The 70,024-nt window shown below is 51.2% G+C and overlaps 2 protein-coding genes and 1 long non-coding RNA gene across 5 annotated transcripts; 2 read left to right on the top strand and 1 right to left on the bottom strand.

Annotated features, from left to right (window-relative positions):
- Positions 1 to 29,294: 29,294 nt before the first annotated feature.
- Positions 29,295 to 34,074, top strand: LOC116568231 (antizyme inhibitor 2-like). The gene is given in 6 exon segments (XM_032303749.1): positions 29,295 to 29,385; positions 29,388 to 29,434; positions 30,009 to 30,160; positions 32,191 to 32,287; positions 33,124 to 33,341; positions 34,053 to 34,074. Coding segments are annotated over 6 exon segments (627 nt in total).
- A 9,218-nt stretch (positions 34,075 to 43,292) lies between these two features.
- Positions 43,293 to 54,929, bottom strand: LOC116600901. 2 transcript variants are annotated; one of them, XR_004289845.1, is made up of 3 exons: positions 54,653 to 54,929; positions 47,644 to 51,695; positions 43,293 to 43,734 (listed from the first exon to the last, which is right to left on the bottom strand). It is a non-coding gene; the product is annotated as an uncharacterized LOC116600901 (long non-coding RNA). The 2 variants fall into 2 exon arrangements; XR_004289846.1 differs by having other exon boundaries at positions 48,191 to 51,695.
- Positions 54,930 to 55,013: 84 nt separating this feature from the next.
- Positions 55,014 to 64,874, top strand: TINAGL1 (tubulointerstitial nephritis antigen like 1). Of its 2 annotated transcripts, XM_032361352.1 has the most exons (12): positions 55,014 to 55,098; positions 55,590 to 55,910; positions 56,861 to 56,924; positions 60,744 to 60,836; positions 61,035 to 61,149; positions 62,242 to 62,365; positions 62,453 to 62,603; positions 62,732 to 62,921; positions 63,032 to 63,077; positions 63,337 to 63,460; positions 64,173 to 64,218; positions 64,312 to 64,874. In XM_032361352.1, the coding sequence occupies exons 2-12, from the start codon at positions 55,598 to 55,600 to the stop codon at positions 64,450 to 64,452; spliced, it is 1,407 nt and encodes a 468-aa protein (XP_032217243.1). In that variant the 5' UTR covers positions 55,014 to 55,098; positions 55,590 to 55,597; the 3' UTR covers positions 64,453 to 64,874. The 2 variants fall into 2 exon arrangements, with proteins under 2 accessions (XP_032217243.1, XP_032217244.1); XM_032361353.1 differs by lacking the exon at positions 55,014 to 55,098 and having other exon boundaries at positions 55,574 to 55,910.
- The last annotated feature ends 5,150 nt before the right edge of the window (positions 64,875 to 70,024 follow it).

Below are 70,024 nucleotides of genomic sequence, written 5' to 3'. Positions count from 1 at the left end.
TCTCCAGGTCAACTGATATTGTGTGACCCAAATCCCCCATCCTAAATCACGTGGTTGGTCTTTCTGATCTGGCCAGCTCTCACCCTAAATTACACTGTTACTCTCTGGCTGGTCCCAAACGCCCAGGGAGGCAAAGATTCCAGGCCAGGAGCTGAGAGCAAAGGTCAGACCTCTGTTTTGGCAAGGTTAAAGTCTCTTTTTTCCAACTTCATTGAGATACAATTGAAACATACTTTGTAGAAGTCTGAGTTGTACAATGTGTTCATTTGATACACTTATAAATTATAAAATGATTACCAAGTAGTACCAGCTACATATCCATCCCATAATATAGTTACCATTTCTTTTTGTGGTGAGAACTCTGAAGATCTACTCTCTCAGCAGCATTCAATATATGATACAGTATCACTAGCTGTAATCCCCATGCTCTAGGTTAGATTCTCAAACTTGTTAATTTTGTATTAGAAGTTGTACTCTTTGACCAGTATCCCCCCATTTCTCCCACTCCCCATCCCTGCTACTATTAAGTTCTTTATTATTTACAAGATCAGCCTGGAAAATGACATGACTTTGGGAACTTCGAAGATCCCAGAGGAGCTACCTTGACTTTGCCTGCACTCACAGCTTGAAAAGTCTGGGGCTGTGGGTTGAGGTCTTACAAGGAAACTTACCAGGAAACTTACCCGGAAACAGAACTAACACTTATGAGGATTTCCTATGGGCCAGCACTGGCTCAGCCTTCTCCATGCAACATCTAGCATCTTCTCCTACAACATCTAACCCTCTTACCTTCACCATGAGGAGGAAGAGTATTCATGGCCTCATTTTGTGTACGAGAAAAGCATGGCAGGGAGTGGTTGATAACTCACCCAAGGTACACAACTAATAAGTGGAGAACCTAAGATTTGGACACAGGTTTGGGTGACACCCCAGTCCAACCTCTATGCTGTCCTGCCCCCTATATTCTAACACTATATACTTGGAGTCAAGTGTATTGGGTTCAATTCTGGGTGCAGACACTTACAGGCTGTGTGATCTTGGCCAGGTCAAGGATTCTGAGTCTCAATTTCCTTATTGACAATATAGCTAATGGACCTCCCTTCAGTGTCCTCTCCCTCCTGCTGGTCTTCTGACTCTGTGAGATATTTACCCACCTGATTTTCCCCACAAGACCAGGGATCGCTGGAGGGGAGAAATTGCAACCTACCTATTCATTCACCTCAGGCCCCCTCCTGCCGCACTGTTGGTTTGCTGTTACTGAAATACATCAGAGCATTCCCCCAAAAGGCCGGCTACAATGTCAAGTTCTGCAAGTCCTGCTAAGCAGGCGGGGAGGGGCAGGGGCAGCCATCCTCAGGGCTGGGTGCCCAGTGTGGAAGGAACTGGCAGGTAAAACCCTCCCTGGGAACCTGTTCACACTTCATATGGAAAACATGGACCTTATGCCCTGGGAGACCTGGCAGGATTTAGGCTGATGTCACGATTTGCAGTGTGACCTTGGGCAAAGGACATAATTCCTTTGGCTTTGTTTTTTCTATTGGGAAAATATGCCGGGCAGACTAGACCATTGGATAGTTACAGACTCTTCTCCTACCTTGGCCAAATGGTCCTCGGGAGCTCTGGTCCAGGTTCTCCCAGAGGGAACGCCTATGATGGTCTTTATGGTTCAAAATGCTTCCTTCTCTCTGGTCTCGATGGCCTGTTACTCCCCTAACAGCCCCCCATACATAGACTCATGCACGCTTATATGCATACACATGTGCATCTGTGACCCACAAGCACAAACACATAGACGTACAAACAGGTGCATAGCACATGTACAAGCACTGTGTCTCTCAGACAAATGTGTTCATGCATGCAGAAGGCACACACACATGTTTGCACGCAGGGGACTGCCACACAGTACCCATTCACCCTGTCCCTGTGACCCTGTCCTGCAGTAGGAGCTAGAAAGCCGAAAACTCATTTCCTGGAGCCCCTTTCCTTTAGAGCTCTGGTTCTGGGTGACTTAGGTTCAGCCAGTTGGAGACACATGACCTTTGGAAGGTGGAAAGGAGTTTCTACAGATAAGCACTGTCTGTGGGTATTTGTTTTTTCCTATGGCCTTTTCCGGTACATGGGTCCAGGCGGGTGAGAGGTGGGACTGGACAGTGTGCTGGTGCGTATGCTGGTCTTGCTGATCAATTAATTGATCGTGGCAGGAGCAGCTTGGCTCTGCGGTGGCGACAGCAGGGGCTCCCTAATCCTGGTGGTTTTAGCCAGGGGTGGTGAGGGTCCAGAGACGGGAGCGAGACGGGAGCTCCCTTGGCAGCCCACTTCCCCAGCGTGGTTATGGGTGTGGCTCCTGAAAGCTCAATGTTTAATTTGTTTCTTTCAGGTCTGCTGACTATATAGAACATGTAACACTCTGTAATAAATGTCTTTCTATTTCAACTAGCTAGAGGACTTTCCGTTCTCTGCACCTAAATAAATCTTCCGGTCTTGGCTCCAATGTCCTGACTCCCGAGTCTTCCATTATGTGCTTCCCATTCTCCAATTACACCTGACTTTTGACACTGACCAATGTTGTATGGTGCCTGCGGGATGGCTCCTTTGTACAGACACATCCCAAATGCCCCGATCCTATCACAATCTTAGGAATGTACAGATCTCATCTTCCCTCTATATTCTCGTCAAACAGAATATGTAGAAAAATGTGTTGTTCAGCAAACAAGATCGGGGGCTCCGGGAAGTTACCAACCTGGGGTGTCTCCTTCGTAATGAAGGATGTCTGGATGTCAGGCCTTGATCCCCTTGGAAATCTGGCTGTGCGGGGAAGGGAAAGGCTACAGATGGTTGCTAGGGGAGTTGCTATGCTCTAAAGGCTTGGTGCTTGCAGATTCCAGCAGTGGCTGCCTTGTCCAGTCTGCCGCTCCAGGGCTCCCTGTAGGTAAGTGTCCCTGATAAAACTATGGCTCAATCCCTGCCTCTGGGTAGGGTCCTTTCTTGTCTTACTGGGGCCTCACCTGTCCACGGCTTTGAGTCTTCGAGGGTGTAGCTACCCAAATGTCCCTCCTCTCAGAGCATGGACTATGTTCACGTCCTCCCAGCAAATACTTAACCGGCACGTGGAGGCTCTGTTCTTGGTGCTGGAGAGGACAGCCATTCACAAGACAGCACAAAGCGGTGGCTTCGTAAATATTAAGGAAACTCACACTAACACAACAACAACAAAAACCCAGAAACACACACACTAAATAGGTCAACAAATTAGCAAATAATGTAATTGCAGATCATGAAAAGCATGATGAAAATGGAACCGAGCAAAGGGATAGAGACTTGGAACAATTTCTATCTGAGCAAGGGTGGTTAGGGAAAGCCTCTTCGAAGGGTGGTGACATTTGAGCTGAGACCAAGAAGAAGCCAGCCGTGGGAGGGTCTGGGGAAGAGAATTCCAGGCAAGTGCAGAGGCCCCGAGGCAGAAGGGGCTTGGGGCGTTTGAGGAACCGTGGACAGATCAGGGTGGCTAGAGCAGAGTAAGGGGGAGGGGGCAGACGCAGGCTGGATCACACCATGTAGGGCCCCGGGGCCATGCTACGAGTCAGATTATTCTAAGGTACAACAAGAGGCCGTCAGAGGACCTTCAGGAGGGACAAGATGTGACTGATTTATGTTTTAAGGGACCATTATGATGTTGTGGGTGGGGGGAAGTGAGAGTGAGGACAGAGTGGCCATCTGCGAGGTGACTAGTGCACCAGGAAGGAGTCTAGCATGGTAGCAGTGGAGAGGGTGTGATGTGAGCAGAGCTGGGGAATGTCTGGGTGGCCAAACCAATAGAAGTTGCTGGTGGGTTAGACATGAGTGTGTGAATGTAAGGGAAGAATCACGGATGATTCCTGGCTTTTGGCCTGAGCACCTGGGCAGATATCACTTTCACAATGCAGAAGACGTGTTTGGTTCAAAGAGATGCTCGAATTTTCTGTTGGGGCGCCTGTTAGAACATGCGAAGGGAACTACAGAGTAAGAGGTCTGCTGCCGGACAAGGTGGGTTGGGTTTTTGGTCCCCTAATAGGTAACTGGGCAAGTTACTTTCATCTCCTTTCAACGAATGCCTTAGTTTTACCAACTGTAAAATGAAAATAATAATAGGCCCTCATTTTAGAGGATGAATGAGGATAAAATGTGCTCATTTGTGTACAGTGGGTAGAACAGGGCCTGGCCCAAGTATGTACTATATGTGCCATTTGATGATGATGGTGATGGTGATGGACCAAGGCTGAAGGTGCTGACTCAGACACATGGACAGTTTCCAGATTGGATGACTTCTTCCTGGGAGAGGCTATTGAAAGACACGTGGACATGCACATCGTTGAACTCACCACTGTGTCCCCAGTGCCTCCCTTGGTCTGTATACAGTAGGTGCTCTACGAATGTGGGGCAGGGAGGGGGGGCGGTGTAGATTAATTTCCCTCAGCAGAAGACTCCCCTCTAGTGACCAGATTGACCACGTCGACCATGTTGGTCTCCCAGACAGAGCATCCACCTCCCACAGATACAGCTTGTAGGCTCTGGAGGGGCCGTGGCCCACTCACTGCTAGGTTCGCAGAGCTCTGCACGGGGCACATAGTAGGTCCTCAATAAATATGAACAGGAGTGGAGAGAATGAAAGAGCATCTCCGTGTGCGCCTAACTCAGGCATGGTCACCAAGCAGGCCTGACCTTGGAACGAGTGAATGATCTTGACGGTCAGTGCCAGGCGGCCATACAGCCCCCTTCTGGGCTCTCACTGTATGTGGGGGCGGGAGCTTCAGGATGCAATATCTCCAGCCTCATTTATTGGCAAGGTCCCAGGGTCCTGAGGAAACGTGCTCACATGACATCAGAAGGTGGGAGAGGGGTAGAAGCCATTCTTCCTCCTTCGGTGGCAGAGAGAGATGCGTGGGCCTCTGCAGATGCGGGGTTTTGCGGTGATTGGGTGACACCGTCCCATCGCCAGGCCACCCGCCTCACGACCTGCAGGGCTGTGACAACAGCAACGGGACCCATGCTGTCCTGTGGTTTCTTGACGCCAGGGGGCAGCAACGTGCTCGACTCTTCACACCCGGCTGTAGGATGACCGGGATCCTAGAAGCAGGTGCATCTCCTGTTTTACTTCTGATCCCCTCTTTGCAGACCCCAAATTCTCTGTGTTAAATTCCTCCCTATTTGAAATTCCTGGAGAGGCCTCCGTTTTCTTGATGGAATGCTGGTTGGAAGAGCAGCCTTCAGAGAGTGACAGGGCTGTGTTGCAGAAACAGTGGGACTCAGGAGCTCCGCCAGCTTGAATTTTCATGCAGGATGGTCTGGTTTTCTTTTCTTTTCTTTTCTTTTTTTTTTTTTTAAGACTATTTATTTATTTGTCAGAGAGAGAGCACAAGCAGGGGGTGCGTCAGGTAAAGGGAGAGGGAGAAGCAGATGTGGGGCTCGATCCAGGGACCCTGGGATCATGACCTGAGCCGAAGCCAGTCAGTCACTCAACCAACTGTCACTCAACCAACTCAAGCCACACAGGCGCCCCAGGCTTGTCCACTTTTTCAGCTGTGTAAGCTTGGGCAAGTCACCCCACGTTCTTTGCCTCTATTTTTCATGTAAAAATGGGATAGAAATAAGTTATAAATAATAATAATAATAACTACCTAATGAGCGTAAAATATGGAGTAAACACTTTTCTAAATACTTCAAATACATTAACTCATTGACTATTACATAACAATTCCATGGTCAGATTTTAGATGTTGAAAACAAATTCTTTTTTTTTTAAAGATTTTATTTATTTATTTGAGAGAGAATGAGTGAGAAAGAGCATGAGAGAGAAGGTCAGAGGGAGAAACAGACTCCCCAAGGAGCTGGAAGTCCGATGCGGGACTTGATCCTGGAAGTCCGGGATCATGACCTGAGCCCAAGGCAGTCGCTCAACCAACTGAGCCACGCAGGTGCCCTAAAAATAAATTCTTAAAACTGAGGTAATGTTAGGGCACCTGGGTGGCTCAGTTGGTTAAGTGTCTGCCTTCAGCTCAGGTCATGATCCCAGGGTCCTGGAATCGAGCCCCGCATCAGGCTCCCTGCTCAGGGGAGAGCCTGCTTCTCCCTCTCCCTCTGCCTGCCGCTCTGCCTACTTATGCTCTCTATATCTCTGTCAAATAAATAAATAAAATCTTTTTAAAAAACTGAGATAAAGTTCACATGATGTGACATTCACAATTTTAAGATGTAGAATTCAGTGGCATGTAATAGCTTCACAGTCTTGCACAGCCATCACCTGTCTCTTTTCCTGAACGTTCTCCTTACCCCCAAAGGAAGCCTCTTACCCATAATGCCATCCCTCCCTATTCCCCCCTCCCCTTCCCTCAGTCCTCAGCAAGCACCAGTCTGCTCTCTACATCTATGGATTTACCTGTTCCGGACACTTCATGTAACCGAAATCATACAACCTGTGACCTTTTGTATCTGGCTACTTTCGCTTAGCCTCATGGTTTTGGGGTTCATCTGTATCATAGCAGGTGTCAGGACTTCATCTCTCTTACAGATAGTATTCCATTGTATGGATACACCACATTTTGTTTAAGCAGTTAACCAGTTGATAAATATTTGGGTTGTTTGCCCTTTAGAATTATTATGAATAATGCTGCCATGACCTTTCACATACGAGGATTTGTTTGAACACCTGCGTTCATTTCTGTCGGGTACACACATACTGAGGAACGGGCACGAAACTTTTGTTTATGAACGTGCTGTTGTCCCACGCCGATCGGTAGGGGGCTGTCATGGCCCTGGCTGCCCAGAGAGGCGTGGCAGGGTCCCCATGCCCACTGCTCCCTGCCTCTCCTCTAGGCGATAAGCCAGAGTGTGCACTGTGTAGATCTCTTCTCTGACAACTTCTGAACCAGTGCCTGGAGCCAGACCAGCCTGAGCCATGACAGTCTGAGCAGGACGCTTCCACCCAGCTAAAGCAGGACGATTGATCCAATCTCCGGTAGGACATGAACCCTGAGGTGTCCCAGGTAAAGAAAGTGACTTCGAACTTATTTTTTGAGCAAATGGAGACTCCATTTCCTCACCTATAAAACAGCGATGATAAGATCTTCATTTGTTCATCCACTTGTGCACCTGTTGTATGCCAGACCTTAATCTAGACACCAAGAACACGATGGTCAGAGAAGACAGGGTACCTGCCATCATTGGGCTGACAGCCTGCTGGAGGAGACAAACATACACCCAGTAGACATGCAACCACACGTGGAGATGTAAATGTGTCAAGGGCTGTGATGGAAAGGGAGCCAGTGCTGTGAGCTTCCAACGCGGGAAGGTCCAGACTTCTTGGAAGGGAATGCAAGACTTCTCCGAGGAAGTGATCCCTGAGCTGAGGTCTGAAGCAGGAGTGCAGAGATATCTCGCGATCTTAACTGACATTTCCCTGATGACCCGTGATGTCGGGCACTGCTTTATATGTCTATTGGACAATTAAACACTCGTGTGTGCTTGTGTGTGTCTAGGTGTGTATGTGAAGTGCTTGTTTAACTCTATTTCCCCCCAGCTTTATTGAGGTATAATTGACAAATAAAAACACAATAAACTTAAAGCATACATTTGATAAAGTGGTGGTTGATGGGCACATGATAATGCTTACATTTGCTAAGGGGACGGCTGGATACACATAGACAAGGAAAATGATTCCCAAGTCAAGTTAATGGACACAGTCATCGCCTCACGTAGTTTCATTGTTTTTTTCTTTGGTGGAAACATGCAAGATCTACTCACTAAGCAAATTTCAAGGATACAATATTACTAAAAACAGTCACTTACTCATCCTATAGCTGGAAGTTGGCACTCTAGGCAGTCTCTCCCCCGTTTCCCCACCCCCAACCCCCAGCAGCCATCAGTCCACTCTGTTTTTAGGAGTTTGACTTTCTTTCTGAGATTCCATGGATAAGTAACACCCTACTAGATGCTGATGGTCTCTCTCTAACTTGTTTGACTTAGCATGACACTCTCCAGCTTCATCCATGTTGCCACAAACGGCAGGTTTTCTTTTTTAAAAGATTTATTTACTGTTTTAGAGAGAGAGAGAGAGAGAGAGAGAGCAGGAGAAGCCAATGGTTCTTAACCTCTTCTGTGATATGAGCCCCTGACAACTCGTGACACCTAAGGACCCCGTCTCGGAATGTTTTTAAATGTATGAAAATAAAATGTGTAAGCTTGCAAGGTAACCACTTATATTAAAATACAGTCATCAAAATCATCAATAACCTTATGCTAGAATAATAGGTATTTTTAATTAACATATAACTTAGTAAGACATTTTTAATATAGGTAAGTCAAAGTTTTGATTTCATTTTAAAAGGATGCATCAAAGTCAGGGCAGATGTTGCCCAGTTTTGCAACTGTTGGACCCACCTCCCTTTGCTTAGTTATCAACAAATTATGTAGGTAGGCGGTCGTGGAAAAACTATTCTACCTTGGTCACCATTGTGAGCCCATGGGATGTTGCTGTTTGGTGAGTTGCCTGACATTGACTAGCACTGCTGCTGGAGATCATACGAGAGGATCTTGATCCCATGTGTTCAGCAGCAAGTTAATTTAGAAGTCATGACGAACGTAGGTGATATTTTGAGATCAATGGTAATGCACTATGAATAACCGATTACCATCAGTGACCAAGACACGGGCGCTGCTCCTGTGGCTGCAGTTTGCTACCTACACGCCTCATTGAGAAAATGATAGATTTTTAGAGGGAGGTTGGTGCAAAGAAATATGCAGTTTCTTTCCTAGGTTCGCAGACTTCTTGAATTCTGTCCGTGGCCCTCAAGTCAAGGAGGTAAGTTGTGTATTTCCACCTCCCGTGGAGGGAAGATCAATGTTATCCAAATTTGAGTGGCTGGAAAATCTCCATGCTAAGGAAGGTTGGGGCAGGTGCTGGGGAGGCCACGAAGGAGTGTCCACTCCATACCTTTTCCATGGATCTTTCATGAACCTGGCAGGATCAGTCATAAATACTTCCCTGGCTTTAGCCCTGAAAGTCTCATGCCCCAGAGTCCCCCCAGACCTGGGCAAACCAGTTCAGCTAGTCATTCTGTTTCGCCAGCCTTCTCTGTAATCTCTGGGCTTGTGTGAATTCAACGATTTGGCCTCATCCACCTGAACTTCCACTTAACCCTGCAGGCCACATAAGATGGCAGTGGGTTAGCGTCCCGAAAACCGTCATCATACTCAGGTTCTGTCTCTTTGGGTTTTATTCTCTGCTCTCTTGGGGACTTGCAAGATCATCTTCCCTTACCCTGTGGGACTTGCAGGCAGGCTGTGGGAGAATAAGAAGGTCCTTTCTTCCTTGTAGAGTATAAAACCAGAGATGCTTCCTTGCACACGTCGGCATTAGCAGAGGACCTTTCCCTGCTAATGGCAAATGGTAGTGACAAATCTCTGAGTCAAAAGCCTCAGTTTCCTTATCTGAGAAGTGGGATGATTAGAGAAGATTGGATATTCCTAACCTGCCAATTTTTTTTTGGTGAGAGAAGGAAAAAAAGTAAGAGCTTCTGTTTGATTCTCAAAAATGGTCTGTGATCAGGAAAGGTTCAGATCCCTTGGATTTGATAGTTTCTAGAGGCCCTCTGGATATTCTGTCATCACTACCGACACCACTAAGGTGACCAGCTGTCCTGACTTGCCCAGCACTGAGGGATTTCCTGGGAGGCAGGATTTTCAGTACTAAAACCAGGACAGTCCTGGGCAAACTGGGGGATGGTTGGTCACCCTAAGTGCCATCACTGTCACTACCACTGTCATTACCATCATCATCAGCCCCCCAACCCCCGACGTCATAGCCATCCTCCTCCCCATTGCCGCCTTTAAACCACCACCTCGTCCTCATCATCACCGGGATGGTCATGTTCATCTATAATTTATTAGACTCCTACTGTATACTAAATGCCTTACACACATTATCTCATAACTTCATTACAATGCCATAAGGTCAGGACTCATTCTCAAGAACTCAGGCTTAGGAATGTGACAGTCGTGGGTTCAAATCTCACTTCTGTCAATTACCTTTTGCAAACATGGCTTCTTCTTCTTCTTCTTTTTTTAAAATTTTCCCCAATCCTAATACTTTGCCCTTGCTCTCCGCCGTACATCTCTGTCTCTAGCACTGGATTTCAGGATGTTTGAGAGAAAGCATTCATTTTGTTTATTTTCCTCCATCCTCCCGCCTCACTCAAGAGACCGATATGTTATATTGGGGCACCTGGGTGGCTCAGTCGGTTAAGCATCTGCCTTCTGCTCAGGTCGTGATTGGGATCGAGTCCCACATCAGGCTCCTTGCTAACAGGAAGCCTACTTCTCCCTCTCCCTCTCTCCTTCCCCCTGCGCATGTTCTCTCTCTCTCTCTCTCAAATAAAGAAATAAGGTATTAAAAAAAAAAGAGGCTATATAGAAGCATCTGTAAATAACAGTATAGTTGACCCTTGAACAGCACAGTTTTGAACTGCGTTGGTGAACTTACATGTGGATTTTTTCCATAAATATAGTACAGGACTGTAAATGTACTTTCCTTATGATTTGATAAAAACATTTTATTTTCTCTAGCTTACTTTATTGTAAAAATACAGTATATAATACACATAACATACAAAATAGGGGTTAACTGATTTTTTCTGTTATTGGTAAAGCTCCTGGTCACCAGTAGGCTACTAGTAGTTAAGTTTTAGGGAGCTTAGAGTTACACATGCATTTTTAACTGTGTGTGGAGTCAGTTGTTTAAGGGTCAACTGTAATTGTTAGAATAATTGTTATATAGGGGCGCCTGGGTGACTCAGTGGGTTAAAGCCTCTGCCTTCGGCTCAGGTCATGATCCTAGGGTCCTGGGATCAAGCTTAGCAGGCAACCTGCTTCCCCCTCTCTCTCTGCCTACCTCTCTGCATACTTGTGATCTCTGTCAAATAAATAAATAAAATCTTTTTTAAAAAAAGAGTATTTGTTAGGTAATAGATCAGACAAGAGTACTTAGTTTGTGCTAGGATTTTTCTAAGCACTTTGCATGTATCAAGTCTTTTCAGGCTTCATTTATTACATTATACAGAAACAAGAGCAAAGAAAAAGTGTAGACGATAAATGCCAGATAGGATGGTATGTTTTATTGTATGCAAATGATACCTCAATAAAGTTAATCTGAGAAATAAAACTTAAGATAGTAGAAATAAATGCATGTTTGCCAGGCATCACAATAAATGCAAATGGATAAAATTTTGTGGTTTCTCAAATAGGATTAAAAATGAAAGATACATCGGGCACCTGGGGGGCTCAGTCGGTTCATTGTCTGACTTTTGATTTTGGCTCAGGTCATGATCTCAGTGTCCTGAGAGCAAGCCCTGCGTGGGCCTCTGTGCTGAGCTTGGAGCCTGCTTGGGATTCTCTCTCTCTCTCTCTCCCTCTGCTCCTCCATCTCTGCTCACATGCTCTCTTTTTCTATCTCTCCAAAAAAAAAAAAAAAGATACATCTACATACCATTTGCATGGGTCAGACCTAAAACACAGTGATCCAAAAGAGGAAAGTAAATTGATGGAAAAAGGTGCAATGAGCAGATGTTAACCTAGAGAAAGCTGGTATCTCAGTATTAATGCAAACTAAGTAGGTTTATGGGCAAAAGTCTTTATTAGGGGTCTAAGAGAGTCATCATTTAATAATTTTAAAAAATTTGCCTAGAAATTATAATGAGCTTAAACCTTTCCAGATCCAACAATGTAGCCTTGAATTATATAAAGCAAAGATCGACAGACATACAGGGAGAAATCTACAAATAGACAATTAGGCTGGTATTTTTAGATATGTCTTAACAGTAAATGATATATCAAACAGACAATAGAAAAGTAAGAATACAAACATGTGAGTGGAGTATACAAAACTGTTGGAGATAGAGAGAGCTAGGAAAGTAGATTCCTTAAAAATTAGTCATGAAGGCAAATGGCATCTTACATCAGCAAGATGTGGAGGGCCAGCAGTCACATATCTGCAGGAGGTGTACCTCTTAGGGCCATCACTTTGGAAAGAAAGGAGGCAACATTGGGTCAACCTGATGAGGAACCTATCTGTGACCCAGCAATTCTACTGATGGGTGTTTACTCTAGAGAATCCTCACCCACATGCACAGGTGACATGTCCAAAACTGATTAGAAGCTCCATTTATAATAATAAAAAGTGTGAAAAACTTATCAGGACTCAGTTAAGGATGGGTAAATAACCTCACCTTTACTCAGATAAAGGACCACTCTATAGAGTTAGAAATAGTTTCAGGAGAGCTACGTGAACCAGTAATGATAACCTAAGAACTAGAGGTTGAAAAACATCAAATTGCAAAATGATACAATGTGATACTATTTATGTTAATTTTTTAAAAAGATTTTATTTATTTGGCAGACAGAGATCATAAGCAGGTATCTAGGCAGGCAAAGAGAGAGAGGGAGGAAAGCAGGCTCCCCACTGAGCAGAGAGCCCGATGCGGGGCTCGATCCCAGGACTCTGGGATCATGACCTGAGCCGAAGGCAGAGGCTCTAACCCACTGAGCCAGCCAGGTGCCCCGATATTAATTTTTTTATGCACAAAAATGATACTCTGTGTTGTCTGTGGACACATGCATAAGCAGAACTCCAAACACATACATGGTGATGATACCCAGCAATTTAAAGATTTCCCTGTGGGGAAGAAGGGAGAAAGGAGGAGTCCTGGCCACAGATAGCTGCACCCTTAATCCGGACTGGGAGCTGAGCATGGAGAGGGGGACCCTCTTCATTTCTGTTGGGGAGGAGTCAGATTTGAAGGGAACCCTAGTTCTGCTATCTGTCAGGCGTGAATTTGGGCTTGTGATCTTGTGCAAGTCCCAGGACTTCTTGGGACCTTAGTTTTCCTACCTGTGAAAAAGACTGGAGGTGCGTGCCATAGAGAGGAGAAGGCTCAGCTGACTCGATCTTGACCTTCATGTTGGCAGAAGCTTGCCATGGACAGGCAGGGGTTACACTGATTTGTGCTGTGTGGCTTCAAAGAACAGAGCTGGAAGCAAGAAGTGGGCATTTGAATTCAACAGCTCTGGGTCAAAACTACCACTCAAGAACTGAAAGGGAGTGAGCTCTCTGTCTTGGGGAGTGTGCAAGCAGCTAGATGAACACGTGGAAAGGACATTGGAGAGGGAGTTCTTATCCGGGGAGAAGTAACTGATGTCCCAGGGACCCTCCACTGTCCTTGCGGACTCTGAAAGTCTGACTGGAAGCTTCTGAGATTCTAAGTGTCTTTGATTGTAAGCACCTACCTAACGGGCAGGTCACTATTCTTTACCCCTATTCTGAAGATAAAGACACTGAGAACACAAGTAACTGTCTCAGGGATGCCCTTATATGTGACCTGAGATCCCCTGTCACTGTCAAGTGACAGTTTTCCCTCTGGGCGGAAAGCAGATGGAAATGAAAGATTGTGAGTGACTATTGTGACCTACTGCACACAAGGGCTGCTGCGCCCTTCTGTGACAATTTATGATGACAGAGGCATTATGTAGTCTTAATATTGACAGTATTTTCTTACTCGATAATTATGCCACTCCCTTCAGTTAGGTCATCGGCTTGCTAAGTCCTCTGTCAATATCCACATTGCCTTTCAAGAAACTTGCACCATCAGTGCCCTAGTTCAGGGAAAAGTAATGTGCCCTCTCACAGAAGGCTCTGAATTTCACCCTTAAGGTCAAATAGTGAAAGCTGGGTGACCCTGTCCCCCAGCTTCCCAGTCTCCTGGTTGCACCAACTGGGGTTTGGCTGTGGGTGCTGGGAACCCCCACTGGCTTCTGTTGCCAAGTAAGCTGTGCCAGCTCTGGGGATCGGTTGCTTTTGTGTGAGTAAAGACCACCTCCTCCAGATGAAGAACAAGAAAATGTGGGTCGTAGTTCCCATTGTAATTAACAGGGTCCAAAGGGCTCCTAATATCTCACGATTTCTGGTTCATTGGAATCAAAAGTGAAGTGTGGTCTGGTATCCGGGTCGACTCTAATACATTTAGAATTTCATTTACTGGATCTGGAATCCCAATAGATCCTGCGTCATGGGGAGGGGGGGAACCACCAAGCTCACATTCTTTTTTTTTTCTTTCTAAGATTTTATTTATTTATTTTGAGAGAGAGAGAGAGAGAGAGAGAGACAGCACAGATGCATGTGTGTGCATGTGTGAGCTGGGGGACAGGCAGAAGGAGAGGGAGAGAGAATCTCCAGGAGACTCCACACTGAGCGCGGAGTCCAACGTGGGGCCCAATCTCACCACCGTGAGTTCATGACCTGAACCGAAACAAAAAGTTGGGCGCTTAACCATCTGAGACACCCAGGCACCCCCGAGCCCCGATCCTTGATGGCAATCTGGGCTTGATCAGTGGGGAATTGGGCTCCTTCTGCCCCTTTTGGCTGCCGGTAGCTAAAGCAGGTGAGAGGGAATAAGACCCAGGAATTAGTCGAGGCTGGGGCACAGAGGCAGCAAGTCTCCTGTTAATGAGAGATTGCCCTCAAAGAGCCCGACAGCCCCAAATGGACCAGAGTTCTGTTCGTTAAAAAAAAAAAAAAGTGCGTTAAAATATATATAACACAGGATTAACTATTTTAACCTTTTTTCAGTGGTATTCAGTTCACATTGTTGTGTAACTATCGCCACTGTCCCTCTCAGAAACTTTTCTGTCATCCCAAATTGAAACTCTGTACCCATTAATCAACAACTCCCCATTCTCCAGCCCCTTCCACCCTGCCCCCCCACACACCCTTAGTAACCACCTTTCTACCTTCTGTCTCGAACTTCATATAAGCGGAATCTTAGAGTAGTTGTGTTTTTGTGTCTGGTTGATTTTACTGAACACACGTCTTCAGGGTTCACCCCAATGAAGTATGCATTGGCGCTTTGTTCCTTTTTATGGCTGAATACTATTCCACTGTAGGGATATACCAAATTTTGTTTATCGTCATTGGATAAAATGATAGACATTTGGATCATTTCTGCTTTGGGCTGTTGTGAATGTTACTGCTATAAACATGGGGTACAAATACCTGGGCAAGTTCCCACTTTCCATTTTGGGGGACAGAATATATACCCAGGAATTGCTGGATTGTGTTTATTTATTTATTTTTGTTGTTGTTGAGGAACTGCCTGAATGCTTTCTACACGGGTTGCATCATTTCCCATTCCCGCCAGCCACAGGCAGAACTCCAGTCTCTCCTCGCCAACACTTGTTACTTTCTATTGTCAGGCTAGTAGCCAACCTGATGGGTGCAAGGCAGGAGGATCTCGCGGAGTACGCTGGGTATTAAAATTGCAAACGGGTACTTTCCCTGAATGTGCAGCAGACCTGGCTGGAGCCAGAGGGCAACTGTCAGGGGCACCGGGAGGGGAAGAAAGGACACTGAACCCCTTCTAGTTGCTGGATCCTGGGATCAATAGAGTCTCTTGGGGAACTCGGGGGGAATAGCTATTTCACAACAAGCAGAGAAGGCTTGGAAAACAGCCAAGTGCTGGGACCATCCATCTGCCTCGCCTGACGGGGCAGCTGCAGGTGCACCAGCCTGTATGTGTGTACAAGTACGTGTCCACTCATCAGCAGGAGGTCCCAACCTCTGGGGCCAGTACACTCCCTCCTTCCCAGCAGGGGAGGCACAGGGCACCCTGGTCCAGTTCATTGATCCAACAAATATTTATAAAGCATGTACTTTGGGCCCAGAACAGCGTGGGCACTGGGGGTACAGCAGTGAACCCATCAGTCTCCTCTCTCACCTGGGGGATGGGTGACCCTTGAAAGGCATCCTAGCCACAGGGCTTTTGCTCTGCCGAATGCGGGTGTTGGGAGGAGCTGAACTGGTGAGCAACTGTTGAGTGCAGGAAAGACACGTGGGGAACACCCGAGAAGGTAGTCTCCACACACCAGATACGAAGAGCATAGTAACGAAAGGGAAGATACGGACCGAAACCTGCTTCAGAAGTTTTGTCTAAAACTTAATTTTATTTTTAAAGTTTTCATGGGCTATGGGCGCCTGCGTGGCTCAGTCATTAAGGGTCTGCTTTCGGTTCAGGTCATGAGCCCAGGGTCCTGGGGTCGAGCCCCACCTTGGGTTTCCTGCTCCATGAGAGGCCTGCTTCTCCCTCTGCCACTCCCCCTGCTTGTGTTCCCTCTCTCACTATGTGTCTCTCTCTGTCAAATAAATAAATAAAATCTTTAAAAAATAAAATAAAATTTTCATGGGCTAAAAACATGACCCTACTGTTCTTTTTCTCTGTCCCACTATTTGAATCCATTTTTATGATTTTCCTTTTAATAATGACATTAGTCATTCCTTTGTCATCAATCACATTTGTGGTAAAATTCAGTTTTCTAGAGACTTTGGAGATACACCTCTGCTTACTAGCTCTCAACCTGGGACAGTCTAACTAACTTATCTGAGTCCTCATTTCCCTTTTGTAAAATAAAGATGAAAATAACTAACTCTCCCCCATAGGGGTGTTAGGGTTAAGATGAATGTCTCACTTAGGATTAGCTTTTCCTCCGGCCACTCTGTTCTTGCTAGCTTTCATCCTGGGGTCTAAGCATCTCTGACACTCCCCCGCAATGTCCTGAACCTTTTCATAGCTTGTAACAAGGTGTCCCTTCGGGCCAGCCCATCTCTTCTGGGGCAGGGTGGGTGCTGGCCGCTGGGGAACTGTTGAAGTGGGTGTGGACCCAGTCCTCGAGAACTGTCGAGATTACTAGAAGATAAGGCCAGACCCAGCTGGCTGCAGTGGCGGTGGAGTGTGGAATATTCTTCATGGGCAGGCCAGGTAGAGCCACGGCCTCTGGGAGGAAGAGGGCTTCTTGGAGGGAGAGCTATGGAACTTGAAAACGGAATAGAATGGGGGAGGGGAAGGGGGGCAGAAAGGGTGGCTCAGGTTGTAGGAACAGCTGGGGGGAATGAGGTAAGCATTGGCTCCGAGAAAGAGTGAGTGGTCAGGAACAGAGACGAGAAACAGAAGGAGCAGAGCCTGGGGACCGGGGGGTGGGCAACTTGTCTGAGTTAACCTGGACTTCTCTCTCATTAGTATTTCCTCCCTCAGGTCATAAAGAAGGCCTCCCAGGGACTCTGGAGGAAAGTAAGGTCATTGTGGGCCTGCAGGTGAGGGCCTGGGGGCTTCTTGGTGGGTCCACACACTCGTCACAGCCAGAACCCACCAGCCAACATTAGTCTCCGACCCCAAAATTCCCCTCATTGAGGGGGCCACATCCTTGCTGTGGCGAGGCTCCGGATGGTGTCTTGCCCCCCCCCCCCCACAAGCCATTTCCCCTGGGGCCCTGGTTTCCACTTCAAAGTAAAGCCAGCATGAAGGTATGAATGAGAGAATGCCAGGCCCCTCAGCTCCCCACTGTCTCCCACTCCTGGTTCTCTCTCTCCCCGGAGCTCATTTCCAAGAAATCCCCTTTCCGTCCATCAGTTAGTGTGAAGGTGGCTTTCTTGTAACCAGAAGAACAAAGAACAAAGGAAAGAAATGCAGAATCTTGTGGCCTTGCTGCTGCCTCAGAGTGTGTGGGATGGAGGCCTCGCGGGCCCGGTGGCTGGGTGCTCAGGTTAAAGCCTCTGCCTTCAGCGCAGGTCATGATCTCAGGGTCCTGGGATCGAGCTCCTCGTCGGGCTCTCTCCCGCCCCCCCCCCCCCCCAGCCTGCCTCTCTGCCTACTTGTGATTTCTCTCTCTGTGTCAAATAAATAAAAATCTTTAAAAAAAGAAAGAAAGAAAATGGCTTGATATAATGTAACCCCTCACCCACTTGTCTAAGAAAATGCCTTTTGATGGTGGTTTATCGAGATCAGAATCCAAACAAAGTTTATTCACGCTGTTGAATTTTGTGAGTTCTCACTCTCTTTAACCATCTTTAACATGTTAGTCCTCTTTCCTGTAGTTTTTCTCAATGTTACTCGATTGCTGAAGAAACTTCAGTTCAATTATCCTGAATGAGACTGATGGCTCCTTCCTGTTGGTTTTTCTTTCTTTCTTTTTTTTTTTTTAATATATATATTTTTTTATTTGAGAGAGAGTGAGCACAAGTAGAGGGAGCGGCAGGCAGAGGGAGAAGCAGACTCCTTGCTGAGCAGGGAACCAGATGCAGGACTCTATCCCAGGACCCTGGGATCATCACCTGAGTAGAAGGCAGAGGCTTAACCCACTGAGTCACCCAAGTGTCCCTCCCTCCTGTTGTCTTAGGCCAGAGTATAGCTTGGTTTCTTTACTGTTCCTCTTCTTGGGAGCTAGAAGCTAGATTTGACGAATGCTAGGGTGGGGCCTCACATCATGTGGGGATGGGGTGGGCACATGATGCCTGCCCTTCTCCTAGAAATGATCCGTGTCTCAGTGTTTCCAGTGGTGGCCACCTTACCCCTTCACTGAAAAGTTCTCTGCCAGCCTTCCATTTAGTGGTTTAATCATTCGTGGAAAACTCTTGCCCAAATCAGTTATGTCACTGCTGTTGAAAAAAAAACAATGAATTTCAAGTTCTATTTCCTTCTGCATTTAATAGCTGTAATTCTTCCTTAAGGAAGAAATTTTCTTCGTTCATTTTGGTTCTTTTGTGACCAGATGATATAGTTCTGCAGTACAGACACTTCGTTGTTTCCCTTCAATTATCAACTTTCAGAGAAATGACTTGATGGCCTCTCTTCGTCAGTAGTGGCCAGTCAGTGTCTCTTCTTTTTGGATCTCCTCCAGTCCTTCTGTCTTGCACCTGTTGGCTGGAGGCAGGAGAGCCACTGGAGAGCTTTGGTGAGCCAGCCCAGGGCGAGGCCTTGTGAAAGAAGTTGCCTGGGACCCTGAGTGACTGCATGGAGCAGATGCCTCCCTGTGACTTCAGGAAAAAGGGGTCATGTGCAAAAAAGAACAACATTGTGACAAGCCACTGAGATCTCATGGTTTGTTATAGCATTATTCTGACAATGCCATTTCTAAGAACTCTTTCTCATCCTCCGTTTCTTTTCCAGAGCCACGTACTTGCTTTATGCATCCAAAATCTCTTGTTTGGCTGATGCCATTTAACTCTTTATGGCCCATTCTTTGCATTTTTTTCTGTTTCTTCCAAGCTTCTTTTTGTTATTCATTGGGTTTGCTCTCACTGTCAACTAAAACTCTAATTTAACATTTAATTGGAGGAGCAAATGAGCATTGCATGGAGAATTTAGAAGAAGGGCTACTTGGGGCGCTTGGGTGGCTCTGTGGGATGAGTGCCTGCCTTTGGCTCAGGTTGTGATCCCAGAGTCCTGGGATCAAGCACCCCACATCCGGCTCCCTGCTCAGCAGGGAAGCCTGTTCCTTCCTCTCCTATTACCAACTCCCCAACTCATCTCTCTTTCGCTCTTGCTCACTCTTTCTCAAATAAAATAAAATAAAATATTTTTTTAAATGTCCTCCACAATTTAGCTCTGACCCCTACTTGCACACCCTAATTGAACATAAAAGCAAAAGCCCAAAAGTTAACCAGACTTAGTCCCCCTGCCCCCTACTCACCATTCTCATTGAGGCACGCCTCTTGGAGAATTCCTACCCTGAGCAGTTTATCAAATAGTCCCTTCAACATTCTCTCTCTCTTTTTTTTTTAATAAAAAAAATTTAAAGTAACCTCTACACCTAACGTGGGGCTTGAACTCACAATCCTGAGACCGAGAGTCACATGCTCCACTGACCGAGCCAGCTGGGAACCCCTGACATTTACTTTATTTTCTCAGATTTTAGCCCCTCTTGTGATTTGGTATCTCAGAAGATGAATGGCATGAAGCATCACTCGGGCCAAGGGGGGCAGAAAATCCGACTTGGAAAGAGAGGGGGAAGAACGTGTACGAAGATCGTGTGATGACAGGGAGCCTGCGGACGTCTAGTGGAAAGAAGACCGGAGAGGACATAACGAGAGGAACAGGACACACGCTGAGGCAAGAAAGGTGGTGACCGGGCAAGATTAAGCAGGACCTCGTCAGCCACGTGGAGAATCCCAAATCGCTGGGCAGATTTTCAAAGAGAATCGACTGTGATTGTATCTCCTCCTAGAAGACGGTCCCTCTGATGGCAGTACAGAGCGGTTTGGAGGGAAGCCCCGAGGACAAACTACCGACCCAGATGACAGACAGAGACAGACAGAGAGGCACAAACATGACAAATAGGGCCCTGTCTCAGGACAGATGGATCTCCAGCTTACCCAGTGGTCCTCCTGGGGCTGCCAGAGGTCTCTCTTATGTGTCCAGGGAGGCCATGGAGGAGACAGGCATCTGCTCTCTCTTTTTTTAAAAAAGATTTTATTTGTTTACTTGACAGACAGAGATCACAAGTAAGCAGGGGTGGGAGGGGGTGGGGAGCAGGCTTCCTGATGAGCAGAGAGCCCAATGCGGGGCTTGATCCCAGGACCCTGAGATCATGACCTGAGCCGATGGCAGAGGCTTTAACCCACTGAGCCACCCAGGCGCCCCTGCTCTCTTTTTTCCAGAAGGCAACCAGAGGTTTTTTTGCTTTCCAAGGGAAGGCAGCCGCTGAATGGCAAGCTCCAGACCCCTGCTTCAGCATCTCTGCGGAAGAAGACCTGCTCAAGCCAGAAAAGACACCTGGAAAGTATCAGCCAGAGGCTGCATCACCCTGTCTATGAAAATCGATGGTGCTGGAACGCATTAGGGGCTCTTGGTGCGCAAAACATTGTCTTGACTCTTCCTTCCGAAAGGTCGTTAGCTTTTATTCGCTGCGTTTGTTAGAGAACAAAGCGCCGTGCAACGTTTATGATTTTTTTTTTAAACCTTCCAATTTTCAAGAATTTCAAACTGAAAGGAGCCTCAGCAGGTCAAACCTGGGGCTCTGCCGTGGAGCACCTTTCCAGACCTCGAAACTCTGACACCTGCATCCCCATCGGGAGGGAAAAATGTGTGAGGCGTTTATGATGCACCAGCAACCGTGCCCAGGGTTCCGTGTGTTCACACTTCACTCAGCCTTCACAATAACCCAGGCAAGCAGCAGCCACACCGCCCACAAGTTCGAACCCGGGTCGCTCTGCTTTACCCCAGTGACCTAGGAACCCAGGCTCCAGTTGTGCATCTGGAGCACAACCTCTTTTATCCTCTTTTAATTTCAATTTCCTCATCCACAAAGCAGGGACTTCCTTCCTCCCCACTGTCTGGGTTCTTGAAGGTACCTCTTTGCTAATTTTGAATTATGTAGGAACATACCCCAGAAAGCCAGGATACAAGTTCTGCGTGGGGTAGGGCTGGGCGAGGAGGCTCTGCTCCCCTGGGGTGCCCCTGGGATGGCTCTCTCTCCAGCCTCCCTGCAGGGTCACCCCGTGGAACCGAGTCATGGGAGCTCACAGCCCTGGGGTGTGCTGTTGAAGAAGCAGTTGGGGGCGGGACTGTAACGTTTGGCTCTTGCTTCATAACCTTAGATAAGTTTATGGCAGGGATCTTTAGACAGAAACAGCTATCTCAGTCCAGGAGAAAAGCATTCGTTATGCTGACAAGGAAGGCGGGGTGTGTTCTGTGGGCTTGAGGTAGTCCAAGACATCTAAATCTTCCCATACGTCCTTATTACAATTCTTAGAATGCACGCTTTCTGAATTAATTCTTTGACTTTGAAATAAGAGACCATGGCTATAAAAATTTTTATCTAAAGTGTATAGCTAAGTAAATGAGTGTATATATATATATATATGTGTGTGTGTGTGTGTGTATATATACATATATACATGCATATATATGCAGAAAATATACAAAGATATATATGTTTATACACATGTAAGAAGATATGTACATATAAAAAAATGAACATATAGGTTTGCTCCACTACCTGAAACAGGAAACAGAGCATCCCTTTGAAAACTTCTGTAAGTGGAAATAACAGTAGCAATTACTGTTCCTTTGTATGGAAATTTTTTTAAGCATTCCCAGATCCAAAAATATAACCTTCTTGAAGCTTTTCTGATACCTTAGGACACATCTTGCTAACAGATGCACACATTGGGTTGAGACCAAGCACAGACGCTCCCAGACGCAGTTCAGAGCTATGGCATGGTGGTGCTGAGATGCTGAGGGCAGCTCGGGGAGGGGGCTTGGTGTGGCTGCCCCAGGTGAGTTCTGCCTCTGAAACTGATGTGCCGCGCAAAACAAACACAGAAAAAGAATGCCTTCTTTTCCATAAAAGCCAAAATCCTCTTTGGATTTCTTTCGGTTAGCAAAAACAGCTACTAAGGCTGGTCTTTCACAAAAGCGAAGTGGTATAAGGCAAACGCTCAAAAAGCAGGGGATATCTGTGTGTGTGTGTGTGTGTGTGTGTGTGTGTGTGTGTGTGTGTGTGTTGTATTCCTAAGAACAAAATCGAAGAATATTTCCAGCAACCCGGGGGTGCCTGGGTGGCTCAGTGGGTTAAAGCCTCTGCCTTCAGTTCAGGTCATGATCTCAGGGTCCTGGAATCGAGTCCTGCATCAGGCTCTCTGCTTGGCAGGGAGCCTGCTTCCTCCTCTCTCTCTCTGCCTGCCTCTCTGCCTACTTGTGATCTCTGTCGTTCTGTCAAATAAATAAATAAAAGAATATTTCCAACAACCTAGAAGGCTCCCTCACACCCCCCTCTCAGGGGACAGTCCCCCTACCCAGAAGTAAGGATTCCCCTGACTATCAACACTGATTAATTTTGCTTGTTTTTGGACTTCCATACATAAATGGAATCATGAAGTTTGCATGTAGTATCATTTTGGGTCCGGCTTCTTTTTCTCAGCATTCCCTCTGTGAGACGCATTCGAATTTCTGTATTTAGCATCAGTTTGCTCTTTTTCATTGCTGTGTAGTGTTCCACAGAATATACATGAATGAATTCATTATTTCTACGGGTTGATGGACTCTTGGAATGTTCCCAGTTTGGGCCTCCTGTAAAAAAACTTTGAATATTTTTGTACATTTTTAAAAAAGATTTTATTTATTGGACAGAGAGAAACCGTGAGAGAGGGAACACAAGCAGGTGGAGTGGGAGAGGGAGAGCAGGGCAGGGAGCCCGACGCAGGGCTTGATCCCAGGACCCTGGGACCATGACCTGAGCCAAAGGCAGACACCTAACGACTGAGCCACCCAGGCCCTACTATACATTTTTTAAAAAGTAAGCTCTATGTCCAATATGGGGCTTGAACTCAGGACCTCAAGATCAAGAGCCACGTGCTCCACTGAGTGAGCCAACCAGGCATGTCTCTCGGTGGACAGACTTCTGTTGGGTATTTCTTATTTCTGTTGGATACGTTCTCAGAAAGGGAATTACTGAGTCATAGGGTACGTGTATTTTAGCTTTAGTCAATGCTGTCAAATAGTTTTTCCAAGTGATATTACCAATTACAACCCCACGAGATAGAATGGGAACTCCAACTGTTCAACATCTTCAAAAACACTGGGCATTGCCAGTCTCTTTTGTTTTCACCACACAAGGGAGGAGTAGTAGAATCTCATGTGGTTTCAATTTTCATTTCTTCGGTAACTAGTGGTATTGAGGACTTTTCTTATGCTTGTTGATCGTCTGGATACCTTTCACGTGTGGGTGCGTGTATGCGCGTGTGTGGGGTAAGGCTGTGCATTTGACCGGCATTGAAAGACAGCAACTTGTATGCTCAAGATTTTATTTTTGGTTTATTGGACTAAAATTGTACTAAACCAATTTATATTGGTTCCTTCATCTTTTTGGCTGCAGGAGATGAGAGATTCCGTGTAGTTTAGTCATAGAAAATTCTGACTCTCTGGCCATGTCTTATGCCAACAAATTATGACTCTCAGCTTGCCATTTTATTTCTCTAAATTCTCTACTACCCTTATTAGAAGTTACTCCACCCCAATGCTTATTTTCCTCGTGCCTTTTGTGTCATTCTACCCGCAGAAACATTGGGTCCCTTACTTTCAGGAAAATTCATTCCAGCTGACAACAGAAATCGTTTAATTAACAACTATCTCACCACTACCCACCATGGCCACCAGAATCAGTTTTATAATACTAGCTGGTTCTTATTGCCTTCAGGTCAGCCTGATAGAGCCTGGGTCATACTCACACATCCTGGCTGCAAGGGAGTCTGGGAAAGTCCGTTTCTCGCTTTCCCGTGACACAGGTGTTCAAAGACGCTGAGCATCCACCAGACATAATAAACAGCCATTCTAGGGCCCACATTATGGTTTTTAAGACAAAAAGTGTTAAAATCCCTGGTTTAGATGATCTCTAAGGCCCTAAAATGCCAACATTATTGTCATCATTAACTAGTTTAATGAGTTCTTAACCAGCGTCACGAACGCACTAGGCTGTAGGCGTTCGATGCGTTATCTCATTACTCTCCATGAGCCTATTAAGTAGATTCTATTACTGTGCTGCCTCTCTGTGCCTTGGTTTCATTGCCTATAAAATGGGGATAATAACCATAACTACATCCGTAAGGCTTTGCGAGTACTCAGTCGTTTGCTGCCTGGCAAGGGGCGTGGTCGTGAATAAGTTCTTGATAAATAATGACATGATCTTCACCATCACCATCATCTCCATTTGGCACATTAAATTCTGTGTGTGTCGTCACTGAGTTATGCAGCCTTTTATTTTTTTTTGAAAGATTTTATTTGTTTGTTTGTTTGAGTGATAGGGGGAGAGCAGAGGAAGAGGGAAAAGCAGACTCCACAGCTGAGCACGGAGCCTGACCTGAGGCTGGCCCTCATGACCCTGAGATCATGACCTGACCCAAAACCAAGAGTCAGATGCTTAAATGACTGAGCCCCCCAGGCACCCCTATGCTGCCTTTTAATTCCTAGGAACAGAGGCTAGGAGGTTACCAGAACTGGGTTCAGAGTCCTGCTCTCTGTCTGTCGGTCACTATGTGACCTTGAGTGAGTCTTTTCATCTCCTTGAATAGAGTGGGAATATTAAGTCTTCCTCTGTGCTCTCTAGTTATCTATAGATCTATGGCTTTCACAACACCAGGGATTCCTTGAGGAAAGAGAGCCTGTTTTACTCATCTTTTGGATCTCCCAAGGACCATCATAATTGTTGGGTACTGGTGATTCATTCCAACCATATTTCAGAAGAACCCAGGATGCAAGCCCTCCAGGGAGACTGGTGGGATGTCCTTGGGGTTGGAGGCTGTGTGTGTCATGGTGCCTTTGTGATAAATCCTGCACTCATCCCCAGTCTAGGAGGCAAGACACAGAACTTGGAACCCCAGGGGAGACCCGTGCTGACCATTGGGATCCACATTCTGCTGTCTGTCAGAGGAGCCTGGGGTAGATGTGCACCAGGCCACTTGCTCACCATGTGTCCTCTAACTCACCGGGTGACATGTGGTGAATTTCTCTGGCCTTTGTTTCTCCATTGGAAAAACCTTAGGGTTCAGTGAATGGAAGTCAGATGGGAAAGTTTGACACAGAAAAGGAGAGACTCAAGGACATATTGACACAAACTTCATGTCCGAAGGGGTTCTGTGGGACCTTTCTTGTCTAAGGAGTTCGGCTCTGCCCAGACTTGCCACCTTTCTTCAGCAAAGCAAAGCCCACGCTTCAGCAGACCCAGCCTCTTCTGAAGCCAGGTTGACCCGAAGAAGTGATTGTGTGATTATAGCCTCACTCCAAATGATCTACCAAAGGGTGATTTCCAGTCTCCTACTGAGGTTTGGTAAGACTCCGTTTCTTCTCCGGCTTTCTTTCTCTCCTCTCCTTTTTCTGGGGTTGTGGAGCCTCAGCAGCTGAGCCGGTTGGTCCTGACCAAATGATTCCTGGAAGCAATAGGAAGCATGATTTCAGCATCCTCCAGGGCGACAGAAGGGCGTTTTTGGCAAAGGGAGCAACTGTGCCCGGGAGAGCAAGTCGCTGCAGCTTTGGAGAGAGGCTCAGGGATAACCTGGGTGGTGTCTGCAGCTGGAGAGATGAGAAAGACAAGGAAGGAACCTCAGGGCTGTGTGCGAGGTAGGAAAAGGGAGGCTGGCAAAGGATTGCAATGAAATGTCTTTCCCTCTTCAAGTGTCTAGCTGGGTCTAGATCAGGTCTAGATGGGATGATCGTCTTCTTAGAGGGGCTCTTTGGGCTCTGGACGCCACACTCTGCCCCTCTAGCTTCATGCCTGTAATACCAGGCTAATAATACTCGACATGGATCAGTTTTGTGAAGCCTGGGAAATGCCCGTCTCCCTTCGTCAGTCAGCGACGTTCCTTTCTATACCTCCGGGGGCCAGGCTCCTTCCCCGCCTCTGAGTTTTTGCACCAGCTGCCACCTGTGTCTGGAATGTTCTTCCCTGGTGCTTGGCCTGGTTGGCTCCTCAAGGGTCCAGTCAAAAGTCTTTACCTCTGGGGTGCCTGGGTGGCTCAGTGGGTTAAAGCCTCTGCCTTCGGCTCAGGTCATGATCCCAGGGTCCTGGGATCGAGCCCCACATTGGGCTTTCTGCTCACCAGGGAGCCTGCTTCCTCCTCTCTCTCTGCCTGCTTCTCTGCCTATTTGTGATCTGTCTGTCAAATAAGTAAAAATAAAATCTAAAAAAAAAAAAAGTCTTTACCTCTAAGAAGACTCTGATGCCCCTGTGCTTACCCTAGGCCTCCTGGCCTCCTGATCCTTTCTCTGTCCCTCCCCTTCTCTGTTTTGTTCCCAGGGGGCTGGCTTCCAGCAGAGGCCAGCCACTGGGGGGCTGGCAGGAGACTGGGAGGCCCTGGGAGGAGTCAGGGTATGTTTCCCTCTCCCCTCTGTCCCAGGAATCTTCCTAGGTAGGAGCCCTGTGTCTGAGGTTCCAACTTCCACACAGAGACCCTGGTTTGGGGGAGCACCACTTCTTCCTTTGGAGACAACTTCCTGCTAGGATCTGCTTTCATCAGTTTGCCCTGTTGTTTCCCCCCCCCCCGGTGAGACCCTAATCAATGTCTCTCCCAAGCTAACTGTACCCCCAAATTCTTGCTGAATTCAAAGGACACAAGAGATTTTCTCTTCGAGCTGCCGGGGATCTCAGGATGGGCCTGCAGCTCCTAGGACAGTGGCCGACACAGGAAATGCTCACTTGATTTTGAAGGAAGAAATGAATGATCTAGGGCAGGGGTGGGGGTGTTGACCTGCCACTGGGTCATGTGTGTGGGGCAGGCAACGGGAGCCAGTGAGTGCGGGGACACAGGCTTTGAGGCACAGGCCCCGTTCCTGTCCAGACATTTCACGCACACCGAATGCTCTTCTTCTTTAAAACCGAGCCAACTCTGCTTTCCCAAGAGCTGTCTACAAGCCTAAGTCGCACAGATGTGCCCACTGCAGTGCTAGGTACAGGGGAGGGAGTCAGTCAAGGGCAGCCTCTTGGGCTCCTGCCCCGGCTTTCCGGCCCCAGAGGGCAGGGGTGGATAGCAAGGCAACCTCTGACACCATACCCCAGGCCAGGTTCGAGCTGGAGCAGGAACTGGGCCTGGGCATGGCCCCCTCGCACATCATCTACACCATCCCTGCCTCCCACATCCCGTACGCTGCCTGCCATGGGGTGCGGCTCCTGATTTTCAACTGCGAGGAGGAGCTGATCAAGGTGGCCCGGCACCACCCCAAGGCCAGGGGAAACCAGCAGGGCAGTGCTAGCAGGTGGAAAATGGTGGGGGGGGGGGGCGCGAACACAGCAAGCCTAGGGCCCCGGCCTATGGAGCTGGGCCTCTGCAACCAGAAGAAGGTAGTCCTATGGGGTGACCCAGGAGGGCTCAAGCAGCAAAATACAAGCATTTGGGTCAGTGGGCCCACTGCCTCCCTGATGCACCTGCGTGCCGAAGAAACATTGCTTGTATCTGCATAGACACTGGGCAAAACCTGGCATTAGGAGATCTAGGGTCAGGCGACCTCACAGAAAAAGCATTTGCATTGGAGTCTGAGAGACCAGCACGATCAGTGCTTGCGTTTCAGATTCACAGGCACATGCTGTGTGCTCTTGGGAACGTTGTTTAACATCTCTGATCCTATAACATGGTGCCCTACACTTTTTATAATTTTATTATGATAATTATGTATATTATACATAAAATTATATAATGATAATTATATTTATAAATGCATCACTTTCTGCTTTTTGTTGTCTGGGCAGAAGTCTCTAAGGGGTGAGTGTTTTCGTTCCTTGGGACTCAGTCCAGAACTAGGCAGGGGCCAGTGGGAAGGTAGAGAGAGATTGGGGGTAGGGTGAGGGTGGGGGTCAGGTGAAGCATCCAGATCTCGGGGCTCACGTGTCTGAGAACCCCTGGCATCTTTCCCACCCTCTCCCAGGCTGGTCCTCCAGCTGTGGACCCAGGACAGCAAGAGCATGTTCCCCCCGAGCGCCTAGTTCAGGGACACTCTGGAGGTATGGGAACATCTGCTCAAGTTGGCCAGGGCCCTGGGGTCAGCTGTGACCGGAGCCAGGTGAGAGGGCTGGTTTTCCCTGCCCGGGAAGCAGGGGTCCTGGGGTTCACGGCCAATCTCTAGTCTTTGCCCTCTGGTCAGCCGTGGCCTCTCTGGGGCTCAAGATGCTTCATCTGTCCCCAGTAAAGAAGCTGGGTGTTATCTGGGACTAGGGCAGGGCAAGCAAGGCACCCGCCTTGGGTGAAAAATGTAAGGTGATGCAAAAAAACCTTAGAACTCTAGATAGATAACATCGTCATATTTTTAAAAATCAAAATTAATGCAAAAAAATCCATGATGAGGAAAATATCAAAATTTTAAATAAAGACAGGATTGGAATTCCGGACTTTCCCTTTTGCCTTGGGGTGCACTCACTGTTACCAATTTTGCCTTTATTTAAAATTAAAAATTGTACTCGTTGGAGATGTTTTTGCATCAATTTTCCTTCTTAAAAATATCGCATTAAATGCTATTTATCTTGATGGCTCAGTATTTTGGCATGTCCCCTATTGGTTCCTCAGCCCTCTTGTCTGCGGGAGTGGGGTGGGGGGGGGACCCTGGGATTTGGGGTTCTGATCACAAGCCCTCTAAGGAGGGAAAGGGGAACCCTGCAAGGGGGGGGCACTGGGAGGCAGCAGCGGAGAGAAGTGACGGCCTCACGACCATGAGCCCCCCAACTGGAAGCCAGTCACAGGCGATGTATGCGTCTCCGGGGACACCCACGCGTATATCCAGGGGTGCGTCTCTGTGCGGGCGCCGCAGTCACGTGTCCCTCTGTGTGTATCTGTGCTGGTCTCCACATTTTACCCATGTTGGCGTTTTATAATGCCCCCGGTCTTACTGACCCTTACGTACCCGCGTGCGTTTCTCCACAGGTCACGTGACCTGCGTCCAGCCCCCACGTGGTTTCTGAAGGGCCAGATGGCGGGCACCTTCACCCAGGCCCTGGCTTACTGCCGGCGCCTATTCGAGATGGAAGGGGCCTTCAGGCATGATATGATCCTCCTGGACATCTAAGGGGCTTCCCCCAAGAGGAAGGCTGCAAGCCTAAGTTTGAGGAGGTCAGAGAGGAAGAGGAGATGGAGCCTGGGCTGGGGTCGGTCGGGGCATTGTGCTCCTTTGCTTGCCGGTAGGGGGAGCTGTTGTAACGTGCATGAATCACGTGCATCCCTGTGCATCCCAGCTGTAGGGGGGACCTGCCTTTGTTGAGAGGTCTTTGTCTGACGCTGTGCACATGGCCCGCATGCACATGTGAGCACTGTGAGCCTCTGGCCCCCTGTCTGTCTTTAGACATGTTACTTGCTGTCCCTGGTTAAGTTCTAGTCACGTAGAAGTTCACTATGCCCCCGATCCAGGGAACATCCCATCTTTGCCGAACATGTGTTGATTTCAGTGATTCCGAATTCAGACACCTCCGAATTCACACCAAATTCAGGTGTGACAACCTGTACACTTGCTGTGTGTCCTTGGGCAAGTGACTGCCCCTCTCTGGGCCACAATTTTCTGTTTCCTCCCTAGTAAAGTGGGGATGATAACACCTCCCCACAGTGCTATTCTGAGAAGGAAGGGCGATGGTGCAGGTAAAGCCCCCCTCATAGGGGCTGGTCATATCAGGGTCTGGGTCTGTCCCTGCAGATGGCAAGTGTGATCAGTGCTGTCATGGACCAGGACTTCCCCGTGGGGAGTGGTGTCGAGATCGCTGCAGAGCTGGGACACTTCGACGTGGAGTCTGTCTGCATGGCTGCCGTGAACATCATTGCCAAGAAGGCTGTGCTGGAGTCGGGTGGGTGGGCCAGCCCTGGGGTGGGGAGGGCACTGTGCAGACATCCCGGGGAAGAGGATGGACAGAGTCTGGGCTCCACCCCCGGTACCTAATTAGCAATTAGCGAGAGACAAACTGTGAATCGGGTATAAGAATGAACCTGTTAGCATCACTGTTGTGTCATTCTCAAGTAAACTGGGAGGGAGAGAACCAAGACAAAGTCTTTACCCTTCCTGAGCAGCCCATGTATTTAAATCGCATTTGTGGAGGAAAAGTCACAGAATACAGCTCATGAGGCCACAGACACTACTGTGCTGCCAATAAGCATTTGAAATTCTTCCAGCAAGTGCTTTCTGACAGGTGCAGATTCTTAAAAGGAAAAATTCACGGAGTCCACTGAGTGCAAATTCTTACAACAAATTCTTACAACAAATATAGGAAGGCAATATTGTTGTTGTGGCCTGAAGGTTAAGGCTGACATGGAGGATAATAGGAAACCTTTGACAATTGAGGTTCGCCATGATGGGAGAATTAATTAATTGTTATTTTGCAGCAGGAGTGGGGTGGGGTAGCTGTTCTCACGTGAACTACGCAGAAACTCAATTTCATGACGAAATGGAGAATGCGGATAGATTGCCCCACTCTATTCTGTGGGTTCGAGATAACTGACACATAAATATTTATAAATCCTATTAATCTCCTCCCTTATCCTTGTGGCAGACGCTGGCCCACAGCTTTTAATCCCAAAGGCGCTTGTGTCGACTGGTTTCATTTCCCCACAAAGTGTGTTAGTTAAAGAATATTTTGATACGCAGCACAGGATTTTTAGGCTTCGGTTAAGAGAAGTCCAAGTTATAAGTATTTGGGGCTTATTATTTTTATTTCCACAATAATAAGAGCTGCTAATAATTATCTATTCTGTGTGAAATACCTATTTTGTCTCATTTCAGCTCGACAATCCTGGGGGATAGTTTTGGTCATTCCCATGTTACAGGTGGAAATACTGAGGCTCAGGGAGAGGATATATTTGTCCACATGGCACGGCTAGTTGGGGTGCAGTGGGCTCCCCCATCTGTGTGGCTGAAACGTTGGTGCCCTTGCTGAACTCTCAGCCTCCAGGATGTCGTGGTGAAGTGGCTTAGGACACCTGGGTCTGGGGTTGCTGGAGTCAGGATCAATAATGGCAGCTGGGAGAGAGAGGAGGAGATGCGGTGACTGACACCAGGGAGAAGATGGTGGGGAGAAGACCCAGAGGAGGGAAAAAACAATATTCAGAAAGATCTGAGCATCTAAGTGGTCCCTGGAATGCCTGTGTGTAATCCTGAGTTTAGATTCAAGAAAGCAATATTCTGGGGGTGCCTGGCTGGCTCAGTTGGTTAAGCAGCTGCCTGCAGCTCGGGTCATGATCCCAGGGTTCTGCGATCGAGACCCACATGGGTCATCCCTGCTCAGCAAAGAGCCTGCTTCTCCCTCTCCCTCTGTCTGCTGCTCTGCCTACTTGTTCTCTCTCTCTCTGTTAAATAAATAAATAAAATCTTTAAGAAGAAGAAGAGGAGGAGGAGGGGGAGGGGGAGGAGGAGGAGGAGAAGCAGAAGAAGAAAGCAATATTCTGCGGACTAAGTGACTGTGAAGAATCTGGCCTGGTCGTAGGACACGGGCACCATCCTGAAGGGAAAAGTTTTTACTTACAGTTCTCTAGAAACAGGGGACCTGGGGTGCTGCGCAGGGATGGGGGAGGGGGAAAGCACAGGGTGGAGGCAGGGGCAGAAGAAAGGGGGGAGCAAAAAACCAGAGTGGGAGGCTCCAGTGTGGTTTTCAAGGGCGGGAGGAGGCGAGGCAGGTAAGGCAGCTGGGCAGAGGGGAGAGCGGGAACCCAGAAGACAGACCCCAACCTGGCACGGGGTCAAGAAGACTCCTGGAGCAGAGAGCAGGAGTTCTCCTGCACCGGGCTCTGGATTGGAGCCGCTCCTGAGGGGTCTGTGCTGGGGTGTGGATCATCAGTGCTGACACTGGCCATGTGCCCCTCAGGGCTGCCCTTTCTCTGCTCCCAGGAAGCCACCAGAAGCTGGTGTACTACCTCAATGATGGTCACTACAGCATCTTCCACATCTTCTTCAGGGAGGCTGTCCCCAGGATGCCCATTGTGGTGAAGGTAAGGGGGCCCTGTGTGGCTCAGGTACTCCTGGTCTCTGAGGCCATTGTGTGCAGCCCCCAGTCCTGAGAGGCAGGGATCGTCATGGCCAGATGGGGAGGGGAAGGAGCTCAGAAGGGTGCCATGGCACGTGTGTGTCCAGGGACATGCATACAGGTGTCTGTGTGCACCTGCACCTGCACTTCGGGGGGGGGGTGTGCTGCCGATATACAACTGTGTGGGTGGGGTGTGTGTGTGCAGACTCGTGGGTCTGTAGGTGTGTGTGCGCATCTGTTTGACTCTGTGTGTGTTTCCATGTGCATCTCTGCATGCGTGTGTTTTGTTTCCAGAATCCTTGACTGCTGGCGGTGCAGGAGACTTAGGGAGGAGAGATTCTCAAACGTGGCTGCACATTAGCTCACCTGGGGAGCTTTAAGAGACACTAATGCCCAGGCAGTCCCCCAGACAGCTGAAATCAGAATCCCACGGGGAGTTGAAAGCCTGGCATCTGTCCTTTGTGGAAACTGCCCAGGTGATTCCAATGGGCCACCTAGTGTGAGGTCAGTATGTTGAGTTATGGGTGAATAAAATCTTCCCGTTGTGTAGGAGAAAGATGAGATCCCATCTGTGCCTGCTCCTCTGAATGGACAGGGCGGGGCTGTGTCACTAGACTACTAACCCCATGAGGGCAGGGTTGAGAACGGTGCCTGGCACATAGGGACCCCTCCCTCATTGGTTGCGGTGGGGTGGCTGATAAGTGTCCCTGCAGGAGGGAGCCCGCTGGGGTCTTGCAGGCATGCCTGGCCAGCTGGGAAGTGGCTCTCCCTTCTCCGAATCCCTGCTCTTTGCTCCCGCAGGAGTTCTGCTCAGAGCCGCCCCTCTTCCCCTGTACCCTCTACGGGGTCACGTGTGATGCCTTTGATGAACTCTTCCCAGGGGAGCTGCGGATGGCTGAGCTGGATGTGGGTGACGGGCTCGTCTTCCCCTCCACGGGCGCTTCCGCCTCCACCATGAGCTCCACTTTCAACAGCCTCCTGCCCGCCGCCGTCTGCTGTGCCCTGGAAGCCTTGCTCAGGTGTCCGGATGGAGAGAACAGGGGCGGGGCACTGAGGGGATCACGTCAGGATCTGTGTTTGGCCAGGAGAATATGGCTAAGTTCTGTGGTCCCAGACCCAAGAAATACCCTCCTCCCCCAAAGGCCCCCAGCAAAGCCCAAAGTGCCCACTGTAGCTGCTCCCCCGGGATTAGAGCACAGTAGCCCCCCTGGGTAGCTCTGCAGCTCTGAGCTGTGCACGCCCTTGGGGGCAGAACCAGGCGGCCCCTTGGCCCCAGCTGACCCTCCGTTCCTCGGCCAGGCCCCCCACTCGGCTCTGTTCGTGACTGCTGCCCAGTTTCCTTCTCAGATGTCCATCCCTTCCCTACCAGCTTCAGCATTCCTCAAAGGCTCGGCCCCAGAGTTGCCTCTCTGTCCAAGCTAGGGCTCAGACTCCGGGTGGGGAGGGGGCTCTAGAACCTTCCTTCACTGGCACATCCCTCCCACGGGAGTCTGCTGGGGACAGCACCTTAGCTTGGCAGGTGGACACGGAAGTGCTCCAGACACCTTGGTAAGCCATGTGGGGAAACGTGGCGGGGTGGGGGTGGGGGACCGCAAGGGTTCAGGTGCTTCTGAGTGTGATGAGGCAACTTTCAGGGTTCAGAACTGGTTTTCTCCTCAGATGGGCCTGACTGACGTCGAGGTTAGCAACTTGAGCAGCCGCCTCCATGCTCCCTGCTCCTTACCCCCCAGGCCCCTGGTTGGGGAGGGCTGACAACCCTGTGCCCTGACAGCAAGTAGCCACCCCCCCCCGAAGGCCATGTCCTGGACGTGAGGCGACCTGTGCCAACCAGGACCTGGTTGGCACAGTTAGTGACCTCTGTGCCAATGCAGGAAGGTCTGCGTGAGCTACGGCCCCCGTGCTCATGGTGAGAGCACTGGGTCAGACAGGCCTGGAGTGAGTCCAGGCTCCAGCACATACCAGCAGGGGTGTCAGTGCCTCAGTTTCCCCTCGGATCATAGTACCCCCCCTCACAGGGTTGTTGAGAGGAGTAAGTCCAATAATGCAAACCCTCACGCAAGGTCAGTTCGTGTCCAGGGCCCTGCCTCTGGCTGCCGCTGGTCCCAGGCTGGCCCACTCACACCGCCCCAGAGTCTGGGGGTCCTCAGGAAGCAGGCATAGCCTCTGACCACACAGCTAATGGGCCAGCACTGTAGGGCGCAGACCTGGCCATGGCTAGAAGCCCCCAGGCTGGGAGGTTGGAAGGACGAAGTGTGAAAACAACCAGCTCCAAGGCAGGGCGGACGGCACTGCGTGTCCTCTAGGCACGCTCGAGCTTTAAAAACAGTATTTGGGGGGCGCCTGGGTGGCTCAGTGGGTTAAAGCCTCTGCCTTGGGCTCAGGTCATGCTCCCAGGGTCCTGGGATTGAGCCCCGCATCAGGCTCTCTGTTCAGCAGGGGGCGTGCTTACTCCTCTCTCTCTGCCTACTTCTGATCTCTGTCAAATAAATAAAATCTTTAAAAAAACAAAACAAACAAACAAACAAAAAACAGTATTTGGGGAGCTCTGAGCTCAAAAGGAAAAGGAGTCCTACAGGGAAGGAGGTTGGCAGAGGCGAGGGTGGGGACACGTGGTACCCACATTCCTCCGGCAAGTGAGGGCCTAGAGACCAAAGCCCCCCGCCTCCTATGTCCTTGTTAAGCTTCTCCCAAGGAGACGGTTCGCTGGTCCCCGGCCTCTGCGAGGGTCCTCCCCGTCCGCCAGAGTCAGCCCCACCCCTCTTGCGGCTGCTTCCTCAGCTTGGCCAGTACCAGATGAATCTCGCAGCACCCCTGGACTCCGGGGAATTGTCCCCCAGATACATGTGAGAAGCGATGGGCTCTGGGACCACCCCAGGAAGCCAGAGGCTTAGACAGCCTTCGGCCTGTTCCCAACTCATCTCCTCCCAGTGCCTGAAAACTGGGGATAGAAACATCCACCCCAACCGCCCCATCCCCCAAAGCATCTGGAAGCACAAAGTTAAGTGGGCTTTAGGGAAAACGAAAAGTTCTATTCAGATGCAGGAGATGTGGGTATGATTTGTGTTTTGTGTTTTGCCCTCTGATGCTGTAGTTGTGGTTACCCATCCGTTCCTCTCTCCCTACCCGCTGCTCCCTGCCCCCCTCCACCCCCGCATCCATCCACCCATCTACCCATTCACTCAGCAGAAATCTGAGGGCCTAGTGTGTGCCCGGCACTGTTCTAGACACAGGTAACACGCGCTGGAAACCCAGGCTCATGGAGCTCACCTTCCAGTGGGGATAAGAGGCAGCATAAACAAGCATATGCCTATGTAACAAAGTATGTTCTGTGAGGAAAGATAGAGCAGAGCCAGAGGGTACTGGATAAAGAAAGAAAGGCAATTTTAGGCAGAAGGACCAGCGGCAGCCAGTATGCAGGGGAGCAGGGGGGCAGAGACCTGAAGGCAGAGATTGAGACGCCATGTGGTGGCTGGGTCAAAGTCCCAGGCGTAACAAACCACAAGTTCAATGCCAGGGATGGAGACTGTTTAAAAAAAAAAAAAAAAAAAAGTTCAGGGGGCCGCATGTGGGCAAGCAGAGGGAGTGAGGGGAGGTGCCCAGAGAGGAGGCAGGGGTGGGCTGGGGGGTGGGGTGGTGATTTGTCAGGCTTCATGGTAAGGTAGGGCTTTGACTTTGTTGTGAGCTGGAGGGGAGGCCCTGGAGGGTTTGCACAGGTCTGTGCGGCGGGAATGCAGGACAATCCTCGGAGGCTCCTGCCACTCTGGGGAAGGGATGGGCGGTCAGGTGGTGAGTGGTGGAAGTGGTCAGTTCAGGGCAGAGTGGACAGGTTGAGTTAAGAGGATCTGTTGAGGGACCACCAGGTACCTGGGGCAGGGAGAGGAGTCAAGCATGACCCCAGCGCTTTTGGCCCCAGCGGTTGGTACACAACCAGGGATGCTGCGGAGGAGAAGCAGACCAGGAGGCGTGAAAATGGAGATCTCGGCTTTGACCCATCAGGCTGGAGTGGTCCGTTCCTCCTCCAAATGGAGTCAACACACAAGCCCTGCGTTCAGGGCCAGGGCTCAGCACGGGGGATACGAACATGGCAGCATCGGCACCTTGAGGACTTTACATCCTGGGACCTCCCGGGCCAACCAGGGAGTGAGCGTGGCGGGAGAAGACACGAGGCACAGAGAACAAGGGAAGAAGCATTTCCAAGAGGCCAATGCCCGAGTGTCAAATACCACCCAGAGGGGGTGAGGTGAGGGCCAAGGGTGGGATTGGGATGGGGAGGTCACTGGTGATCACCAAAGGCTTGGTGCACGGGAAGGGGGAGGTTGGTGGAAGTGGGGTCCAGAGAGGGAGGGTGCGGCCCGGACTCCAGGGAGCTGCGTCTGACTCAGCAGTGGCAGGAAATGGGAAAGGAGCTGGAAGAAGAGCCGGCCAGGCCGGGTCAGGAGGTTTATTTTAAGACAAGAACTATTACAGCTTGTTCGGAGTCTCCTGGGGATGTCCGCTAGCTAGCAGGGAAGCTAATTAAGATGCGGAGGAGAGAAGACCGTTTCAAGAGCCAAACCTCGAACCTTGAACCTCCAACCTCGGGTGGGTGGGAGCTCAGACAGAGTACCCTGGGGGACCGAGGGAGGCCGGGCAGGTCCTTGGGAGAAAGTGGAGCTCTCTTCTGGTGGGTTCTCTTTTCTCAGTGAAAAAAGAAATAAGGTCAATCCTGCAAGGGTGGGGGCCTCGGTGTTTTGAGGAGAGGGGCAGAGATGGGGAAGTCAGAAGAGCGGGAGGGTGAGTGGGCCAGTGAAATGGGGTCCGATCGCCAGCATGGGGGCCCACCCAAAGTTTGCGGGAGTCACTCTAGAGCGAGGCCGATGTGTGGCGTGTTTGGTCTTCAGCCACGTCCAGCTGCGTGGACTCAGATGAGCTGGCGAATGAGGAGCTCGTGGGGGTCTCTGCAGGTCCAGGATCCAGCAGGCTCCCCCAAAGCTCCTGCAGTCCTCAAAGCCCTTTCGTGACCCCACATACTGTCCTTCCACAGCCATATGTGCTGTGAGACTCAGAATGACTCCGTGAGCTCACAATGACGCCCACTTTAGAGAAGCGGACAAATCAGGGGCACCAGGAAAGAGCGACAGAGCTGGTATTGGGATCCACACACTGGGTCGGTGTTCTCCCTTCGGGGCAGCAAGGGGTGCGCATGCTTTGTTTAAGGAAGTTTAAGAAAGTCTTGCATCCCAAAGGGTGAAAATAAGCAAGGTTGACAGGTGGGGGGGTTAAACCTCAGGTGTTCCACGCTCTGTCTCCCAGGTGTTGTCCTGTTCAACTGTAGTGACTTGCTGCCCCCCACTGGTTACTGGCGGCATTGCACATAGACTAAGCCTTGCCGGGTATATGCTTAGCCCACTAGGGATTCACTGTCTGGGTCCACCAACACCTTGTTGAAAGGATCAGGTAGGAGTTCTCACCCCCAAATCTCCCCACCGCTCCTCCTGAGAAAACGGAAGTCAAGAGAGGTGACTTTAAAATTCCATCTGCGCGTACGTACTCTATCCGCTCAGGTGCTCCTTCATTAAGTTCATGGAAGACGGTGTTTAGGCACTGGGAGTCAGCAGGAGATAAGGCAGGAGAGAACATTGCTCTCATAGAACTGCCATCTGCCGCCGGGGTGGAGGGAGGCAGATACTAAACAATAAACAAACCAAAGGAGAAGCTGTGATGGGTGCTGTGAAGAACTTAATAGAAAGAGTGGCTGGAGAGGTTGGACAGGAGATGACATTTGAGGAGAGACCTGATGGCTGGGAGTGTCCGTAGAGATTCTGAAGGAAGAGGGGAACAGCACACAAGGGCCCCAAATCTCTGTGATATTTGGGCAGCTTTCAGATCCAGTAGAGCCCCGCGTCGCCCAGCCAGCCTCTGAGAGGTGCAGCGGTCAGAGCCAAACGTTGGCAGGAGGGTCATCCATTGACCTGCTCTCTGTGAGTCCACAGCCCCTCGCAGCACCCCCTTACACAGCTGACCACTCCGTCCCTGGAGCTCCTCCTCTCTTGGCTTATGTCCCTCCAGGGGCAGGAAAAGCTAGGATTATTCTCCTGTGACAATCAAAGCTTACTTACCCTTCAACAACAAGAGCTTTCTGATTCGAAGGAACTCACTGACCTGTCCAAAGCTAGAGCAGGAAATACCGGCATGTGGAAACAAAGGTCAAAACAGACATTTCTGGGAACCGGGACAGGAGCATGCAGGAGAGAGACGGTGGAAGTGTATTCAGGCTTGTTTGTAGCAGCTGCTGAGTGATAAGTGTATTTGTGACCCTGTCTGCAGCTAATAGTGAGCCACTCTTGCAAATGTGTTAAGTGGCTAAGTTTTTTTTTTTTAAGTGGCTAAGTTTTTGTTTTTTTTTTAAAGTGGCTAAGTTTTTAAACGTGTTTAAAATGGATATTTACAGACACTGAGTGGTTCAGTCAGTTAAGCGTCTGCCTTGGGCTCAGATCACGATCTCAGGGTCCTGAGATCGAGTCCCACATCGGGCTCTCTGTTCAGCGGGGAGTCTGCTTCTCCCTTTCACTCTCCCTCTCGGCTCAGTCCCTCTCTCTCAAATAAATAAATAAATAAATAATTTTAATTTAAAAAATAAAATGAATAGAGCATGCCTTCTTCTGATCCTATGAGTGTTCCTAGGTGTTCCAAGGAATAATAAATTTTTGGAAGCAAAATAGGTCCCTAAAGTGGTAATTTTAACATGCTACTGGAACACTAACCCAGTTGTGTTAGCTGACATTCTCCAGAAGTTTGAATATTTCTTACAGGTTATAGTTCTTTGTCAAGCAAAATATTCCATCATTAAAAGATGGTAATTAAAAATAAAGGTAAGTTGTATGAAATAATGCATTCCCTTATACCCAACTTGAAGCTGTGTGTTAGGACACAGACTGAATTCAACCAGCATCAGTGCAAAATGAAATAAACCTCTCTGCTTCTGAAATATTTATCATAAAATCAAAGCCCAAGGGCAACTAATATTTTACATGTTCTAAATTTTCATTTATACTTTTAAAGAGTAAATACTCATGATAGTATCATTCCATTTTTTAAACAACTTTTATTTGGTATTTTCTCTGTGCTAACATTCCCCTTTTTAAGGTGTTTTATTGTCAAATGTCTGTATAGGGTGGAGATTGTTTTTGCGTGTTATTGAAATATAACGTCTTGTCTTACTATGTTGGTTCATTATAATAATAAACGCATAGTGTAAACTGTTTAAACACATTGTTTTTAACAACAAAACTCTGAAATGTTTGGTATAACCCTCTTACAGAAAAATGTTCACTGATTATTATTATGGTCAATCATTATTTTTCAAAACACATAAAGTGTTGGGGGAAATACAGCATAATGGATGATTTAAGGAATTTCTGAAATTTTCCTGGGATTCTGGTATCTCATACTCAAATCCGAAAGATTCTTGTCTGTTGAGAATTTGGGAAGGCTTTTTGAAGTTCTAACATCTCTTGTCTCTGCACGCCATCCCATCCCAAGGCCACTGCTCCAATGGTCAGACCTGTGTCATCTCTCTGCCCTTGTGGGTCAGCCCCAGGCTCCTCTTACTCACCCTCTCCAGTCCCCAGAAGGATCTTTCTAAAGTGAAAAAGGCCTGTCATTACTTTTTAAAATCCATCCCTGACTCCCCAGCACCTTCACCAGTGTTTCCTAAAATGCATCCAGGAATGACCATAGAAAGACATCTGGGGGGCGCCTGGGGGGTCAGTGGGTTAAAGTCTCTGCCTTTGGCTCAGGTCATGATCCAGAGTCCTGGGATCGAGCGCCGCATCGGGTTCTCTGCTCAGCGGGGAGCCTGCTTCCCTTCCTCTCTCTCTGCCTGCCTCTCTGCCTACTTGTGATCTCTGTCAAATAAATAAATAAAATCTTAAAAAAAAAAAAAAAAGACATCTGGGAGTTTCTTAAATGTGATGGTTTGGGGAGCCTCAAATTCAGACACACTGAATTAGAATTTCTGGGAGTTGAAGTCTCGGGATCTCTGCACATTTAACACATCAATTTCAACTCTATTGCAGCCCTCTACTTCTTGTGCTGTTATTGTACATTTCACTTCTACCTATGTTATTAACCTGATAGGACAATTCCATTATTGTTTTACAGCCAATTATTTTAGATTTACCCACAGTTTTTTCCAGTGCCCTTTATTACTCCTGAAGATCTGTGCTTTCATCTGAGATCATTGCACCCCATTCTGAAGAATTTCCTTGAATATTTCTTGTAGTACAGACCTGCCAATAATGCATTTTCCCAGCCTTTTCTGTGTACAAAAATGTCCTCATTTCATCTTAATTCTTCAAGGATTTTCCCTTACTCCTGATATAGAATTCTAGATTAGCAGATATTTTTTCCCTCCTGAACTTTAAAAATGTCATGACATTATCTTCTGAATTCATAGTTTCTGTTGAAATGTACCTCAATCTTATTTTTGTGCCCTCTTTTACTTAGTTTTTAAGATTTTCTCTTTGCCTCCATTTTCAGCTCTTAACAATGATACGTCTAAGTGTGGTTTTCTTTGTCTTTATCCTGCTCAGGTTTCACTAGGTTTCTTGAATTTGTGGGTTGATATCTTTCAACATTTTTGGAAAATTATAAGTTACATCTCTTCAAATATTGCTTCTGTCCCAGTTCTCTTTTCTCCCCTTCTAAGATTCCAGTCACACAAATGGTAGACCTTCTATGTCCTGCGTATCTCTCATACTTTGTTCCTGCTTTTTTGTCCCCTTGTGTTTCAGCGCGGGTATTTTCTGTTGAACTGTCTTCAAGTTTGTGAATCTCACGTTTTGTCTTGCTGTACTGTCTTCTGTTAAGCATATCCAGTAAGTTCTTAATTTCAGGGGTTCTATTTCTCAGTTTTAGAATATTTAATTATTTTTAAAAATAGCTTCCACTTCTTTATTGACAATCTCTATTTTTTATCCACTTTGTCAATCTTTCATGTTCTTTAACATACGATCAATATTTTAAAGTTCTTGTCTACTAACTCCAATATGGGGATCATTGTGGTTCAGATGCTGTTGTCTATTTTTTCTCTTCATTACCAGTCATGCTGTCCTGCCTGTTTGTATGTCTAGTAATCACTAATAAATGACATTGTTCAAATTGTAAATTATCCTGATATGATGAATGTGTAGTGACATCTTATTGTAGTCTTAATTTGCATTACTAGTGAGGTTGAGCACTTTTGCATATGTTTACTGGTCATTTAGTTTCCCTTGTTTGTAAAGTGCCTTTGCCACCATCATTTGATGAGGTTGTATTTTTCATATTGATTTGTAGGTGTATATATAATTCGACATATATTCCTGATGACTTGATTCATTTATCATTATACACCTGTCCTCTCTACTCCTGACAGTTCTTCTCTTTAACCTACTTTGTCTGATATTAATATATATGTGTATTTCATTAATAGATCTAACCCAGAAGATACTCCGCTTCCTTTAACTAATTTGGAAATTACACTGTTTTTATTGTTTTACTGGTTATCTTAGCAGTTATAAGCTATACAGTTCACCCATTCAAGTCGAAAGTTAATCAACACATTTACTCCAAGACAATACAAAAACCTTTTAAAAATATAATTACACTTACCCACCTCCTGACTTACTTATCATTTTTGTCATGTATTTTAATTCTTTTTAAAAAAGATTTTTATTTATTTGAGAGAGAGAGAGAGAACACGCCATGAGCAGGGGGAGGACAGAGGGAGAGAGAGAGAGGCAGACTCCCACTGCAAGGAACCAAACGCTGGGCTCCATTCCAAGACTCTGGGATCATGACCTGAGTGAAAGGTGGACGCTTAACAGACTGAGCCACCCAGGTGCCCCTCATGTATTTTAATTCCATAAGGTTTTCTGTTTTAAACACCACAAGACATTATCATTGTTTTATATAAACATGGTTCATTTAGATCTGCTACAGATTTACCCTTTCATTACTCTTCATTCTTTCTTGCATGCTTCATTTCTTTCTTGCAGGCCAAAGCCTGCTGGTGGCATAATTTTTCAGTTTCTCTTTGTCTGAAAATGTCTTGATTTCATCTTCATTCATAAAATGATTTTCCCTAGGTATGGAATCCTAGACTGGTTGCTGTTTTCTTTTCATAGATTGAAGATGTCCTCCTGCTGTCTTCTCTCTTCCACTATTGATCTCAAGAAGTTAGCTCTCAGTCTACCTTGATCCTTTGAAGACAGTCTCTCTCTTTTTTTTTTTTCCTGGCAGCTTATTAGATTTTATCTTTATCTTTGGCATCCTGCTACTTTACCATAATATGTGAGGTGTAAAAATGTTTTTGAATTAATAGATTTTTTTTAAAGAGCAGTTTTAGGTTCATAGCAAAATTAAATGAAAGACACAGAGATTTCCTACGCGTCGCTTCCTTCTGCCACCACACACAGCCTCCTCTGCCATTAACATCCCCCTTGGGTGTAGTGCATTTGTAACAATGAATCAACACTGACACATCATTATCAACCGAAGTCCATAGTTTACATTAGGGTTTCCTCTGTATTATCCATGTTGTGAGTTTTGACAACTGTATAATGACGTGTATACAACATTATAGTATCATACAAAATAATTTCACTGCCCTAAAAATTCCCTGTGTTCCGCCCACACATCCTCCCCCGTCCCCACCCCCACCCCCGCCAGCCCCTGGCAACCACTGATCATTTCACTGTCTTTGCGGTTTTGTCTTTGCAGAATGTCAAAGAGTTGGAATCGTACAGTAAATAATAATAATAATAATAATTTTTTAAGAGTTTATCCTGCTTGGTGGGACGCCTGGGTGGCTCAGTCGGTCGAGCGGCTGCCTTCAGCTCAGGTCATGATCCCAGCGTCTTGGGATGGAGTCCCACATCAGGCTCCTTGCTCGGCAGGGAGCCTACTTCTCCCTCTGCCTCTGCTGCCACTCTGCCTGCCTGTGCTCACTCGCTCCCTTTCTCTCTCTCTCTGGCAAATAAATAAATAAAATCTTAAAAAAAAAAAAAAGAATTTATCCTACTTGGGATTTCCTGGGCTTTTTGAATTTTACACCAAGTCCGGTGATCTCTACCCCCTGGCAGCACCCTTACTGAGATTTGATTTCCCCGTACATCATGAAGAGCTCAGGCCACATGGCCTCTGAGGGCCTGTTGGACTCAGACATTCTCAGACCAGGATTTCATGGGTTTTGAGACCTCTGCGATGCCACTCAACTTCCTCCTCACCTTCAGTTCCCGGATTCCCTCTGCCTCCACTGGACACCTGAGGCTATTCATGGAGAATTCTCAGATCGGCCACCAGGGGGCAGTGGTGTGCACAGATTGCCCCGGTTCCGAGCTGAGTGACTGGCAGAGCCAAGGGCTTCTTCTTGGAGGTCTTGGCTTCTCACTGTTGGAGTAAAGGGAAAATGATTAAGTGTGGGATTCAAAGACCCGTGTCCCTTCTGCTTCATTTCATTTATCAAACTCTGGCTGATGCACGGAGATAAGTCATACCCTGTCCTTACCCTTGAGGACCTCATGGTTCACTAAATCCTTCTCTCCAGCCTGTACTTGTGGCAGATTTTCCCATTTCCCATTGCTCCTGCTGGGCGCCTCCCCCATCACCACCATTACATTTCCCCTCCTTTTGAAGGTTATACTCAGAGGCCAATTATTTCCTGGAGCATTCCAAATACCGCCCCCCCCCCCCATCAGAATCCCACCCCCTCCTCTCCTGTGCCCTTAGCCTCCTGTATCTGGATTCTTTCATGGCCAGGTGCTTGTCTCACTCTCCAGACTGGAAGGTCTCCAGGCAGGGCTGGGTCCCCTTTAACTCTGGATCCTCTGTGTCAACCCTAGGAGGAGGCTCTGCTGGCTGGGATTTCTGGCACAGCCGACTGAGCCCAGCTCTTAGAAAGCTCCAACATTGCCATTCCTTTCTCCACCCCAATCCCCACGCCCTTTGGGGTCCAGCTTTGTACTTGCTGCTGAGGAAATGACGAGAAAAAATGCCAGTTCCAAGAAGCGGTGGATCAAAAAGTGAAACCATAAAAGCATCAGAAGAAAACATAGGAGGGTTTTTGATTGACTTTACAGTTAGAAAGACCTCTCTAGGACTCAAAACCAGAAGCTCTACTGAAAAAGAACTATCAATGGCTTTTAAGCTTTTGAAGAAAACGTCAGTCTTATTCGTAAGAAGATAACCACAAATTTAAAATGCACGTGGGTTCCATTTTTCACCTATCAAACTGGCAGAAAGCTGAAAGTTGGATATCATCCTTTAGGTGACACTGGAAAAGAAGGCAAGCTCATCATCGCTGGGGGAGGGGAGATCTCTCGGCACAACCCCTGTGGGGGACAAAATGGCAATATCTATAAAAATTACAAATACATCTGTGTTAGGCAGAATTCTAAGGTGACTCTCATTGGCTTTCACCTTTGTGTGATCTCTTGCGACTTGGCAGAATCTGTGGTTATAAGAAAATGGGAACTCAAAAATTATCTTTCATTATATGGCAAAGAGATTTTTGCAATTGTAAGGTCTTCTATCTATTGATTTTGAGGTAGAGATTACTTTGAGTGGGCTGGACCAGATCGGGGAGCCCTTCAAAAGCAGCGAATTTTCCCTGGCTGGTCTCAGAAGAAGTCAGAGAGTTGAAGCCTGAGAAGAATTCATCGTGCCATTTGTAGGGGAGCCACATGGCGAAGAATGTAAATGTCACTCAGAGCTGAGGGAGACCCCCAGCTGATGGGCCCCCAAGAAACCCAGAGATCTTAGTTCTACGACCACCAGGAGCCAAACTCTCTGCAAATGACAGCAACGAGCTTGGAAACAGGTTTTCCCGCAGAGCCTCCGGAAGACGAGAACTAAGCCTTGCCAACAACTTCATTTTACCCTGAGCAGAGCACACCACCACACTGGGCTGGACTTCTGACCAACAGACTGTGAGCTAATAAACAGGGGTTGTTTTAAGCTGCCCAGTTTGCTTTAATTTGTCAGGCAGCCATAGAAAACTAACACAATGCCCACAGGCCCCTAATCCATTTGGGGAGAATTATTCTGCACCTATGCCTGCATAAGAAACAAAGTATCTATGGGATTATCGCAGCATTGTTGTTACACCAAAACCAAAAACAAACCCCTAGAAACAAATGTCCATCAAGAGGGAACTGGTGAAATGAATTGTTTCAGTCTCTACAGTAGCACATGTGCAGTGTTATGAAAGAACCAGGAGACTATTTGCTGATGGAATTCTCCAAGCTGCGTGACAAGTTAAAAAAAAAATGCCTTTTATGTAAAAAGGGTGTTATGAATATATACTTAGTTTTAGACTTGCAGTGATTTGGAAAGGTCCGTGAGGTGTTAGTACAAAGTGGGAGCCTAACCTGGGTGGCTCAGTCGGTTAAGTGTCTGCCTTCAGCTCAGGTCATTATCCCCGCATCCTGGAATTGAGTACCACCTTGGGCTCCCTGGAGGGAGCCTGCTTCTCCCTCTGCCTGTGTCCCTCTCTCTTTCTATCTCTCATGAGTAAATAAATAAACTCTTTTAAAAAAAGAAAAGATCTATAGTTTTCAAACAAACAAACAAACAAGTGGGAGACTGCAGAGAGTGGGAACAAGGAATCAGAGTAGGGCAAATGAGGCTCACGGGTCACGGTGAGACTTTTTACTCCATGCTTTTTAAATATATTTTTCAACATTGAACTACATTAATGAACGAAAAAAAGTCAAAACTAATAGTTTTCAAATGAATCAATGTAGGGCAGGGTGCCTGGGTGGTTCCAGCGTCTGACTCTTGGTTTCTGCTCAGGTCCTGATCTCAGGGTTAGGAGATCAAGCCCCATGTTGGGCTCTGCACTCAGTGGGGCATCTGCTTGAGATTTTTCTCTCCCTCTCCTTCTGCTCCTCCCAGTCCCAAAATAATAAATAAATCTCTTTCAAGAATCTAAAATGAAGGGCGCCTGGATGGCTCAGTGGGTTAAGCATCTGCTTTCAGCTCAGGTCATGATCCAGGGTCCTGGGATTGAGCCCCACATTGGGATCCTGGGATTGAGCCCCACCCTGCCTCAGGTTCCCTGTTCAGCAGGGAGCCTGCTTCTCCCTCTTCCTCAGCCCCTCTGCCCCGCTCATGTTCTCTCTCTCTCTCTCTCTCCCTCTCTCGCTGTCTCTAAAATAAATCAATAAAATCTTTAAAAATCTAAAATAAATCAATGGGGCACTGTCCTCCCAGCTTCTTTCTGGGCCTCAGGCTGCTCCCTCGCCTCGGCCTTACAAGCTGATTCAGGGAAACGTCCTCTGGAACTCTCGGGCTCTGGCATTTCCTCCTCATTCTCCCTTGTGCCTCAGAAGAACTAGCGACCAATCAAACAGCTGTGGCTGAGCAAGTCATCTCTCTGGAACTCAGTTTTCCTGACTGTGAAATGGGGATGATAGTTCAGAACGTTGGTGGAATGTTCAATGAGATCATTCAAGTCCAGTGACCAGCCCTTAGAAGGCACCCAGCCCAAGGCCGGTACTCATGGCATCCACGCTGGCTGGAATGTAGGAAGGACCCCTCCCTGCAGACATAGTTAATGGAGCACACGTAAGATGGAGAAGAAATGATAACTCCCTTCACTTCCCACCTGCGTACTGTGTGGTTATGGCCGGATTTCCTCCCCTTCGCTATGACAGGCCTCAGCATCCGGAGCCAGAGATCTGATTTCTGCAGTCGCAGATGAGAGGAATGTACTGGATGGCTCTCTCTTTGTAGGAGCAGAGAGCCCTCCGTGACCACGGAGCCCGCCCTCTCCTTCTCATTTCAGAAATGAGTTAGTGAGGCTCCAGATGGACTGGCAACTCGTTCAAGGTCACAGAGCATGTCAGAGGCAGAGCCAGGCCCTGTCCTGAGGGCCCCTGACTCCCACCCAGGCCCTTGACCACCACGCCTCTCCCTGCCCGAGCCCATTCGTGTCCCAGCAGCCATGTGGCGACATGAGGGGCACTCTCCCTGGGCCTCTCCTTGTCTTCTCTGTTTCTGGTTGATGTCGCTGAAGGGCTGCTGCCCCTCCAGCCTTGAGTTTAGAGAACCCAGCTCCCCTGCTGGCCCTGAGCCCCACCCGGGTGCCTCTCCCCACCCTCAACCCCTCATCTTCTCCCACCAGCAGAAGGGACAGGGTGACAAGCATGGATTATTGGTGCTCCCTAGGGGTTTGCGGGGAGCTCCTGGGGGACTAGGGATCCCCCCATGTGTTGGGACACCTGCAGGAGCACCGACATAACCATTAACTTTTGGTGTGTCAGCTGAAATTCCCAAGCTCCCAAGGGTCTCCCTTACCTCATCCTGCTTGCTCACTGAGCTGTCGGCCTTAAGGACTTGCTTGCCCTCCCTGCACCAGAGCCAGAGGGGGGGGGTCTCGGGTTCTGGCAAACTTCCAGATCCCCAGGAGCTTCTGCTACACTTCTTGTCCCTGAGTTCCAGGAGATCCCCCAAGATCCTGGAGCAACATATCCGTCTCTTGTCTAATTAGCGTGAGATAGGTTCGTGATAGTTGAGCCCTGACCTGACCTAAGAAAGGTGTTCCTTTTAGGAGATGTTGACTGTGTTTCTGACCGGAGACCATGTCATGGTCCATATCAGGCATGGAATCCCTTCCACAGCCCTCTGCCTGGATGTCACTTTCTCCTGGAGACACGTGGGGCCGTTGGTTTCTGTCCAAGTTGACACACACAGATAGCAGAGACCTGCTGGGTGAGTGAGCACGTGCGTGCGGGATCCAGACCTGTTCTAGCCCCGAGGGATTAGTGTGACCTGGTACCGGTCCGCCCAAAAGGTTTAAGCAGGTTTACAATAGCGCCACCTAGTTTTAACCGATTTGACTCACTTTATGTCGGTTTCAGTGCATCGGTGTCTCCTCAGCTATCCTGAACTCCTTTATGGCTGTTTGGGTTCCAGTTCGTTTAATAAGATCAACCCCTGATCTTGTGCGGGTGACATGCCAGCATTGTGGACTCCAAGTGCTTTCCATATATGAAGTCATAGAATCCTCACTTCTGCCCCATAGGTAGAGACTGTGTCCTCATTTTAAACCGGGGGAAACCGAGGCGCAGAGAGCTTAAGGCACCGGCCTCAGGTTTCAGGGTTCCGGAGAGACAGAGGCAGGGTTTGAACCTTTTGTTTCTGGCTCCTGAGTCTGGGCTCTGAAGCTCGGTGTCAGGCTCTCGGGCCGGGCCGCCGATGAAGGTCTGAACCACTTCAAGGGGAGTTGACTTGATCTGAGCCAGTCTGGGCTATTTCTGCCATGATAAGCTGCTTTGTTCTGGTTCGATCTGCATCCAGCCCTGAATCTGGCAAATTCCAGGGGACTCACAGATCTCAGACCCCGCAGATCCTTGAAATGGGAGGCACCCATATTTGTTTCCTAGGACTGCTGCACCAGCTTCAGAAATGAGAAAAACTGATTTTCTGACCATTCTGGAGGTTTCCACAAGTGCTTTCTCCCTCTAGAGGCTATCGGGGAGAAAACGCTTCTGGCCTCCTCCAGCTTCTGGAGGTCCCAGGGGTTCCTTGGTCAGATCACCCCGATCGCTGCACCTGCGCTCACGTGGCCTCCCTCCTCTTCTGTGACCCTCTGTGTTTTTTGTAGGGACCCTGGCCAGGGGATTCACGGCCCACCCCGATATCAAGGATGATCTCATTTCAAGATAATCGCTTCTACAAGGACTCTTCTTCCAAATAAAGTAACATTTGTCGGTCCCAGGGATTAGGACACAGACATATCGTTCTTGGGGCCTCATTCAGCCCATCAAGACCAGTAAGGTCATATCCCAGTATTTCCCCTTAGGGACCCAGCTCTTAACAGTGACTCTTCCTACGGGATTGGAATTCACCCCTCTGTTGGGCTTTTATCATTTTCTGCTGGGGGATGGAAAGGCCAAGTCTAAAATGTGCTGGCAACCATGGGAGAGCCTCTTGTACTTTTCAAGACCCTTTTATTAACATTCCCGGGTGAGAAGATCAGGACTTCCCGGAAACATCAAGTGAATTGCGGACGTGTTTCTGTAAACAGGCATTCCAAGCTTGGACCAGCCTTCAGAGATGTTCACTGATGATCTCACCAAGCTTCCTATGCGCCCCGGGGGGAGTCTTCTTTACTGAAAGGGATGCAGAATTGAAGGAGGAGAGATAATTAACATGGTGGGGGGGGGCAACTGCTAACCCTGAATATCCCAGTACTCCTGGCCCAGTGTTTGCAGGAAGCTAGCCCTGTAGATGTGGGTGAAGACGGCAAATGGTGCCACTACTCAGCGCCCAGACTTTGCAAGGAAGCAGCACCCAGAGACCTTTTATACCCAACTGGCCCCAACACCAGTGATGCAGAAATATCACACAAAAGGGAGAGCTGCGTTTCTCTGTTCAGCATTTTCCCACTTGCCCTGACCCCTGAAATCCACAAACACTACCAGGTAGGAAAGTCAACTTAGCCCTTGCACAAATTTGGCCTGGGCAGAGGCGTGTGCGCAGGCTTGGGCTGGAGGTCCTGTTCAGCCCCCAGCAACTGCGTGGGGGAACCAGAAAGTCTTTCTGAGTCTTGGCTTTCCCAACTGTCAGTTGAGATCATTGGATTACTTGGGGGAAGGACTTGTGCTCGGCACCTGCTACGTATGACAGAGAACAGACTGGCAAGCCAGGGACATCACAAGTTCATGGGCAGTAACTCTGAATGGTCACTCTGTACAGCTGAAAACCCCACTCTGTTTCTCCGGTGGCCTTGGTCGTGACCGTGATTTCACACCTAACCCATGGTCCTCACCCAGTCCTCTGTGCCTCTCTCGCTGTGGCAGTGACCTGCTCCCACTCCACTGAAAAAACGGAAACCATCAGAGGAGCTTCCCTGGTCTTTGTACAGCAAAATCTACAAACCCATCTCCCCTTCTGTTCGGCCTCTAGAGTCATTGTCTGTCCCTGCTCTTTTCAAAGCCAGCTCTGTCATTTGCACTCTGGGTCCCCCTGCCGACCCCCTGACTTTATCAGGGACTTTGCTCTGGGGTAGTGCCTTTGCTCTGTATCACCAGGTCCTTCCCTCCTAGCAGTCAGTGCCCTCAGCGCAGACTCGGTTTGTATCCTCCAAAGTTGGACGGAACCCTCCTGTGGCCCTCGCATTCCCTTCCAGCCAACACTCCAGTTCTCCGCTTCCCTTTGCATTAAAACTTTCTGAAAAGTTGCCTATGATTGTTCTCTCCAATTCACTGGCTCCCATGTGCCATTCCAATCCAGCTTCCAGCCTCCCTCCTCCACTACGACTGTTCTCAGCAAGGTCGCCCAAAGTCCCTGTTGCCGAACCTAGTGGACATATCTCTGTGCTCAGCTCATTCGAAAAATTGGGTAGCATTGCACACGGGTCACCTCTCCCCCGCGCCCCCCGTCTTGAAACACTCTCTCCTCCTGGCTGCCTGATCTCTCCTACCTGGCTTTCCGCCTCCATCCCTGGCCACACCTGCTCAGTCCACTGTACCATTCCTCCTCTCTGTCTGGCTTCTAACATGGGAGCGTCCCCAGGCTCCTTCCCTTCTCTCTCATCCCGTCGGAGCTGGAAACAGTATAAGTCACGGGGTAGCCTATAGGTCCAAATGTCCCTGAGGCTGCCCAGACTTGGGGGGAGGGGAACAGCCTCCGACTCTCAACATAGGAGCAGACATTTGTGGCCATCCTCAACCCCCATCCCCGACCCAGCTAGAAGCCCAGAGCCCCGCTCCATTCCTCCTGCCTCCCACCCCTCCCATCTGCTGCTGCTTCACTAAGTCCCATCAACACCGCCTTGCCCCGCCAGAATAGGTCTCACACAGGTCCACTTCTCTGGTCTCCACGGCCACCAGCCTCGTTCAAGCCCCAGCACCTCTCGCCTGGTCCCACCATTGCCTCCTGCCCAGTCTCTCTCACCACTTCTGCCTCGCTGTCCACTCTTCTCGCCCGAGGGGCCCGAGGGGTTTCTTGCTCGCATCATCACGTTACTTCACTCCCACAGCAACCCTCTCCGGTGATCAGAAGACAATGCAGGCTCCTCGCTCCAGCCAGGCTCGCTGGGCTTCCTCTTGTGTCCCCGACAGACCCACCTGGGCCAGGCTTCAGGGCTCTCGCTCACACTCCTGGGCTTCCTGGGACACCCATCCCCACCCCGGGGCTCCTTCCGGTCTTCAGGTCTCAGGTCACCTGTCGTCCCCTCCACCACGTGACTCCGGAGTCCTATGCCGGGTGCGTATGCAGGAAGCACTTCACTCCGGAATGACTTAGGCAGACGCTGGTTCACTTGTTTGTGTCCATCTTCCCATCAGACAGAAGACCTCACCACAGAAGGGCGCATATCTGTTGGGCTCCATGCTGAGCACCTGCTACAGAGTAAATGACCAAGAAACACCACTGAGGGCGCCTGGGTGGCTCAGTTGGTTAAGTGTCTGCCTTCGGCTCAGGTCATGATCCCAGGGTCCTGGGATCGAGCCCTGCTTTGGGCTCCCTGCTCAGCAGGAAGCCTGCTTCTCCCTCTCCAGCTCCCCCATGCTTGTGTTCCCTCTCTCTCTCTGTGTCTCTCTCTGCCAAATAAACAAATAAATAATCTTGAAAGAAACAAAGGAAGGAAGGAAGGAAGGAAGAAAGAAAGAAAGAAAGACCGACCACTGGGTGAAGGAGAAAATCCTCCTGGAAGGCAGGCCACGGCATGGTACCACACACTTCCACGTGGCCCGAAATCTTCTCTGCCAGCACTCCAGCATGCTCCGGCAGCACAGCCTTCTGCCTGGCACACAGCCCTGAGGGCGGTGCTTTCTGTCACACAGTCCAAGGGGCCCCGGGAAGGCCAGCGTGTCACGACATGGCCTGCCACGCACGGCACGAGGCCTCGCTTGGATCGCCCGGGCCTCACCGCTCTCAGCTCTGGACACGTCCGGCTGACCGCAGCGGGCCACAAGGGACCCTTGGCCTTAGCTGGAGTGTTACTTGGGACCCAAGCCACTGAGCCCTAGGCCCCGTGTGGTGGGCCTTTGGCCACAGACCTGGGTTCAGCGGAGCACAATCGGCCTTTGTCTTCCCAGAAGGCCCTGCTCAGCCTCCCGAGGAGAATGGCCCATTCTGTGCCCCCCGGAGCAGCTGTGTGGCGGCAGTGGTGGTGGGGGTGCGGGGTAAGCCCTGGACTGGGGAGAGGAGAGGAGGCCTGGCCTCTGCTCTGCTGTGTGACCTTGGGCATGTCACTGTCTTTTTTAGTTTCCGTCTCCCTTTGTAGAAAGAGAAAAGCATGGAAGGGCCTGCCGGGAGCATCTGGGCACAGATGGGAAACCAAGGCCCAGAGAGGGGGAGCGTCTGCCCAGGATCACAAGCGAGGGAGGACAGAGTTGCTACCAAGCCCAGGCCACCTGCCTCCCAGACAGCAAAAGGGCTCAGAGGGTCCTGCTATGACTCCTCACCCGTTGCTCTGCCAGCAACCCCCCACCCAGGCCCTTGCAGAAGAATAAGACAGAGAATGTGGCTGCAGGAAAGAGGGGGGCCATGGAAAAGGAAAGTGGGGCTATAGCTCCCACCCTGCCCTGCCCTTTCCTCTCCTCTTTGGCCAAGGAACCCAGTGAGTCATGAGATTCCACTGGGGTGGGCTTAGCGCCAGAATCAGTGATGACAAAGGACACCCGCCACCTCCCCCCTGCCCGCGCCAGCCATGCCCTTGGCTCTGCAGTCTTCCCTTGCTCTGTGTTCTGCCTCCTGTGCACAGAGAGGCAGGAACGGGCAGAGAACCCAAACCCCAAGAGACACAAACAGACACCTACACAGCTACACAGACAGCGAGACAGACACCTAGCAGAGAGGTGGGCACAGACAATGACAGTCACACAGCTATACATACAGACACAGAAGCCACCAAGGATACAGATACTGGCAAAGAATAACCAGACGCATGACGGATACAGAGACAACGTCCAGACAGACACACACAAAACAGAGAGACATAGGCAGACACGCTCAAGCAGAAACACCCCACAAACACAACTCAGACACACGCACACACGAAAACACACACACAACAAAGACCTGCACGGGTGGTCCACAGAGAGTGATTTGGGACAAAGGATGACCCAGAGGTCCAGGGCCACACACCAGCCCCCAGCCCCCAGCTGAAACTGACCCACAGAAGTGGGCACTCTGAGTATGGGCTCTTCTGAAAGCACCTTCCTTCTCCTGCCCCGAAGATATGTCATCAACCCTAACAGAGGCACCCGCCTTGCAGCTGGATGAATGGAAGTTAGACACAACCAGGGACTTCCCAACTTGGAGTATGTCGAGACCTGCAACAGGTGACTAAGAGTGGTTAGACGGGAAGGAGTCAGTGGTGGCAGGGAGGCAGCCCGCATTCTGACAGGTGATCGGCAAGTCTGTTCTGAGCGTCAGATTCCCACTAGGCTTGTTCCCCCCAGGTCCCTGCAGGGAGCCGATGGGCCAGCTCCTGGGGTGTCCCCGCTAGATAGGGGTTGGCCCCTATCACCATGCCGTGCCCTGCAGCAGGGTGACTTTCTGCCCAGTGCCCCCTGGCAGGGGGTAACCCAGTCACAGATGCCCGTTGTCCTGGTCTCCTCTCCACCCCCAGGGGCTGGCCAGCTGAGGACATCCCTAGACTGAGGGAGGGGTGTGAGGTGGTCAGAGAGAGGGCAAAGGGAATCCCATGACTGATGCTTCCCCTTCGTGGGGTGGATGTGAGGCTCGGGCCTGGGGAGGGGGGGTCTGGCCAGGTGCTTCCTTCATCCTCCCTGCTCTTAGAGTCCCAACCTGCTAGAAGAGGGGGTTGCGCAACGAAGAGGTAAAAGGTGATGGCGGGGCTGGCGGGACAGAAGCCCCATTGTTTGGGGCCCAGGCCAGCCTGGGCAAAGGAAGGGTTTATGCCCAGGGCAGGAAGAGGGGGGCTCTGTGGGGGGGCACCAGCTGCCAGGGCTCTTGCCCTCGGGCCCTGGAGGGGGACAGGTGCCAAGCAGGACACCCTCGGGGTTGATAGAGGGGACAGCGCTTGACAAGGTGCCTGGACAGCCTGGGCAGAGCAGACCTAAAGAAGAGTTATGGGGCACGGAAATGGCCCCCCACACCACACCCACCCCACCCACCCCATTCCCTCCGACGATGAGCCGCCAAGGCCTCCGCAGGGTCCTCAACCATCCTCCAGATTCCAGTCATTCCTGGGAATGGAGGCGGCTTGGGGCGGCCCCAAGCCTAGGGGGGTACTGTGACGGGGGGGGGGGGGGGTGGGGGCGTGCATGACAGTTTTTATTACCCAGGGGTTGGAGAGGTTCTTAGAGATTTTTGCTGCCCACGCGCTCACCATCGTTTCCCAAGCTTAGCTCCAAAACTGCGAGCTCTGCCACCTCCAATCTCCCCTTCTCCGCTGGAACCCTGCAGGGAAGCCCACTGGGAAGTCCTTACCCGTGTCGGAGCACAACCTTTTTCAGCTTCAGTTGGAGTTCCGGCGCCACCTAAGCCAACGGCTGTCAAGAGAGAACGACCAGGGCAAGACAGTCACGTGCTCACAGTTCCCCTCCCGCGTCCCAGCTCCGGAGTGACGGGGCTGCTCCAGGTGTGAGCCTGCAGGTCCCCTCCCCCTGCGGCCCGGGCCAGCCCGGCGGGGCGGCGCTGCGGGCAGGGGCAGGGGCAGGGCGGTACAAAAGGCGGTCCCGCCCCGCACTCCTCCCTTGACTTTTCGAGTGTCCCGTGGTGGCAGGAACCTGGAGGTGGAGGCGCGTGGGGAAGCCTGAGCACAGCCGTCACCAGGTAGGGACGCTCCCTCGCGTGGAGGGGAGGTATTCAGAAGGAAGGAACAGAGAGGAGGGGGCAGGCGGAGGGAGCAGGGAGGGCTGGCAGAGAAGGAGAACGGAGAGGGCAGAGAGACACGGAGGAACACAAGCCAGGGGGACCCGTGTCAGAAATGGAGGCTGAAAGAGGGGCAGAGGGACCCAGATGGGAGAGCAGACCGCAGTCCGGGCTACAGGTGCTGGGGTGTGTTGAGCCGGGCACCAAGATCACCACAGTCCCCACCTCCTGTCCTTGAAGGTCCCCAGGCAGGTCAGGGAGGGGCTCCATTTCTCGCCCAATCCCCTTCCTGCCTGGGGACGCAGGAATCAGGGTCCTGGAACTTGCTGCACCCCCGCAGAATCCCCTCGGACTCACAGCCCCAGGAAGCTGGGAGATCAGTGCCCCGGGTGACAGGGAAGGTCTGCTGCCCACCGCCTCTGACCCCCGACATCTGCGCTCCCTGGGCCCAGGAGGCACCATGTGGCGATGTCCACTGCGGCTGCTGCTGCTGCTGCTGCTGCTGGCTGGCGAGTTGGCCCTGGGTGCCCGGCGGGGTCGTGGGCGCCGCGAGCTAGCGCCGGGCCTGCACCTGCGGGGCATCCGGGATGCGGGCGGTCGGTACTGCCAGGAGCAGGACCTGTGCTGCCGCGGCCGTGCCGACGACTGCGCCCTGCCCTACTTGGGCGCTACCTGTTACTGTGACCTCTTCTGCAACCGCACCGTCTCCGACTGCTGCCCTGACTTCTGGGACTTCTGCCTCGGCGTGCCACCCCCTTTTCCCCCCATCCAAGGTGGGCACCAGATGGCCAGGAGGGTGGGTTGCTTTGCCAGCCCCAGACTCAGCAGGGCTCAGGAGCAAGGTGGAGGCACTGACATTTCCAGGGGAGGCTTTGTAGAATCTGGGAGAGACCCCGCCCCACTGTCTGCCTGCGCCTCTGGGAAGTCCCACTCTGGTCTAACTTGAATCCCTCCAGCGAGACTGGAAAAGAGAAGATCCTTGGTCAGTGGGATTCCCAGCTGGCCCGGGAGAAAGGCAGTCTGCTGCCCTTTCTCCCAGTCCCGTCTCCTTGCCAGACGGGGAAGGTGCCGCCCGCCCCGCTGACTCACCCCACAGGCCGATAAGTCCTCAGGGGGGTTGGTCAGGCTCATCCAAGCCATTCCTCTGCCGTTGCTCAGGATTCTCTTCCCGGAGGTGGCTGGTCACACCTGGGGAGCGAATCTGTTCCTGCTTTCAGCCTGCGTCACCATCCTTTCCCCTGCCCTTGTCCCTGTCCCACAGAGGAATCATTTGAATCCCTTCCCCCAGTTCAGAGGGCCTGTGGGTGAGACAGGGAAGACCGGGGTTGTCAACCCAAAGTGCTGTGTTATCTCAGGGGAGTCCTTTGCCTTCTCTGAGCCCTGGCTTCCCCATGCCCCTCCCACTCCCCCATCTCCAAGTTTCAAGTCATTTAAAGGGCAAAGGATCCGAGGAATGTTGTGGCTGGCGTCCAAGGGAAGCAAGAGGGTCCGAGCTAGGGTCACCGCAGAACTTCCCAGGTAGCTGTTGGTATGTGACCCTGCAGGGAGAGGTCTTAACGAAGTTATAGTTTGATCTTAGCTTCAGTGAGGGCTGGGCCATGCGTGCGTGCGTGTATGTGTGTGTTCGGGAGGATTCGGGACGCCTGACTTCTGAGGACCTGGCCCTCTCAGCCCGGCGCCTCTGGTCTTTGTTCCACTTGTGTTTTCCTCTTCCTCCTCCCAGGATGTACGCACGGGAGTCGCATCTATCCAGTCCTGGGAACCTACTGGGACAACTGTAACCGCTGGTGAGTGTTTGGGGGCTTGGAGGGATCCTTGCCTTGTGGACCCTGTGGACCCCCCCCCAGACTTGGTTCCAGTTCTTTCCTCGTCGCTTACTTGCTGAGCCTCAGTTTCCTTATCTGTAACACGGGGATCTTTACCCTGACCTTGTCAGCTTAGCACTGACCATTGTTTAGAAAACACTAACCGCATTCCCCAGGAGCAGACAGCCATGGATGCCTGGCCCCGGATACGGCTCCTGAGCTGGGGCTCCTGAGCTGGGAGCCGTCCCCTGTCCCTCCTGGCCCCGGGCTGGGCTACTGCCCCTCCCAACCTTTCTCCGTGTCATGGGAGAATCTAGAAAAGGGGGCGCCAGGAAGGAAACCTCTGACTGCAGCATCCGCCGCCCTGGACGGGATGAGGGTCAGGGATGACTGAGCTGGAGGCCAGCCAAACTGGAGCAGGGCCTTCCCAGGAATGTGGCCCCTTTCCCCTTCCTTCCCTCCCTACCATTCCACCTGGAGGATGAGGGGTCAGGGGTGCCCCCCACTCTAGTCTGGGTCCTGAGATGGGAAGTGGAGATGGGTTGGATAGGAGGCCTTTGAGTGCCTGATTGAAATAATGGGGACCCCGTGGCTTTGAGGAGGTGGCCCTGCACCCACTCCACCCCATGCCCTCTTTGCCTGGGACTGGGAGGTCCCAGAGAGGAGGAAATTTTTGGAATGCATTACACATAAGCTGTTTCCATTGCCTCACCCGTGTGAGGGGTGCTGGGTCACAGGGAGAGTGGGGACTTGTGAGGTTCGGCTGAGAGAATGCGTGTACATGTGTGTGTATGTGGGGGGAGCGCGTGTGAATCATACACGTGTGTTCAGAAAGACTGAGGACGCCTGCATGATCCCGCCGCTCCTGATAGGATGCCTCTGGGCATTGATGGGTTAACCTCTTTCCCACTCCTATCCCTGGGGCCTGGCCGCTCCGGGCCCCTCTGGAATGCTGGGACCTCTGCCACCAGCCCAGTCTAGACCTGCTTGGGCAGCCCTGGGGGCAAAGGGGGAGGTGGCAGGAAAGGAGTGACCAGCCCACTCTCTGCACTGGGTGGCCGGGTTCCCTGCGCCTTGACACCTGAGTGAGGGTGTGGGGCGATGCCTATGGGCCTTCCAGGCGGTGTGAGACCTCGAGGAATGCTTCGAGAGTCAGAGAAGGAAGGGGAAGGGGAGGAGAGCCTCCCCTCTCAGGCAGCCTCCTCCAGCCCTCCCCGAAAGTGCCCCGCCCACTCCGGGGACTGAAGAGCCCAGCCATACTGGGTTTGTTCCCCTTGAGGCTCCTTAAAAGGCAACGGGGGAAGCAGGCAGTTTAGCAGAGTTATGAGCTTGTAAAAGCATCAAAGTCACAGAATTCCCTGTTCGTCGATTAAAGACCTACTATGTGCCAGACACTGCGCTGGGGCAGACGGTCCTGGTCCTTGCAGTGGAGCTTCTGGTCTAATGATGAAGGAGCCTCCACACAGAGAAACAGCTTACAACCCGTGACAAGTGTGACAGGGAAAGGGAATAATGGGGGACCCTGGTTTAGAATGCAGTGGCGGCAAGGGAAGGCCTCTCAGGAAGGGAGATGGTTACGCTGATAGCCGAGAGGTGGGCAGACAAGGAGGGAACAGGGGAGAGAGGCTCATGGGAAGGTTGGGAGGTGGGACAGATCTCACTGCAGCTGGAGCTGTGACGTGGGGGCAGAAGCCCCGAGGAGGTGCAGGCCATGTCGTCTGGGGGTCTCGTAAGCCGTGCTGGAGCCAGTCAGAGACACACAATCTGATACATGTCACTGCGAGATCTCTCTGGGGAGGGACTGCAGGGTACGCAGTGGATGGCAGTGAGGCAGGGAGCCTGGGTAGGAAGCTATTGCCACAGTCCAGGTGACAGGTGATAAGGGACTGGAGGAGGGTGGTGGCAGTGGAAACCCATGAGTCCAGAACCTTCCATGATGCACCGTCCCAGGACCTACTTATGGCGGCGCAGGAGCTAGGGGTACAGCACACGCTTCGAGTTCTGGTTTGAACCCCCGGGTGGCTAAGGTGCCTTGTCCTGAGTTGAGGATGTTAAAGGAGGAGCAGCTTTGAGGGAAGGCAGTCAGGGCGGTTTTAAGTTTGAGATACACCTAGAGGGGATGTGAGGAGGCCCCAAGGGCAGGAGCCTGAAACTCAAGAGATGGGGAGCCTGGGGGTTCCCAGATCTGATAGCAGATAACGATTCTTGAGCACCCAAGATGGACCAGGCCCTGGGCTAATGGCTTTACCGGCTTCACGAAAGCCTGCCGTTCAATCCCTGGAAGGGGGGAGGATTCCTGTCCTCTTTTTTTTTTTTTTTTTTTTGGTAAGATTTTACTTATTTATTTGACAGACAGAGATCACAAGTAGGCAGAGAGGCAGGCGGAGAGAGAGAGGAGGAAGCAGGCTTCCTGCTGAGCAGAGAGCCTGATTTTGAGGCAGGGGTGCTGGATCCCAGGACCCTAGGATTATGACCTGAGCCGAAGGCAGAGACTTAACCCACTGAGCCACCCAGGCGCCCCATCCTGTCCTCGTTTTACAAACAAGAACTTCAAGGGGAAAGTCTGAATACGTTCCCTGAGATCACATGACTCATCAGCGAGGGCTTATCAACGAGGGTCTCCTCAGTGAGGGTCGGAGCCCAGGACTTGAATTTCAGGACCCCTGCTCTTAGTCCCCTGAGGACCCTGCCTCAGTCACTCATGCATCCAACAAATATTTCGTGGGTGCCTGCTGTGGGCTGGGTTTAGTTTTCTAGGCACCAAAGTTACCAAACAAACCTTGCCAGGATATTAGTGTCTATGAGGAAGCAGGTATAAGGAGCGTGGATAGCCAAATACATAGTCTATCAGGTAGCCATGACACGCGAAGGAGAAAATGAAACACGACAGCAGGAGAGGAAGGCGGCCAAAGCAGGTGTCCCTGAGAAGGTGACTTCTGAATGTAGACTTGGACGAAGTGAGGGGGAGCCTCAGGGATGTGGAGAGAAGAGCAGCTCAAAGGTCCTGGGGCCAGAGCACAGCTGTGGTGAACAGTCAGGGGAGCAGCCTGGCTGGGGTCTCAGGAGCCAGGACTTGGAGGAGGGGGTCACTGAGGGCACAGGAGGACAGATCGTGCAGGGACTGTCTTGTGAGCATGGCAGGGAATTTTGGCTCTTAGTCTGTGATGGGAAGCCAAAGGAGGGACTTGGGCCGGGGGATGGCATGATAGGGCTTGGGTTGAATAGGGTCACCCGGCAGTTGTGTTAAAAATATACTGATGTGGGGGTGTAGGGCAGAAGCGGGGAGAACAATGGGGAAGCGGCAGCAGAATCCAGGGCAAAGGTGACTGGCCCATGATGGCTGCATGAGGGATGAGACATGGTTTGGATTCCGAATGTGTTTTTAAGGCAAAGCCAACAAGCCGATCAATATGTGGGGTAAGGAGTCAAGGGTGACTCCCCGGCTCTTGGCCTGAGATTCAGGAAGGACGGACATCTTCCACGGACTGTAAGGAGAGCAGGCATGGGAGTAGGGGATCAGAAATTCGGTCCAGGATGTGCTGTTAGGCACCCCCCCCCCCCCCAGTGGTGGTATTGTGTAGCAGCAAGATTCTTGGATCTGGAGAGATCTGGGCAGCAGATATAAACTTGAGAACTGTGAACTTGCAGTTGACATTGAAAGCCACCAGGCTGAACAGGATCAGCTAGGGGTTCTTCCATAATCGCTAGCACAGAATCTCAAGCCATGGTGACTTCTGAGGCCCCCTCCCTTCCGAGGATGCCCAGCCCCCCTCACCTCTTCCTTCCCTCCTGCTCTTTTAGCACCTGCCAGGAGCAAGGGCGGTGGGAGTGTGACCAGGAGCCATGCCTGGTGGACCAAGACATGATCAACGCCATCAACCAGGGCAACTACGGGTAAGAGGTCCTGGAAAAGTCCCCACTGGGCACAGACACACATACCTTCCCGCGAGATGCCTGGGCTGTCAGGCACATCCACACTCAGATCTCATGCACGTGGACACTTGGCCAGTCTGTGTCTCTCCCACGTACATGCACGGACATCCAGAAGCCCTAGTCACGGCAGGTCTGTGACTTCCATCCCTCCTCTTTCAGGTGGTGGGCTGGGAACCACAGTGCCTTCTGGGGCATGACCCTGGATGAAGGCATTCGCTACCGCCTGGGTACCATGCGCCCTTCTTCTTCTGTCACCAATATGAATGAGATCCACGTAAGTCCATCCTTGCCCACAATCCTGCCATCTCCCCATCACTTGGGACCCCAGGAATCCTGGCACGCTGCGTCCTACTCCTCCAGGGGCCTGGGACTAACCCCCTCCAATAGGCTGTGTGTTCCTGAACAAATCACTCACCCTCTCTGGGTCTTAAGTTCTTGCCCATAACAAGAAGTATGGTGCAAGAAGAACTAATGCTCAGATTCTGAGTTTTGTGGTCCCAGCATGAGCCCCTTGGTGGCCTCCCCAGCCTGGGAAAAATGCTATTCCTTCCAGTATAGCTGGGTCAGACCCCATGGGGCCAGGAGGTCACCTTGGTATTTTGGGAAGAGAAGGACAGATAGTCCTCTGGCTAGAGAGCCAGAATTCTCGGAAACAAATACTGACTGTGTGGAACGAGGGAGGAGGGGGCTTCTCCCTTCCGACCAGTGGGATCCTCTGTGGGGAGAAGGGGAAACCAGACCCGGAACAGTCAAAGGGTAAGGAAGGGGAACTTCTGCAGGTCAGGGCTGGGGCACAGGCTGCAGGGTCTGTGCCTCCATGGCGGGCAGTGTGGTGGGCAGGGAGGAGGCCGTCCTTGGCCAGATCAGCCCTCCCTGCAGAGGGACTTGGGCTCAAGGCTAGGATGACCAGACCCTGCCCCTGCCCTCATTCCCCTGGGCCTCTGCTATTTTCTGCCTCCTGCTATTTGCCTTGGCCGCCTGCCCGGTCACAGGACCTTATTCCTTCTTCCCTCCCCTGCCCTTTAAGGCCTGAAGCCCAAGGTCCTGGTAGGAAGAAGGAAGTGTCAGATCAGAAGGCACAGAGGAAGAACGAGGCAGGGGTTAACAATGGAGAGCGGGTGACCCGGGCCTGGCTGCTTCCCTGCTGGCCTCATCTGTACATGGGACTAGTCACCCCCACCTGACATGGGGGAGGCGCTAAATGGTGCTTGGCTCCTCCCCACGTGGAGCTTGCTGGAATCCCTCAGCAGCAGGGTACTCAAGAATAAACCACAGAAGGCCCTCGGTGGCCCTTCGAAGCCGACGGGCCCCGAGGGGTGGGCCGGGTTAGGTGCAGGAGGAAGACAGAGTGACTCTTGCTTTGCAGACAGTGCTGCGCCCCGGGGAGGTGCTGCCCACAGCTTTCGAGGCCTCCGAGAAGTGGCCCAACCTGATCCATGAGCCTCTGGACCAGGGCAACTGTGCGGGCTCCTGGGCCTTCTCCACGGCAGGTATGGCCAAGGGCAGAGGCCGGCGTGGCGGGAAAGGACGGCCAAGGCCAGGGCCCCCTGACGTTCCCCTCTGCCTCCCCCCACCAGCCGTGGCGTCCGATCGCGTCTCAATCCACTCTCTGGGGCATATGACACCTGTCCTGTCGCCCCAGAACCTGCTGTCTTGTGACACCCACAACCAGCGGGGCTGCCACGGGGGCCGTCTCGACGGCGCCTGGTGGTTCCTGCGACGCCGAGGGTGAGCAGCAGAGAGGGTGGGCAGGGAAGGAGACGTGTGGCTGGGGCCTCAAGAGGGCCACCTGCAGGACGGGCCAGGGCCGTGCTCATCAGGCTCACTCTCCTTGCTCCCTCCTGCTTCTCCTCCAGGGTCGTGTCTGACCACTGCTACCCGTTCGTGGGCCGTGAGCAGGACGAGGCTGGCCCGGCACCCCGCTGTATGATGCATAGCCGGGCCATGGGTCGGGGCAAGCGCCAGGCCACTGCCCGGTGCCCCAGTAGCCATGCCCATGCCAATGACATCTACCAGGTCACTCCGGCTTATCGCCTCGGCTCCAACGTAAGTTTGTGCTGGGTTGAGGGGGCAGAGGCGGTGGAGCTGGAAGGTTGGCCAGAGAGGCTAGAGCCTCGCCCTGATGGAGACTCTCCTCCCTACTCCCAACCCTCCAGGAGAAGGAGATCATGAAGGAGCTGATGGAGAATGGCCCTGTCCAAGGTAAATGCCCTTCATCCTGCCCCCTGGTTCCAAAAGCTTGTGTCTGCTTGAGACTGGGCACACCCAACAGCACAAGTGGTCTGCACTGTACTGGGCAGGGCAGCAAATCCACCGGGGCTGGGAGTCAGGGGAACCCGGTCCCCTCCCCCCAGGCAGCACCCTGTGGGGGGGCACTTAGGGTCTTGGTATGGGTCTGGGTGCGCATCTCCAGACCTGTGCTGATGGGCTGAGCCGGCCCTACTCTGACCTTGGCCCACAGCTCTCATGGAGGTGCACGAGGACTTCTTTCTGTACCAGAGTGGCATCTACAGCCACACCCCAGTGAGCCTTGGGAGACCTGAGCGGTACCGCCGGCATGGAACCCACTCGGTCAAGATCACAGGGTGAGGGGCTCGGGGGAGCAGAAGAGGATGGGGGAGCAGGGCTTGCACTAGGAGCTCTGAGCTGGCCTTGAATCCCTACCATCTCTCTCTGGGAAGCCCCATTTCAAAGAGGAGGAAACCAAGACATAAAAGGAGGGGCTTGCCAGTGGTCACACGGAAAGGTGGGGGCCTTTAAAGGTTTTCTAGGAACTGTTCCTTCCTTACACACTGGGGTAAAATAACTCCTTTGAAAGACAAACACAGATCCCAGGGGTAGCTCAGTCTCTCCCCATCATAGCACCAACAACATCATAGCACAGCCTCTCCCCATCAGAGCACCCCAACTCTGCCTGCCCCACTGATTTCTGTTGTCCATCCGATGAAATGTCCTTTGCAGTGGGAGTGTGGGGCCTCCAAAGTACCCATCTTCTTGGAGTCCCTTCCTCCTGGTTCCCGGCACCCACCCGTCCCTGGGTCCCCAAGCAGAGGAGGGAGGGAAGGCAGATGTGCGAGGTCCCAGAGAACTGGTCCCCAGGATGCCGCCCCTGCAGTAGGGCCCAAGTTTCCTCTGCTCACCCCCTTCAGTTATCCCTTCAGTGCCCTCCCCCACATGGGTGTGAGTACGCAGACTTCCAGAGGTGGAGACTGAGGGAGGTAGAGAGAGGGGTCTGGAAGGGACCCCTAGGGTTCCAGCCCCTGAAAGCAGATGGAATCAGCTCCTTTCTCCCGCCAGCTGGGGAGAGGAGACGCTGCCCGATGGAAGGACGCTCAAATACTGGGTGAGTCCCTGCGCGGGTTGCCCTGCGACCGCGGCCTCCCTCCCCCTCCCCCCACCCCACGCCCCCGCCCTCACCGCCCCTCCTCATTCCCAGACGGCGGCCAACTCGTGGGGCCCAGCCTGGGGCGAGAGGGGCCACTTTCGCATCGTGCGCGGCGCCAACGAGTGCGACATCGAGAGCTTCGTGCTGGGCGTCTGGGGCCGTGTGGGCATGGAGGACATGGGGCACCGCTGAGGCCCTGGCACCGAGCCCGGCCAGCCGCCGGAAGAGCCCCTGGGGGGCGGCACCGCTCCGCTCGCCCCGCCCCTCCCGACGAGGCCCGGGGCGCAGGCGGGCGCCTGGGGTCTAATCCCCGGAGCAAGGGGCGGTTCCGCTGATGCAGCGCCCTGCCTGGGAGCCGAGGGCAGGCGAGGCTGGTGGAGCCCCCAGACCTCCCAGCGGGGACTGGGCAGGACCTGGCCCCGGAGGAGCGGGCCTGCAGATCCCAGGCCCCGGCACCCCCGCTTAAGACCACTGAAGCCAGGACACCCCCAAGTCTCCAGCCCCACCACCCTATCCCACCCCACCCCTGTACTTCTATTCTCCAAAGATATTTATTTTTCTTTTCACTGTTTTAAAAATAAAAAGAGTACTGATCACTGTGGTACCTTGTAACTTTGGGGAGTGGAAAGCCAGCCCAGAGATGGTGTGGCTTACTGCTAGACAGCAGAAAGGACTGCCTGCGGCCTTGCTGTTTGGCAGGGGGTGGGCAGATTAGAAATCTTAGCCTCCATTCAGCCCTAATCGCCAGAGGCCCTGGACGCTGACCCCCTTGGAGGTGGGGCGTGGATGGCATGTCCTTTGGCCCCCAGAGAGACATGGGCCCGTGGGAACCACCTTTCAGACGCTGAGTCAGCGCAGCCTGGTGGGGGGAAGCCCTACCCACCCATCAGCAGAACTGGCGCCGGTGCCCAGCAGGCAAGGGGGGCACAGCCCCATAGAGGATAGAGCCTCTGTCTCTGTAGATCAGCCTCTCCAAGCCACCCAGGCGAACCCCCCCCCCCCCCCCCCGCCCCGCTGCGTTCCCAGGCGGGACTGGATGGGCCTCTCTGAGCCCTCTCTCTACCCCACTTCCCCAGGCTCCCAGTGCAGTCAAAATAAGCCCAGTCCTTAGCCCACCTTTCAAGGCCATCAGGACCCACAGTCCCAGCCTCCTCGCCAGGGCTTCTTTACCCTGTACGCAGGCAACTCCGGAGTCCTCACTGCTCCCCACATGTCTGGCACATATGCACACCAACAGGCATTTGCACATGGCTGTTCCCCAGTCTAGATGCCCTTCCATTCCACCCACCCCTTGTCCCAGTGCTTCTTAAAAGCCAGCTCCAGGATTCCTTCATTTGGCCAGTAGCCTAAGGGGCTGCTCATGTGCCAGGTGTTGTGCAAGGGACCCATGCTTTCCCAAACCACCCGCTGCGCCTCCATACCCCGCCCCCAGCAGGGCCTCTGCACAGCCACCCTGGACTCATCTGGCCCTGCCCTTCACCCAGTATTTCACTTATCTGAGCACCTGCCTTTCTCCTCTGGGCTGTCAGTTCCTTGAGGGCAGGGACTGGGTCTGGTTGATCAGGGGTCCCCATACCCACACCTGGCAGAAGGTGACATTAGCGTTTATGGAACGGTTGAGTGACTATGCCCTGTTCTTCCCTCCACCCGGCTCCCAAGACCCCCGCCCAGTCCAGCCCTCCCAGCGCTGACATCGCTTCCTCTCCAGGAACCCCAGGAGGCTGTGCCTGGTGGCAGGGGCTCCTGGGGCCTCCCAGTGGTCCTCGGGCCCCCAACCCCAGGGGACCGGAAGGCAGGGGGCCCCCCAAGGGGGGGGGCAGCGGGAGGTCCTCCTCTGGGCAGGCAGCCCCTCAGGGCTGGCCGCGTCCCGGGATCACCTGAAAAGAATGCGGGGCTCCCGATAAGCGGCCGCCTTTGTCTCATTTCCTGTTTGCCAGGACGTCCCGAGCCGGCTCCCCTGGCCGGCCCGCCCGTCCCGAGGAGCCAAGGCCGGAGGGGGCCCCCGGACAAGGGCGCGCGAGGGCGCGCAGGGAGTCCCGGGTAGGGGCGGCGGGGCGGCACCCGCCCACCTCTCCCCCTGCGCGGCTTCGGCCTCCGGGACGCGCCAAGCTGCTCCCACCCCACTGGAAAATCCCCCGTCCAGCCTGGAATTTTCTACAAGGATCTTTGGCGGAAGCAATGCGGGGTGGGGAAGGGAGGGGAACAGGGGCGCGGCCACGTCCCGAGGCTCCGGGTCTGTCAACTCTGCCTGGAGGCGCGGTCCAGGGAGGGGGGGCCGGCCCAGCCCTTCCTCAGTCCTGCCTGTGGCGATAGGCCCACCCGGCCACCCTGGAGCTGGAGAGGGTGTGGGGGAGGGCTGAGCGAGTGCCTCAGTAACCTCCATCAGCCACCCTTGGATCTCTGTGGTTGGGAACAGGCGAGGAAAGCACCTTCTAGGGCTCCCAACCCATACCTGCCCTTGGGTTGTTCCCGAAGAAATCCTGGCTCCCCAGTCCCTTGCTTTGTGTCCTGAGGCTAGTCCCTTCCTCTCTCTGGGCCAAGGGCTCAGGTCTTTAGACAGACCTGGGTTTGAACCCCTGCTCTGTTGGCCATGCGTAATCTCACCATCTCAGAGCCTCTGTTTTTCTCTTTAATGGACAGTACTCATCTCCTGGTGGTGTTGGGAGGATCACAAGAGATGAAGGGTGCCAAGCATCTAACACAGTGCTTGGAACTTATTAAGGGCTCAATAAATGGCAAGAGCTATAATCATTTTAAGGATGTTGGGCTTGGTAATGCAAAGGCTTTTCATAATGAGCTCAATAAATATTGAGTGCTTAACCACAGCCTTCTGTTAGCACATTGTTCTGAGTGCTTTACATATATGATCTCATTTAATCCTAGAAACAGACGAACTCCTATTTCCATATTTTGCAGATAAGGAACAGAACCATAGGAGAGTCTGAAGGTTGGTCATGGCAGGATTCAAACCCACGCGGTCTGAATCCTCACACTAATACACTAACCCTTGTATTAGTAGGGTGGGGGATTGCTAGTGATAGTCCAGTGTCTCTTCCAAGTCCTTTCCCTGTTTGGAAAACTCTCATCCATCCTTTAAAAATCCGCTGAAATATTCCTCCTCTGAAAAGGCTCTCCTGGCCCACATCTTCCAGCCCATCAGGGACTCCAGCATACATCCTTGGCAGAGACAGAGTATGTGCTGACAACCTTTGCTTCCACAAAGGGATGAGGCAGGACATTTTTTTCTTAACCCCATCCTTTCTTATCTACTAAACGTCCGGCTTAGCCATTCAGTCTGGTCTCCTGTGGGGCTCTGTGGGCTCCCAGGGCACCTGACCGTAGTATCTCCCTGGAGCTGCTGAGTTACATGGCTTCTCCAGTCCGGATGCCTCATATCTTCCTGGTATCTTGCCAAAGCCCTGTCCTTGCCTGGTGCCCATTAAGGGAAAGGAATTCATACTTACTGAGCCTGCCATGGGCCAAGCGTTGGGCTGGGCTGGGCATCTCACAAGCTTTAGTTCATCTGATGCTACACACATCCCTGGGAGAAAGTATAACTTTGGAAAGCAGTGCCAACCCGAGGTGACTCTCAGAATCTAAGGGAGAGGCGAACTTCTAGACTGTGAGCAGAGCTCGTGGGTCCAAGCACAGCAGGAACCGGGGACCCGAGTACTGCTGGGACTCCTGACTGTTCCTCTCTCTCCTCTGCCTTTCTCTCTACAGATTAACAGCCATGAGGAAGGACATGGGGCCAGTGACAACTCCTGAGCCTTTCCGCCCGGAGGCATTTTCTCAGTTCTGATTCAAAATAGAACAAAACAGGGAAGGCTTCTGATTGGCCTGGCTAGAGTCAGGTGTCCACCCATGGGCCAGTCACCAGTGGCCGGGGGACAGGATCATGGGAGCGGGGACTGTCCTTGTGGAAACAGTGTTTGGAGAAGGAGGAGATGCCCCAAAAGGAGAAGGCTTCTGTTCCAGGGGAAGGGAGCAAAGCTGAGCAGATAGCAGAACACTGTCTGCCACCACTGGGGAGTGCTATTACCGGTATTTGACTGACCAGGAAGTCGAGGCTGGGGTGTGTGTGGTGGGGGTGACTTGTCAGGTCACGCAGCAGAGAAGTGGTTGAGCTGGATACAGACCACACCACCTTCCAATGGATTTGTAGATCAAGCTAGAGAGATACACTTTGTAGTTCAAAGAGGGATTCCTACCCCTCCTTCTCCCTCGCTGCTTGAGCCCTAGGGGATAACTTCTAGAATTCCACCCGCTTACTGAAAATTCTGTGACACTAATCTAGCAGGCAGTCTCTTCCCAAAGTGAAGTAAGGCTGAGTTCGAGCAGCCCCTCCAGAGCAGGGTCCTGCCTCCTGTTCCAAGGGGCGTAGCCTGGCTCACACCTCACGGCAATGAGATGGTTAACAAAATATGTCACTTTGTAGATCAGATGCCAAGTGAGCCATGCTGGACATGGGCACTATAGGTAAGGACTGTTATTACCCCCATTTACAGGGAGGAAACCAAGGCTGGGGGCCGGGTTGGGGGGGAGGCGGAGGGAAAGTGAAGTGTCTCGGCCAAGGACACATTGCTAGGAAGTGGAAGAGAACTTCATTTGTCAGGGTTTTCCCTGATGCCCTGTCCTTGTGCCCTGCTTCATCTCCTACCCAAGCAGGCTCTGTGGCCTCCAGCTCTGCACACATGACAGGGACGTGAAGTTTAGGGCTCACAGAAGCTACTGGTCAGGGGCACCTGAAGGGAGGAGAGAAGTGGATCATGAACACTCAGGTCGGCTTGGCCTGGGGCTGCGGGGAGGTGTCAGAGTCTGCAGAGTCAAATCGCTGTCCATCCTGGAAAGTCAAGTTCAAAAGCTTCCCCTGAGAAGCCTTCCTGGCTCTGTGTAGTCTCTGAGTTCCCACCACCACCCCATTTTCTCTAGCACAGTACCCCTTCTTGACTGTAGGCTTCTCCAGAACAGGGCTGTGCCTTGCCCTCTGTGCTCTCAGTATCGCCCCAACCACTACTGGGCACGGAAAAGACCCAGAAGAGTGAAGGAATCTGTGAATGAATGGATGGACCCTGGCAGGGCCAGGAGGTCTGGTTACCCTTGGCAGCAGGGCCCCCTAGTGGCTGAATCCACACATTGCCTGCCACAGCCCAGAGAGGGAGAGAGTAAAGATAAGAGGGCCAAGCAGACTCCTGGAACAGAGCAGCTGCTGTGTACTGTGTATTTTACATACATTCCCTCATAACTACCCTGTGAAGCCTGGAGACTGGCCCAAGAGCACAGAGAAGGAAGGGGCAGAACTGGGAATGGATCTCAGTCTTGGCCTTCTGCACCTCTCCCCCAGATGCTGTGCCCCTGCCTGACCAGGAGAGGCTTTGGCTCTGAGGGTTCCCTGACCTGTGGCACCATCCTCCCCTCCCGTCTCCACTCAGGCCATCCTGTCTCCCCCCAGCAACACACACCTCCCTTGGAAAGCCTCTAACTCAGAGCCAGACAGACCCAAGCTCAAACTCCCCTGGACTCCCTGAAGTTCACTTTCCACTCTGAACCTCAGTTTCCCAGTCTGTACAATGGGAACAGGAATCTGTGCTATCCCTGTGAGCCCTACACTGAGACTTTCCCTAAGATTAAGGAAATGAGGAAAACAAGCTAGGCCCACTGAGAGACATAAGAAATTGGTTTGTCGTGAATCAGGGCAGAGATATCCGAAGTCACCTTAAAGGGCCAGGCTGGCGCAGTCCTGCAGCAGCCAACAGGCATTAGG

The sequence above is a fragment of the Mustela erminea genome, chromosome 10 (genome assembly GCF_009829155.1).
Source record: "Mustela erminea isolate mMusErm1 chromosome 10, mMusErm1.Pri, whole genome shotgun sequence".
In the NCBI taxonomy this organism is placed as follows: Eukaryota; Metazoa; Chordata; class Mammalia; order Carnivora; family Mustelidae; genus Mustela; species Mustela erminea.
The sequence above is the reverse complement of the archived record's forward strand: the minus strand, read 5'-3'. Positions and strand labels throughout refer to the sequence as shown.

Bases quoted from the DNA above. Each gene is read 5' to 3' on its own strand.
- TINAGL1 (XM_032361352.1), top strand. From the start codon at position 55,598: ATGTGGCGATGTCCACTGCGGCTGCTGCTGCTGCTGCTGCTGCTGGCT. The intron at 63,078-63,336 runs GTAAATGCCCTT...CTTGGCCCACAG, and splicing joins GGAGAATGGCCCTGTCCAAG to CTCTCATGGAGGTGCACGAG. The intron at 63,461-64,172 runs GTGAGGGGCTCG...TTCTCCCGCCAG, and splicing joins CACTCGGTCAAGATCACAGG to CTGGGGAGAGGAGACGCTGC.